A 72,089-nucleotide genomic window follows, 5' to 3' on the forward strand; every position below is an offset into this window, starting at 1 on the left:
TATCCATATGGATTTACAGTCTAAAGTTTAACTATCAAACAATTGACAGTTTATACCCCTTTATTTAATTAATCTCTTTAAGTCACCAAATTAATTCTAATCAATTCTATGACTTATATTAATCAAATAACAAATATATTATTCATTATATTATTCTCATAATATATTAATAATATTTACTCTCTCGTAATAAATCATCTTATCAAGTTGCTATGGTGAAGGCAACCCAAAAGGACCATGCACAACCGGGTTAAGTACTTGCCCAATATAGTTGCAGCCTTAGACACTATTCCAATAGTCTCCCACTTGGATAAGTCTAGTAACTATACAAGTACAATTCGGTTTGCAATCGTAGCTCTCAAAGACGCTGTCAACTCTGATCTAATCAATCTTGTCCTTTAGATAAGGGAATGTACAGTCCTCTGTTAGATATCATGCTGACAATCCTATGGAATGGTTAGTCAAGCATTTAGGTTTCTCGATCTCTGATTTATTTGACATAGAACTTAATCGAACACATCAATTCAGTTCTGACCGGGCCCGGCACATAAGTCAAATCAAATCATCGAGCGGCCGAGATATCGCTTTTACCTTCTTAGATAAAAGTTACAGATAAACTTCGACTTATATGCATTTACTTATTCATTAACCAACTATACACAACAATGCGTTTTATAACACCGAGTTACTGATGCGTTTTCGCATTATCAATGTACAATCAATTAACAAATAACAAACCATATATCTAGGTTTTAAGACCATATGATATTATCGTCTTGCGATCACCTTTTATATCGTATTCCATAAGGTGATTCCAGCAAGCGCGGGTTTGTTCCAATGCTCAAAACTAGTTCATAAGCACTCATGAACGTTGCAGCAATCCTTTGCTATGTCTAACACCATTTAGACAATCTACACACCAATTCATGACAATCTTCATTCATATCTACTTCCAACATATGAACGATTGTGGACAATTTGAAAAATTCGATTATTCCTAATAAACTCAATTATTTTGGAAGTCAAAACATGCAAAATGAAACAATAGCTAAACAATTAACATAAGATAGTAACGTTACTCATAAATAAAACTCCTTTATTTAATCATCAAATGTCAATTACATTTATCTATTACACGTTTCTAATACTATCTAATCTATGCTAATATCATCCTTCAGCCCAATACTCCTAGCATGCTGCAAGTGCTTAACCCTACTCAGTCCCTTCGTAAGCGGATCTGCTGGGTTATCTTCTGATGATATCCTCTTTACTACGAGTTGTCCCTCTTCTACACGATGTCTAATGAAGTGATACTTTCTGTCGATATGTCTTGATCTACCATGATCCCTCGGTTCCTTGGTCAAGGCAACCGCACCTTCGTTATCACAGAAAATCTCCATTGGCTCCTTTATGGCAGGAACAACTCCAAGATCACCGATGAAGTTCTTCAGCCATATTGCCTCCTTCGACGCTTCGCTCGCTGCAATGTACTCTGATTCGCACGTTGAATCAGCTACGGTTTCCTGCTTGGAACTCTTCCATGTCACTGCTCCTCCATTTAGGGTAAAGACCCAGCCCGACTGTGAACGCTAGTTGTCCCTGTCGGTCTGAAAACTGGCGTCACTATACCCTCGCACCTTCAAGTCATCACTCCCTCCGAGGACTAAGAACCATTCCTTCGTCCTCCGAAGGTACTTAAGGATGTTTTTCACCACAGTCCAATGTGCTTTGCCAGGATTCCCTTGATATCTGCTAACCATGCTCAAAGCGAAGGCTACAACAGGGTGAGTACAAGTCATAGCGTACATGATTGAGCCAACTGCGGAAGCGTATGGTACTCGGCTCATTTCTGCTATCTCAGCTTCGGTACTCGGACTTTGAGTCTTACTCAATTTGGCATTACTTTGTATCGGTAGTTCTCCCTTCTTTGAGTTTTCCATACTAAAACGTTTTAGTACCTTCTCTAAGTAAGTATTCTGACTAAGTCCAATTAGTCTCTTACTTCTTTCTCTTACTATCCTTATTCCCAAAATGTAAGAAGCCTCTCCGAGGTCCTTCATAGCGAAGCACTTCCCGAGCCAGGACTTAACCTCCTGCAGAGTCGGGATGTCGTTTCCTATGAGTAATATGTCATCGACATATAGAACGAGGAAGCTTACTATACTCCCACTAGCTTTGACATATACACAAGATTCGTCTTCGCTTCGTACAAATCCAAACTCTTTGACTTTCTCATCGAAGCAAAGATTCTATCTGCGAGACGCTTGCTTAAGTCCATAAATGGACTTCTCAAGCTTACACACTCTATTCAGATGCTTCGGATCCACAAACCCCTCTAGCTGAGCCATGTAAACATCCTCAGCCAACTTTCCGTTAAGGAAAGCAGTCTTGACATCCATTTGCCAAATCTCATAATCATGAAATGCGGCAATAGCTAGCATCACTCTAATAGATTTAATCTTTGCAACTGGTGAGAAGGTCTCATCATAGTCAACTCCGGGAGTTTGAGTAAAGCCCTCCGCAACCAATCGTGCTTTATATGTGTGCACGTTTCCATCCACGTCGGTCTTCTTCTTGAAGATCCACTTGCACCCAACGGTCTTACGTCCGGGCACATAATCAACCAAATTCCAAACTTGGTTATCATACATGGATTGGATCTCGCTATCCATGGCCTCTTTCCATTTCGTTGACTCCGGGCCTGCCATGGCTTCCTTATAGCTATTAGGTTCATCAAGATTTACTAGTGTACCATCACTAATATACGTGTCCCCTTCGGTAGTAATATGAAAACCATAAAACTGGGGTAGAACTCTAACTCTATCGGAACGTCTAAGAGGTAAGGATTCGTCAATTGGTTCAACCGGAGTTTCCTCCTCGGGTTGAGTGCCAGCGGTAGAGGTTCCTTCATCTATCGACTCTTGAATCTCTTCAAGTTCGATTTGCCTCCCACTGTCTCCTTGGCTTATGAGTTCTCGCTCTTGGAAAACTCCTCTCCTCGCAACGAAGACAACATTTTCCTTCGGTCTATAGAAGAGATATCCAAAGGATGTCTGCGGGTAGCCGATGAAAATACATCGCTCACTTCGAGGTTCAAGCTTGTCGTGAGTATCTCATCTTACGAAAGCCTCGCAACCCCAAACCTTGATATGTGCCATCGAGGGAGCTTTCCCTGTCCACATCTCGTGAGGTGTTTTGGCAACCTTCTTAGTAGGGACTCGGTTAAGGATATGGGCGGCAGTTTCTAAGGCATACCCCCAAAAAGAGATAGGTAGTGAAGCACGACTCATCATAGAGTGAACCATATCCAATAAGGTTCGATTACGCCTTTCTGCCACACCATTTAACTGCGGTGTCCTAGGAGGTGTCAATTGTGAAACTATTCCACACTCCTTGAGATAATCGTGGAATTCAAGACTTAGGTACTCTCCTCCTCGATCGGATCGAAGCACCTTGATTTTCCTGCCCAATTGATTCTCCACTTCATTCTTGAACTCTTTGAACTTTTCAAAGGTGTCTGACTTTTGCTTGATTAATTAGATATACCCATATCTACTATAGTCATCGGTAAAAGTCACATAGAAGCGGTTCCCATCCTTCGTGGTTGATCTAAACGGTCCACATACATCGGTATGTATTAGGTCCGATAGACCCTCGCCCCTTTCACATGTACTCGTGAAGGGTGACTTAGTCATCTTTCCAAGCAAACAATTCACATGTGTCATCTTCCCTAAGGTCGAATGACTCCAACACTCCATCCTTTTGGAGTTGGGCTATGCGTTTCTTGTTGACATGTCCAAGACGACAATGCCACAAGGATGCTTTATCCATACTAGTGGAAGAATCAATATTTAAAACATCATTTCCTAAGTTATCAACAATCATAACGGTTTCATATATTCCATTACATGGTATAGCTTCAAAGTAAAAGACACCATTTAGATAAGCCAAAATAGAACCATTCTCATTATTAAAAGAAAATCTAAATCCTTGTCTATATAAACCATGAAATGAAATGATGTTTCTAGCCATTTATGGCGAATAGCAACAATTGTTCAAATCTAAACACAAATTATTCCTAAGCACTAAAGAATACATTCCAATCTTGGTCACAGGCGACGATCTTCTGTTTCCCATGATTAGATTTATCCTTCCTTGCTCCACATCCCTACTTCTTCTTAGTCCCTGCATATTAGAACAAATATGATAACCACAACCGGTATCAAGAACCCAAGAAATAGCATGATTAGAATCGTTAGATTTGATTGTGTATATACCTGCGAAAGATGGCTTGATCTTTCCCTCTTTGATTGCTTGCAGGTAATCCGGGCAGCTTCTCTTCCAATGTCCTATCTTGTGGCAGTGGTGGCACTCTGCCTCCTTTGGGTTAGAGCAGGGCTTAGCGGGATCAACTTTGGTCCCACTAAAAGAGGCACCATCTCGGGCTTTCACCTTGCGATAGTTCTTCAATGAAGCTTTCCTCTTCTTTCCCTTTCCTTGACCAATAGCCAAGACAGGAGCAGCGGGCGGATTGGGAGTAGGTGCAACAGACTTGTCCTTGAAGTTGCTCTCAGCGACCCTCAAGAGACCTTGGAGTTTGCTTAGGGTGACTTCTTCTTTGTTCATGTGGTAGGTCATCCTAAATTGGTTGTACATCGGAGGCAAAGAGTGAAGCACCATATCGATCGCCAAGTCTTCACCGAAGTCAACATTTAACTTGCGAAGGCGGTCGACATACCTTTGCATCTTTTGCAGGTGCATGGTAAGAGATTCTCCATGACCCATCTTAGCGGAAATCATGTTGGTGAAAATCTCATAACGCTCTTGTCTCGCGTTTTGGTGGTATCTCTCCAATAAGTCTTGGTGCATCTCGTACGGGTACATGTCCTCGTAGGACTTTTGGAATTCGGAGTTCATGGTAGCGATCATGATGCAATGTACCTTCGTTGCATCTCGCTCATGAGTCTCAAAAGCAGTGATTTCGGCGGGAGTAGCAACTTCGGGGTTGATTTTCTCGAGCTTCTCATCGAGGACATACTCCTTATCCTCATAGCGAGCAATGGTGCGAATGTATCTTATCCATTCGCTAAAGTTCGTTCCATCGAAGGTGACCTTTTGGCAAAGGCTCATCAACGTGAAAGAACTAGCAGCAACGTTGTTTGCGTTTGACATCTACAATTAGAAAGGAAAAAGATAGATTAGAATAAGAATCCCTAATTATCACCCAATAAGAAAAATTAGGGCTAGGATCCAACAATAACATTTACATACTAGAAAAGGGATGTCGTAATCTAACATGCAAATAAATTGAAGGTAAGTGAATGACGATTCACTAATTCTCCATCACAAAACTTAAACTATTAGTCCTAAGTGTTTTTGAGAATTCCTAGGTTCGGATGAGATTCATTGAAACTATTCAATGGCATGTTTAAATCTCGATATGCCCCTCTTGTTTGTGACTGGGATACCGAGGATCACAAAGCGGGTGTGAATTACCATGCAAATTCACATGGTGCCTTCATTGTAACAATCACCTATTCGATGTGCCGGTAAACCACACACGCTCCATCGAACTATGATAAACAATGAATCACCCTTTGCCACCTTCGCTTAGAACCAATTAGTGTGCCGGTAAACCACACACGCTCCACTAACTTCTTAGCAAGGTGCAAAGTGTAATTTCATGGGATTGCATCAATTCACTTTTCCTAAAGTAACTAAGATTGGGAAATTTTAAAATATGTGTAGTTACTTTATATTTCTTATTATACTTTTAATGAGAGGATGAGGTTGCCCTATCCTACCCGTTCGGCTAACGACCCTCCACCAATCAAGCAAGCGGTGGGTGTGAGTGTACACCCATTAAGCGCCATTTTATAGGCCGCAACCTTATACCCACCTTATAGATTGGCTTCGTGAATGAGGCCTACTAACGGTAAGACTAGCATTTAGTTATACATATATATATTATTCTAGTAATATCATATTAGTATAGGGCTATATTTTAAAACCCTTTAAAATCTAGGGTTTGAAATTTAAGTTGTCTAAATTAAACTTTTAATCACAAATATGAATTTCAAAACTTGTGGGTAAGTTTTAAACATTTAAAACATGGAGGATCAAACAACAAATAATTCCAATTAACAATTAATATCCTAATTATCTATATTTGATTTTATTCAAGATAATTACCAAAATAATTAAAATAATTAATTAATTATCATATAAGGAAATTAAATATTTTATTAGTTGATAAATACCTTTAACTAGATCAAGATAATAGTCATATATATCAAAAAATCGGATTTAGATTGATCTATTATGATTAAGGAAAGTTTCCATAAGATAATTATGAAAAAATCCCGAATCTGGTCATTCCTGACGCCTGGACTCGCCGAGTCCACCTTGGAACTCGCCGAGTCCATGACTCAGAAACCTAAAAATCGAATTTTGCAAGTTTGTTTCAGTTAATCAAGCAACAATTTAAAGAAAACCAAGCTAGGCTCTGATACCACTGATGGGTTTTAGCCATAAGAACTTTCTTATGTGCGCATGCAAAACCCTAATGCTTGGATCTAGGCTTTCTAATTAAACATGCTTTGAATCCAAGACTTCTAATGACTAATTAGGTTAAATAACAACATTGAAACAGATCTAGAATCATACCTTTGAGTTCCTTGTAGATCTTGAGGTCTTGGAGCTTCTAGAGTCACAAATGTCACTCCTCTAATGGCTTACAAACACCAATAGCAAGGAAGATGATTTAGGAGAGAGGAGAGGGGAGGAAATTCGGCCAGGGTTCTCTTGCTTTAGGAGAAGTGCCGATTTCCTTATGTCATGGGGTCTATTTATACTTGTAGACTCCTTAAGGGTTACAACCTAAACCCTAATTGGATAATCTTCTCTTAAGGCTATCCAAATCCATTCCTTAGATATCTATATGGACGATTTTAGCTATCCTAAAACTCTTAGAATTCGTCCATACCATATCCATATGGATTTACAGTCTAAAGTTTAATTATCAAACAATTGACAGTTTATACCCCTTTATTTAATTAATCTCTTTAAGTCACCAAATTAATTCTAATTAATTCTATGACTTATATTAATCAAATAACAAATATATTATTCATTATATTATTCTCATAATATATTAATAATATTTACTCTCTCGTAATAAATCATCTTATCAAGTTGCTATGGTGAAGGCAACCCAAAAGGACCATGCACAACCGGGTTAAGTACTTGCCCAATATAGTTGCAGCCTTAGACACTATTCCAACAGTTTTGCTTCAAATCGTAAGGCCCTAGCCATCTCGAGAAGGTGTCGATGCTTTCTTTCAACAACTCCGTTCTGTTGAGGCGTATGGATGCAAGTAGTCTCAAGTAAAATGTCGTTTTCTTGGTAGAAAGATAACATTTCGTTCGATGTAAATTCTCCCCCATTGTCACACCTAATTCTTTTAATATCTTTGCCAAATTGCGTTTGAATCATTTTGTGAAATGACCTTAAATGACTACTTGCTTCATGCTTAAACTTTAAATGAAACAACCAAACAGATCTACTATAATCATCTACAATGGTCAAAAAAATACCGTGCCCCGGTGGAGGAAGGTGTACGATAAGCACCCCAAATATCACAACGCATTAAATCAAAACAATCCTTGGTTTTAGTAACACTACTTGAAAAAGAAGACTTGGTATGTTTAGCCCTTGAACAGGAATCACACACATCATTTAAAATAATATTTTTAAGAAAACTAATCTTGTTAAGTTTTGTAGCGGAAGCATGTCCTAATCTTATGTGCGATGTATCATGTGTAACAGCCATAGCCTTTCTCTCACTTCTGACCAAGCCCATCCGATAAAGACCCTTCTCGAGTTTACCCGCACCAATCAAGCCTTTCGTGGAAAGGTTCTGCATGACACAAAAATTAGGGAAGAATGAGACAACACATTGTAAATCGTTGGATAATTGTCCAACAGATAACAAATTGCAATTAAAATCTGGGACATAAAGCACGTCTTTGATCTTAGTACCCCCTGTGAGGGTACATTCACCTTTTCCTTTGACAGGAACCTTGATACCATTAGCGACAGTAACAGGTGCTTCAAACTTGGCTTCGGTTCTGTTATAAAGACAATTCGGATTGTAAGTTATGTGTTCTGTGGCTCCTGAGTCCACCACCCACTCGTCATGATCTTCCTGTTTATCTGCGAGGTTCGCAACACGTGGTTTCTCACTCCTTTGGTTGTCATTATCTTGTTTGAAAGTCTTTAGGAACAACTCGTATTGCTCCTTTGAAAGTCCCGGGATAGGACTTGAATCGTTCTCTGCATAGGCGGCTTTTTTTCCATCACGCTTCACTTGGTTGCCTGGCCATCATTCAGGATACCCAATCACCTTGAAGCATCCTTCTTTGTTATGTCCGTCTCTCCCACAAACAGTGCAGTTTTGCACCATGTCACTGCGTTTCCCATCTCTTGAACTGCTTTTGTCTCGTTTCACAACATCTCGTCTTCCATTGTTTTCTTTTCGGTTCTGGAAGGAGGCCTTGAAGGCGATGGCTTCACTCTCTGGTTTCCTGTCTGAGCAAATGGTTCTCTGTCTCTCATCCTCGGCTACCATATGATAAGCATTGCTCAAAGTAGGAATAGGTTTGGTAGCCAAGATCTGTGTTCTGATTACTGTGAAGTCGCTGTCTAGTCCCATGAGGAATTCGTAGAGCCTCTCCTTCTCCTTTGCTTCGCTTAGTCGTTTCCCGATGTCACAATTGCACTTATTGCAGATGCATTGGGGCGTGGGCATTACAGAACCAACTTCATCCCTAAGGCTGCGGAGTTTAGTGTAGTAGGCTGAAACAGAGGTTCCAGATTGTTGTGTTGTGGTTAGGGCAAGTTTTAACTCATAGGCTCTAGGAGCACTTTCTTTTCCAAATCTTTCCTGTAGATCGGACCAGATTTCATAAGCCGTTCCAGCGTACTTCACGCTGCTTCTTATCTCCTTTTCCATGGCTGTTATGAGCCACCCTTTTACCATGGCACCACAACGCATCCAAGGCATATAGTTAGGTGTTTCTTTGTCGGGTTTTTTGATCGTGCCATCAACAAATCCTACCTTGTTTTTGGCGAACAAGAAATTCATCATCTCTTGTGACCAATCTGTGTAGTTGTGATCGTTGAGAAGATCGTTTACGTGTAGTTGTTTTGGGTAGTCCGAGGCATGAACGTAATAAGGTGAGTTCACGTTGGGACCATCTTCATCCTTGTTTCCACTGGCGTTGCCTTTTTCTCCTGTCATGATGCGGATAGAACTGATCGAGATTTGGGTTGGTGAGTTTAGAATATGATCGATGAGTACTGCTCTGATACCATATTGAGTTTGATAACAGAGAGCAGCCAAGATAATTGGTATTTCATTAATTTTCTTAAATCAATCCAAAAGCGTTCAAGGAATAAATATATACAGGGAAGCAAGAAAACCTAGGAAAAATAGGAGAAAATAAGGTAAAGATAAGGACCCATATATGGTCAATATATGGTCAATAAACGATCTCCAATACTACGGTCTATCCCAACTCAAAATCCCTATTCAAAAGCTGATTTTTCTTAATTTACATACTAAAATAATCGCTGAGTTCATATATCAATATACCTATATTTTTGGGGACTATATAAAACGACCACTAACATCTTGAAACTAAGGTTGTGAGTTTGTGTGAACTTGTTGTGGATTAAGTACAAACATTCTCCTCAATTTAAGTCGGGCATAACTCCCCTTGTTTAAGGATAAAATGTATATAAATAAGGTAGTTGAGAAAAAAAATTGCAAAAATGGTCCCTGTGGTATGTATTTTTTTAGGGTTTTAGTCTAAACCTCTACTTTTTTGGTTTCGAGGTTCTTTTGAGCTAGTTTTATTGTGTTTTTAGTCCCTCTGACTAGTGAAATGACTTTAATACCCTTGGGGTATTTATTTTTCATTTTTCTTACATTTCTTCTTAAATCTATTACTGATTTATTTATTTTAGTAATTAAAAAAAAATAAGAAGGACCCACCTTCTCTCTCTCTCTTTCTCTCTCTCTCTCTCTCTCTCTTTCTCTCTCTCTTCTTCTTCTTCCGAAAAACAACACACACAGTTGAAATTGGTTTTGTAATTCAAGAACTCAAGACCAAAAGCATCAGATGCACACCTATATTCGTTTTTGAAATCGATTTTGTATTTCGTTTCTGGAACTTGATTTCAAAAATTAAAACACACACACACAAACAAATTAGTTTTGGGGGATGAACTCGTATGCACAAATCGATTGCAGAATCGATTTTTGTTTTTTTTTTGTTTCAGAAATGATTTGAAGAACAAATGATTCATATTCGATATTGTTCCACCTATCACTTGTGATTTCATCGCCCTTGACCCAATCACCACCGCCAGCTGCACTCTATGATTCCCCCAACCCACCGCTGTTGGCAATCCGTAGCCACCACTAAACGCCTTCGTTCTCCATTTCCACTGGCATGTAACAGATTTGCAGCATCAGGAGGAGCAATTGTAGCCGATTATTGTTACTGGTGTTTACACCTCTTAAACCACTATCGCTCCGAAAGGGGTGAACGGAACCCTCGTCGATGCCGATCGGAGATCCAAAACCGCAAAATTCGCAGTGGAGATTCTCGGGGAGGAGCTTCGAGTTGTGGAGGTGAGTGGTGGGGGAGATATTGAAAGAAGAGAACACACTACATACATCTTCATCCACATCAATTGAAGGAGGAAGAGAGCTTGCTATCTGATCCCGATCGTACCCCAACAAAACACCGGAATCGGTGAGAACCCCTGACGAAAATGACTGAAAAGTACCTTCATTCTTGAGGAAGAAGACAATGAGGAAGAGTTACTCCTTATTTCTTGGTTTTTTCTTAAACAACACACACTCCAGATTTTTAGATTTGTTCTTGAGGAAGAAGACGATCAGAGAGAGAGAGGGGGGAGGGGTGGGTGGGGCCCAATGTTTATTAATAATAAAACATTAAATTAAATAGAAAAAATATTAAAAAATATATACAAGAAGGGCATTTTAGTCTTTTCAGTTTTTCGAGGGACCAAAACCACAGTCAAACTAGGCCAAAAGGACTACAAATCCAAAAAAGTCATGGTTTGGACTAAAACCCCCCAAAAAAATGCATACCACAGAGACCATTTTTGCAATTTTGTCAAAAAGATAATAATAGGGTTGGGAAGGAAAGAGCGAAAGGATTAGAGCTTTTTTTTTCCAGGAAGCCTACTCTGTGTTTGGGTTAAATATTAATTCATTAATAGTGACAAGAGCTTTTTCTTTCCTTTCAAATAGTCATTTGATCTGGGTGTGTTTGGCATATAGCATTTTGGAACGTTTGGGAGCTTCCAGTTTTTAGCATTTAACAAAACGTTTCATTTTGAACAAAAAATCTATTTTGACACTACAAGTTTTTAGCATTTAGTTTAAACAAAACGCTCCAACTCTAAAAGTTATCTCATTTTATAACTAGTTTTTTTAAACAAACTATTCAAATTGTCTTTAAGCTCCAACAAAACCAATTTATTATGTAAAAAAATAACGAATTTAAGGTTTATCTGTTTTGATCTGTTATTACAAGTTTACCAGCTCCCGTAATAAGAGTCAATGATGTGTAGAATTTCATACATAAAGGTCCATGGTTCAAGCACCAACACATTTAGAATATTGTTAGTATTCTCTGATTAACCACCTTAGACATATTAATATGGGCCGCTCATATATTGTGGTTTATCATTTTTTTATTATAAGTTTACTATGTCATTTACATATTTATATTTTTTACGCATGTTTTAAATTTGCTATAAATTTGCTCCAAATATTTTTTTTATAAATCCACCCCAAACTTTATTTTATATTTTTTAAATTATAATTTGTTAAGAATTTCTGTACAATTTTTATAGACTTTTTAGAAAATTTCTTAAACTTCTTGTGCAAACGTTTTTGACAAAATATTTAACAACCTTTTGTTAAAAAAAATTACAACCTTTTTATAATTTCTTGCAATCGTTTATTTTAATAAACAATCTTTCTAAACGTTTTTAACTCTTTTTAAACTTATTTTACACCAATTTTAAACATTTTTTTTTAATCTTTTTTTCCCTAACCTTTTTAATCTACTTTACAACTTTTTTTAACTTATTTTACAACCTCATAATGTTAAAAAAATATATCTATAATAAAAAAAAAAAGTTTAAAAGGTTTGAAATGTTATTAAAAAAAACATTAGTAAAAAGGTTTAAAAACGAAAGTTATAAAAAAGATTTTTGAAACTTTTCAAACCTTAATTATCCTATACTAAACACAGAGAAAGTAAGTAATTTTTATGTGTTTTTCTCGGTGTGAATATGATCTCGTCAGAAGAAGCAAATGCATAGTAAATTGAAGATCATTTACAATCGTTGGTGCAAGAACTCAAAAGAGGTTAGTAGTTCGCACTACCTAGTAGTGCAACAACAATAATTTGTTGATGGTTGTTCACTAATGTCAATGAAATGCCCACATGTTGAGATATTTATAAGTTGTTTGTTCAATTGTTTGTTTCCTCTACAAATAAATCAAAAGCAGAATTTAGAATATTAGTATGGATTCAATAAAATTGGAAATATGTAAACTATATAAAACCAAATATCATTTAACAATTTATTTGGAAATAATTAACAATAAATCAGCATTTTCATATGCATGAGTTTTGTTAACAAACATTTTTTAAAGAAAACATCAACTTTTACGGAGGTATATGTTTTGTATTGTATTGGTTGTTTGTCCTTGCCTCAATGTCTCTTTATATACAAATTAAACTGTCGACTCATGAGTACATAGGAAGGCATTTTTACAAGGTTTTTCTAAAACATGTTGTACTTAAAGCAATTCTTACGAAATAAATTGCACTCACAAGAACAAAACGAGTTTATTTTTGGGAAAAAAAAAAAAAGTGATCGTTAACGCACATGCCTTATTTCACGGGATAAGTAGATTTTTTTTTTTTTTTTGATAAATATGATTGATACGGTTCTCCTGAAATAGCAAACACCTTCGATTTTATAGTTATTAGTAACGCTTATATTTTACAACAATTTTCACAAAGCACGTGACAAAATGACTCAAACAAGTCCCAACAACGTGGGTTTTTGTTTTTTACGTTGCATTCACAAGGAAAAGGTCAGGTACACCTCAGCCCATTCATGCCTACAAGGTGATTTTACAACCAAACTAAATAACAATTTACATAAATTCTGCGTTGGCCACACCACGTGCCCAACGGCCCACATCATTCATTAAGAAAAAAAAAAGATGTCAACGTATATGATGATAATAGTCCAATAGTCAAAATACAAACTGTACATTTGATACAATTCCAAATTCAGCCCTTCCAACCACCATACTCCAATTCATCATTATCAAAAAACCCACTCCCATTAAACTCACTCCCTATATCCCCAACAATATCATCACACAAACTCCCCAGATCTTTCCGATCCCCTACACCTACCCCCACCCCAACTACCCCTACACCCACACCCACACCCACACCAGCAGACGAATCACTCCGTGAAGCCCCCTTAAAACTGTTACTTCTAGTCGGGACAGCTGGCGGCCGTGAAGTACCTGATGACGACATCCCGTATCTCCCCATACTCCCGCTGGCGGCACTTTGCCCCGAATGCGACGGCTTTGCACCACCGCCGCCGCTACTCATGTCTTGAAGAAGCTGCTGGATCATGTGTTGCTGCATTTGACTTCCACTGTGAGAGGGTGACTGTTGATTGAAAATAGGCCTTTGTTGTTGTTGTTGTTGTTGGATCATATGTGGGTTAGGGTTTAACAACCCACCCGACCCGGACCCGGTTTGAAACGGGTAATTCTGTTGGTTTGAGTTGTTGAAAGAAGAAGAAGCTTCTTGTTGTTGATGAGATTGGGAGTTTGAATTCATTGAGTTTTGTCTCATTAGCATGTTTTGAAAGTTTGATAGTGCAACTGCAGCTTGGGTTTGGGTTGTTGTACCATTATTCAGTGGGGCCCGTGGACCCATCTGTTGTTGAGTATTGTTGGTCAACGACACTAGTTTACTCAGGGTGTTTCGGTCTGGAATGCTAGATATTTGCTCCATTTGTGATTTCACTGAAGAGCTTGTTTGTCGCGGATAGCTTTTTAATCCCTCTGTTAAATATAAAAAATTAGATTTTGGTGCCTAATTTCAGTTGTATAACGATTTTGTTGCCTACTGGGAATAAAATTGAAAGCAGGCAACAAAATAGTAAGAGGGACCAAAAATGAAGTTTTTGAACAAACTCAAGGACCAAAAATGTAATCTAATCAAGAATCCATATAATTCTAGAAATCGGTTATCGAAATAATTACCGATAGGGCCCGCTTTAGTTTCACGACAGAAATCCATCAAGTCTTTCATGCTATTGACAACTTCAGATATCTAACACAAATCCATGTTGCAATTATTTAGTATATACCAACAAAACAATATTAAGAAAAAAAAATTAATATTAATAAGGGTATTTCACCTGTAAGCACCTAACGTATCTTTTGGAAAAACCCAGGTCGTTTAATGATTGCAACTCTAAGCTTCTTGCCAGCTGTCGCCCAGCTGTCACGACCCTGTGGCAGTCATATCACAGAGTCAGCATCTCAAAAAAAGTCAAAACATAACAAAATATTCTTTACACACTCACATGTTGCTATTTGTCTGTAAATCTTGCTGGGAGACACCATCAGAACCACTTTCAGCTATTGTAGATTGGCATTTTTGTGCAACTTGTAACAACTGATTCACCTATGAAAAAATATATAAATAAAGAACATGATAAAATGGATCCATAAATTCAATTGTCAAGTTTTTCATGAAGAAGAAAGATTTTGTACCTGAGGTGCAACCAATCTACGTGGAAGAAGCTCCTCATGTCTTCGTGCACAAAACTCCCAGGTTAATATCTGAAATGACACATGTATATATAAGTAAAATAAATTAAATATATATAATACACACCACAATATATGATGAACAATACATATATATAATATATCACCTTTAAATCAGGGGTGAAAATAACTTTGAGTTGACCTTCACGAACCACACGAAGTTGCTCATATATACTTTCTTGAACAGCTTGTCCGTATTCCAACACCATTATTCCAGAAGGAAATCTATATTCCCGAGGTAAATCAAGAAACAAAAGCTCATCGATTACACCACTTCCAAATTTTATTTCATTCAGTCTGGGTAGAACTTCAAAAGTTGCCTCTGTTTCAACAAATAAAATCAACTTAGAAATCTTAAAAGCAACACATAACATATGAATTGTATACATACCAAATCCTCTTCCAGATTTTGACCCACAAATATCACACTGCCATGCATCCTAAAATTAAAATTCAATAAAAACTTAGTGACTTTTAGCATCACAAAAACAGAACATAACTTGACACAAAATACATACCATTGCTGCTTGTGGAAATACACCCAATGAGTGATGCCCTACATTATCATATAAAGACAAACACCATCTTTTTTTAGCACGTGGAGAGTAATACTCTGCTACAAACTTCCTCCAGTAGGAAATAACATTATCCTGTAAATATATATATATATATAAATATTTAATAATCAAGAAACAAGAAGAGAAATGTGACGTTTGAATTCTTGATAATCATACTCACAGCTGGGCGTTGCCTTTGATGATACAAATACTGCATCAATCTTCTTGAACATACACCACCATCATAAGGTCGTTTCACTGAAGATGAAGGTTGCAAGCTCTGTTGTTGAAGTTGTTGTCTTAACTGCAGCTGTTGCTGTTGCTGTTGCTGCTGTTGAAGCAGATGTGCTCGTTGGACAGGTGGCAAAGACTGCAGCAACTGTTGCTGTTGTTGTTGTTGGCGTAGTCTTTGTTGTTGAATCAAAGTTTGTAGCTGTGGATTTGGGCTTTGTAACTCTTGTCTTTGTAATATCTGTTGTAAAACCTGTTGTTGCATCATGTCTTCTTGTTTGATGTCTAATCGAGGTTTCTTTTGTAAGTGGGAGATATTGTCATTATCTTGAATGAATGATCCTGGAACTCGTGGGCCATTTGGGAGTGAGAGTGACACTTGTCGTGGGGGAGGCAATGACGTGGCAGTTGAAGCTCCCTGACGTGGCACTTGTTGGGATTGGGAGTGTGGATCTTGATTATCTATAACAGAAGAGCCTGAAATGCTAATATTGTTTGAGGAGAATGATAAGGGGGATGCAGGTAATCTCATGTAAGATTCTGTGTTGGCACTTGCACTTCTTTGCATACGTGGGCCACCACCACCACCTCCTGAAAGCCCTGAATTAGCATCAGTAACCAATGAACTTGCACCAATACTAGGCCCTGAAGTAGCTACATTATTCATGTCCCCAGAGAGAGGTACCATGTTTGAACGTATGTTTCCTCCAAAAGACCCCAAATGGGGATTACCTAAAGCTTGAGACTGCATGTCTCCTTGGAAGAAGATTCCGGAACTGGAATTGGAATGTATCATTCCGACTCCGGCCCGAGAAGGCCCCATTCGTGATAGAGCCGTTTGCTGGCTGGAATCCAAGTAGTTATCCAGCGCCAGTGCTTTTGGTTGTGTAATCAACAATTAATAGGTAATTGAAATTGGATCTGTTCAATACCCCCGAAAGAGGCAGATGTTTTCCACCTTGAATAAATTACACCCCACCCTAGAATTTTACAATCACCAGCCTCAATGATGTCCCTAATTAGAGATTCCAAATATAAAACAGACTCTAACCTCGAAGAGTTCACAAATTATAAGAATTAAGAGAGGCAAACATCAGTAGTTCTTCATACAAAACCTGGAATCAAGAACAGGGAAGACGAACTAGATCAATACCAGCAACAGAGAATAAAGAAGGATTTCTTAAGATCAGAGGAACATATATGATATACCACAAAAAAACCCTAACTTGATTCGGAAAAAAACCTAATGTATAGCATAGCAGCTAAAACGCACGAAAGCATAAACATCGAATTTCCGCGAAATTATCACCAATGGAAGCGTAGAAGCAAAGAAAACCTCCAACTTAACAACTAATACTAAGTAATTAAAAAAATCACAAAGAACTTCATCACATTCATTGGAAACTGTAAAATTAGATCAAATCTCTAAAAAATAACGCTTCCGTATGTTACTGAAAGAGGGGATAGTAAAAACTAAAAACCCCATCGAACCCTACCACTTTAAATCAAAACTAAACAAGAAATTTGAGCTTGAATTCAAATTTTTAAAAAGAGGAAAAGCAAACAGATAAAGATCTGGTTTTTTTCACGGTTTAGGCATTGATCAATAATTTGAAGCAAACGGCATTGAAGATTAGCACAAATTTAGTAAAATTAAAAGGTAATAAAAAAATTGCTTACCAATCAAATCAGCTAACTTTCAAATTAATTCTGAGAAACCATAGATATGGAGCTAAAAAATGGCAGTGTTCGATCGGAGTTTATGTATCTAGCGGGAATCGGAGAGGGGAGAGTGACCGGAAGTGCCGGTGGATAGCCCTACGCGACTGTCTGTAGCCGGTTTGTGTTCGGGACGCGTGTGAACTAATAGATCGGGCGGTGATCAGGTGCATCGAGGACACGTGTCAAAATCTGATCCAATTGATGGATGGTTCTTGACAGGGTAGGTCTTGAGAGGAATTATCTAGTACAGGCGTATTTTCGGTTAGATCAGGAACAGCTGACTCGGTGGAGAATGAGTTCAACTCGTTTTCTCTGGCCCAAGACAAAGAAAAAGTTGAAGATAGACCGAGTCAGTCAGAAGTCGGCCTTTTGACTTCACTTTAAAACTGAATTACACGGATAGTCCCTACACAATTTGGATCTGCAACTTTTGTCTCTTGAGAAATTTATTTATGATTTTCATCCTTGAGATAATAGTTCATCTCATTTAAATCCATCACATACTTCGATGAAAGTTTCAAATTACAACACATCAGTTGATTAAAATGTATCCAGTCTCAACATTTTTTTTATCTTTAACCCATGACTTTTGTATAAATTCAATATATTTTATATTTTTGTTTAAAATATTGAATCAGGTTATTTTCTTGTCTTTTTTTTATATTGTTGTAAAATTTTATTCTATTACGCTAAGGTAATATTTGTACTTTGGGTTCAACTATCAAGAAAACCCATTCTTATTATCATATAGTGCGAAAAACAAATCTCAAATAAAAGATAGATTTATTATAAGAAGGATGTGTTAAACACATATATCATCTTTTGTTATTTTTTTTTTAATAGTTTCCTACATATCTCACAAACAATTAAAATAAATGTCAATGTTGTTGAAATAATAACTTGCTACTTTGGCACTACGTCTTTTGTGCTAACTCGTTTAAAATTTTTCAATGAGTGAAATCAAATTATTGCAAATTGTATAATCAAAGCCAACAAAATCTTCAATTCGGTCAAAATAGCATACAAAACAATATCTAATGTATAATCATATCTCAAGTGATGCATCCCACCAAACATACCATGATGATCGTGAAACAAAATTGTGATTATACGTTACACGAGCAATTTAACATGATACGGTCGATATGACATATGTCTACAGACAATAACCGAAGAACTTTTCTATTACTCGTTTGTTTTCAAAGTGATACATTGGAATCTTTAGTTATGAATACTTATAACTGTAACCCTAGCAACTATAGAGTCGTACTGATATACATGCAATTCTGAAAAGACTAAACATGACCTATTACAGGGCTTTGCATCCCTACAAAATTGTTATTTAGGCTTCTCTACTTTGTTTTGTGTAATGTTATATGTTCGGACCACCAAATTTTAAGTCACACTGTAACATTATTCCCATCTTATTTTTTGGAAAGTTTCATGTAATATTCATATTTTATTGTTAACTAAAATGAACAGAAAGATGTTAATAAAATATACCAAAAATAGTTTTTTATCAAGTGCTATCTTTTTTAAATAAATATAAAATATAATTACCATAATTATCGGACATATTGACATGTGACAAAACCAAGAAAAAATAGCTAATGGGGTTGCACAAGAAACATATTTGTAATACACCTCCCCATTTAAGTATGGAAAATGTAGAAAAAATCTGGAGGGACTAGAAAGGCATATCTGTAATACTGTAAGGGCTGTGAATATAGATTTTCTTACTTTCGTTTATTGAATAATTTAATTGGTGGTGGGTCCCAATAATATAATAACCTCTTGTTATATTACTATTATTTTATATTTTATATGATATTTTTTTGTCAAATCAACGTTTTATTTAATTTTTATTTTTTAAATGACCGAACTAATAAAATTTTCTACATCAAATTATAGAAATAATTTGAGCTCGAGTTTAACAAAACAATCTCTATATTAATAAAAGAATAGCTCTTTTGTCAAGTGTCATTATATTATATATTTTAATTAATATGTCGTCACTTGTCAATTTATTAATTTTTCATTTTAAATTTATTAAACCTCCTCATTAATGTGATTCTATTTTAAATTTTAAATTATTGTTTTCATTAATTCACAAATAAAAAATATCTAATATATATTAAAAATTAATTTTATATATTTATTTGAATCAATGATTATAATTTCACATAACTAATAAAAAATATCTTTTAAATTAATAATTTATTTAAAATAACTTATTAACAATTTTGAGTTTTTACTATAAAAGTTTTATTAATTTTATAACCGTAGTTTCCACGGGTTATAAACTAATAAGTTATAAGTAAATAGGTAAAATTTTAAAGTTTTGATGCATATCTTTATTGTGTTAAAGATATTTTCATGAAATAGAGCTTAGAATTCTATATTGATCTATAAATGCATGCTGAATTCATGTGGATATTTTCTAACCTATTCAATTAGCACATGGTATCTAGAATACATCTTGTAGTTAACTTTATTGCGACATTAATCTAAAAAAGGAAAAGAAAAAGATATTTTTTATTCTGTTGGTTTATATCCATTGCACTTTTGTCGAACAAAATTTAAACATCTACATGATGTTACAACATCCTAAAAATTTTGTCTTTTGGGATTAATTTAAAAATAAAAATAAAAAAAAAATAAAATAAAAAAAAATAAAAAAAAAATAAAAAAGCTCTTACCTTCACTTGGACAAATTCGAAAATCCGAACTTCAAATATATTTTTTCTATCGAGAGAGTTCATTCAAAACCTATTTCTAAAAAGAGTCTCTAAGACGTAAACCAAATTCTGCAAGTAAAGAAATAAATGATTAAATCGATTAGAAACAAAAAGAAAAGAATTTTCAAGAAATATGGGTCCAAAATGAGTATCTTAAGAAAATAACTCAAAACTTGGGTTACAAACAATGCTTGCGAGCTCTTTTAATCTATCACACCATAGACAATACATAGCTTCTATTTATGGGTCCTAATCTTTGCTCACCAAGGAAACTTGATCCTTACCATAATTCCTAGCATGGTACTGGAACTAGGACTCTTAAATGTCCTTTATACACCAACTTATGCATAAGGTGATGGGTTTTGAGCATAACAAACAAAAACTTGCAACACTAATTTTGAATTATGATTTTTCTAATTGAACATACAACTTTGAACATCAAAAGCAAACCCTAGGACTACTAGTATATTTTTGAAAAACACAACTAGGGTTAGGAAAACATCCTTGTGTTGTTGAAGCTTTGAGAACAAGCACCACAAATGACGTGCTTCTAGTGGTTCACACCCAACACTAGCAAGAGGATGAGAGAGGAAAAGGGAGCTAATAATTTCGGTTATCTCTCTAGGGTTTTCAGTGGCAAAATTCATTAGGGGTAAGGGTCTATTTATAGTTCAACAAAGATGTCGTGGATAACCCTAATCTGAATATAATAATAATATTTTAAATTGGTAATTATCCAACTCCTTATTTATCTACATGGGATAATCTAGAAACCCTAAATTATCCATATAGAAACTGTCCACTCCTTCCTAAGGAAGGTTCTGGAGCCTCTTGTTCAACTATTGAATAGTTACAATTTAGACCCTGCACTTTTAATTAATTTTTTTAATCCCAAAATTAATTTCAGTTAATTTCTGATTAAATATTAATTAAATATTACCATTTCTAATTAATATATTATTCTTATAATATATTAACAAACCATTTAGTTCAATTTATTCATCACATAATAAATTCAACCTCTATCTCCAAAAGTCATCATGTTTACTTGCTAGTTTTGAGGGCAACCCAAAAGGACTGTGTTATTATCATTTCAAGTATATACCAATTATAGTTATGGGCTTAGACACCTAATCCAACAGTCTTCCACTTGGATAAGTCTAATAACTATAGTTGCCAGTATAACTTCAAAAACTTATTAGCAAATTGTAGTTCTCAAAAGTCGTTGTCAAACTTTGAACCAGTCAGTTACTTGTCCTAAGATAAGTGATCAAATATTCCTCCCTTCTACAAGATATCGTACAGACATGAGATATAGTTTATAATCAATCTCATTGTCCAAGTTTTGTTTCCTAATTTCTGATTTATGACGACTGAAATCAGATTACGAATTGAACAAATCAATTCAATCTAGGCTTGGCCAAGCACTTTAGATGTCATCATCAAATCATCGAGGGGCCCACGGATATCGCTTTTCCCATAAGGGCAAAAGGAACGGATAAACATTGACTTATATGCTTGCATTATTTACTCATCAAATCATGCACAACAATACATTTTATAACATCAAGCTACTGATGCGTTTACATATTATCAATGCACAACTGACTTGTAAACAACAGCTCATATATCTTCGTTTCAAGAATAAAAGATATTATCGTCTCAAAATTACTCGTGATAAAATCCATGAAGTAATTCTCTGAGCGTGGATTTATCCAATACTCAAAATCCCTATTTTCTAAGTACTCATGAACATTGCAGCAAAAACTGTTGTTATGTCTAATCTCCATAGACAATCTACAATCCAGTTTAGGACAGCCTTAATTCGCTACTTACTTCCAAAAGTATGAGTGACTGTGGAGTTTCGAATAATCAAAGTAAGTAAAACCTGCAAAGTGAAACACAATAATAACCTAATTAACTATGGTCTCAAACTATTGAATATAAATGAAACTCTTATTATTTAATCACCATATTAATTATACTTTATTTAATGTATAATGTTTCGAGTAATCAACTAAACACTTGAACTAAACATCAGTTATGTCATGCTATAAACATGCATACTATGTCTCTTTATGGTCCTTTCTTTTGCGAATAGATCGAGTGAACACTATTCCAATGATGCTCATTTCACAATTCCAAAGTTTTGTCACTACTTAGAATGTGTTAGAATTCCAATCTTACATGCATTGTCCTTCTGTGATGTCAAGGCCTCAAAGTCACAAAGACTTAGCCAACAATATTACAGAATGTTCCAATGGAACTTTGTTACTAAAACAATTCAAAAGTAATGACTTTTCAAATTCAAGGCATATTCCTTGAACACCTTCCTTGCATTAAAGTTTCTAACTCACATGTAGATTTTAATAATCAACTATTACTATGGAAACATTTCCATATTCCCATATGACCATCAATTTTGATCAAGAGTCATCTCAATCTAAAACATGTCACTATGGTCCTTCTAACCAATACCATACTTCCAACTGTATACAAGTAACCAATCATTTGATAAACCTCAGAATGTTCCTGACAGTTGTTTAACAACTTTAGTTACACAAACTTCTAGTCATTTCCCTCTCAATGCCCAAGGCATTTGAAAAAATCAGAACAAGTAAATATTATAACATACGAAATCGATCCTATATCCGACTCATATGGGACTTGACTCATAATGTCTTACATAAAGACCTGATATCATATCAGTCTTTTGCTTATAATATCTCCATATATCGAATTTCCTATGTTGAATCATTTCAACATGATATTCATATATATCCATGACTAAGTTCTATTAAAACATTCAATCTAAACTTTTAGATTTGAAACTAAGTATGAATGCCCTCTCCCTTGAAGTCTTACTATAGTGAAACTATTTCCAACTCCGCAACTTGCAATTTGAAAATTTTGTTCCCTACAAATAGTATTGCCAACTTGTAACACTTAGCATAACAATTATGCTCTCATTTGCATAAAAATTATGCTCCCACTAGCTTTGAAATGTACCCAGAAATCAGTTGGACTTCTAGAAATCAATACTCTTGACTTTCTTACTAAAGCGTAGATTTCTCATACGTGATGCTTCGATAAGTCTTTAACTAGACTTCTCAGGCTTTTACACCTTTTATTAGATAGAATATATATATATATATATATATATATATATATATATATATATATATATATATGTGTGTGTGTGTGTGTGTTCAAACCCTTTCAAAACTTATAGCTATATGTCCTAAAAGCTCAAACAATTCATTGCCATCCCTCATAATTCGAACTATGAAAAGGGATGTCGTAATTATATTGCAAATTTGAAAACGCAATTATCATAATTACTAAACATAATGATATTTATCAGATCTTTAAAATCTACTAGCGAAAGTGTTTCCTCATAATCATTCTCATGAATTAGATTGGAACCTCTAGCCACCTAGATTTTATGGTGTATGTGTTCCCATCCATATGAATCTATCATTTCCAACCTACAATCATAAGACAAGTTTTATGACAAAAACCAAATCCAAATTTATCTTTCATGGACTGAACTTCTCTTATTCTAAATTTCTTGTCCTCTGGTAGCACAAGGGCCTACCATTGTTTTCATGTTGTTAAGCAGTTCACCCATATTGATCAATGCACTTTCACTGACTAACGTGTTCTTCCTTTTGCAGTCAAATGAGAACCATAGAACTCATAAGTATTGCCAACTCAATTGGAAGGTGCACAAGAATATGTCAGCTTAACACAATAGGTTATCAACCTCAGGTCGTGTGCTAGTCAGTGGCGGAGCCAGTATGTGACATCCCCAAATTTCATGGCCAGAAAAGACCGATTTGTTTATGCCTTGTTTTAAAATCAGAGTAATCATTTTTAAAGAAAACAGTTATGGAATTTGTCCCAAAAACAAAATATGATAACCATTTATCAAAACATTTCTCAAAGAGAATGTATTTTCATTAAATAATAAAACCTCGGGATGTCATGTTCCGATACAGACCAATAGCATAAACAATATAAAATAGACCTTACAACAGTTATTTATAACTACTGATCTATAATCCAAAATCTCTCGTCAAGTCCACCAACTTATACCCTTGTGCCATTACATGTAATGCAAAGAAAACTGAGTGGGTCAGGCTTGAGATCCTGGTGAGCATATAGGGTTTTCAACCCACAATAATATAATTATTATATTTAATCATCAAACAATCAACCCAATTACTCATCCCCATTATCTTCGTTTAATCTTCCCTAAAGATATTATCCTAAGGGTCATCTCCTATATCATGTTTACCTCTCATCTCCTTACATCTTATTTCCTTATATGTTTGTTCCTAAGAACTTTTCCTAAGGATCATCGCTAATTCGGGGATCACTCCATCAATAGGTGTCTAGTAAGGGTTAGGGTATCATCGCATGATTACGCAGCCACAACATCGTCTGGACTCGTAAATCATAATAAGGGTTAGACTATCATCGCATGAATACGCAGCCACAACATCGCCTGGACTCGTAATTCATAATAAGGGTTAGACTATCATCGCATGAATACGCAACCACAACATCGCCTGGACTCGTAATTCACCACCTATCTGTCATCACCATTATATCCTCACCTATCTCTTATCACATTATTTCAACACACACCAACTATTTCATCTACCCATGTTCTACCCAACATATTTGTAGATATAAATTACATATACAGTTTCAATCATTTAACACCCGTATAAAAACATCAATTCCAAGCTCATCTCTAATAGACAAATAATATATAACACATAGCACATATTTCATAGCTAATACTTTATATTTATGTGTTAGAAAAAAGTAACTACACACTCACTTGATCAGAAGATGATCGGACAACACTACGACTTTTAGAAGTAGTATTCTTTGGTAGATCTAGAAGATCTTCACAAAAATTGGCTTCTCGCGGGCAGAGCTTCTACTAGGGAATTTTACTTCTCGGGATCTTCGGGGATTCATGACTTGCTTCGGGGCTCGGGATTAATATCGGTGCTTCGGGATATTTCTTGCACATAAAATGGGGTAAAAACGAGTGATAGAGAAGAGTTTGAACAAAAGAAATCGGCAACCATCGACATCTATTTATAGGGTGTTGAAACCTCGATTACGCTGGGCGTAAATCTAGGTACGTTGGGCGTACTAAGCCTTACGTTGGACGTACACGAAGTCATTGCATGCGTATGAACTCGAGTGACGTCATTGCATGCGTAGCTGAGGCGGTTCTGGGTACGCTGAGCGTACTCGATTAAGCAGACTTCAAACTTGCGTAACTTTCGCATACGAGCTCCATTTTTGACGTTCTTGTTGGATTAGTGTCTAAGTCCATAACTATTTTGGTATGTACTTGACCCGATTATGAGCATGGTCCTTTTGGGTTGCCTTCACCATAGCAATATGTAGGATGAATTAAGGAAAGAGAGGTTTAAATATGATTTATTAATATATTATGAGAATAATATATTAAAGGAGAAATCATATTGTTTAATTAATATTAGTCAATAATTAATTATGAATTAATTTTGTGGCTAAAAGAGATTAATTAAATTTAGGGGACTGGATTGCAATTATTGGATAATTGAGTTATTGGGCTAAGGAATGCTAAAGGAACAAGGGGTGAACGAAATTATGATGGAAGCCCATCATATTTTCGTCCATGGCCTTATCCAGAAGGTTCCATGGGCTGCTTAGAGTTTAAGCTGTCCATTAGGGTTTTGACTGAAACCCTAGCAGCCCACACAAGTATATAAAGGACACCTTAGGCTCCCAAAACGTGGACAACTGATTCTCTAGGGTTTCTAGTCGTTTTTGGGCAGCCTCTTTCCTTCTCCTCTTCATCCAAGTTGTATATGGTGTTTGTGACTCCATTAGAGGTGCAGCACTTAAGGCACTAAGCTTTTGAAGCCAATCCAAGCAAGGAATTGATTGTTATTGCTATATAACAATCAAAGGTAATTCTCTAAACCCTAATTCAGTTTATAACATGTTAGATCTAAGTTTATTAGTCTTGGATTCAAAGCATGTACAATAGAGAAACCTAGATCCAAGCATTAGGGTTTGTATGAGCACATAGGATTGTTTCTTATGCATAAAACCCATCAGTGGTATCAGAGCCTTGATTGGTTTCAATTGTATGTGATGCTTAACTGTTTTGTTTGCTTAAAAACGAGTTTTTTGCCTCTGCCCGACACAACTCGGCGAGTCAGTATCTGGACTCGACGAGTTAGCCCTACTCGGCGAGTCCAGGTATGACTCGGCGAGTCAGTGCGTCAGGCAGAGGGTATTTTGGGATTTAGCTGCTGTTTTGACTTGGATTTTATGCTTAAATTATTTTATGAAGCTAAAATCCAAATTTTATCTTAATTATATGTTTATCCTTGCCAAAACAATAAATAATTTCAAATCTTTTAAATATTGGTTGTTTATGTGATAAATATGGATTATTTAAAGTTATTTGGTAATTATCTAATGACTAAAATAAGATTAGGTCAAATGTAGATAATTATGAAATTAATTGTTTAATTTGAATTATTTGTTATTTGATCCCTAATGTTTTGAAATGTTTCAAAACTTGCCCTCAGTTTTGGAATTTAAAAGTTGATTATAAGTTTAATTTTGAAATGTTAAATTCTAAAACCCTAGTAATTTGAAAAGTTCGAATCACACCCTTATGGTTTTGCTAAATTAATTAAAGTGTATAATTAAAAGTGATTTAATAAACCCATAAAGTTTTTGGTTTACATTTAATTAAATTAAAAGTATAATTTACTAAGTTAAACCACCTAGTATTTTAAAAGTGTAAAATACACCCTATACTATATATAACATTAAAAGTCTAGTATTATATATGAGTATACAGTTAGTCTTACCGTTAGTAGGCCTCATTCACGAAGTTGGTCTATAAGGGGTGTTTAAGGAAATTGCCTATAAAATGGCGATTGAATGGGTATCCACTCTTACCCACCGCACTCTTGACTAGTGGATGGTCGTTAGCCGAACAGGTAGGATAGGACAGAAACCTTCCATTATAAGTATAATGAAGTACAAAGTAACTAAATGCTTTTTCAAATTCCCAAATCATAGTTACTTTAGAAAAAATGTGAAATTGTATGCTAATCCATAGAATTACACTTCGTACCCCTGTCAAACGTTAGTGGAGCGTGTGTGGTTAACCGACACACTAATTTGGGGATGACATTGGTAGTGAAGGGTGACTCGATGTTTTTCATAGATCAATGGAGCGTGTGTGGGTAACCGGCACATTGATTAGGTGATTGTAGCATTGGGTGCACCACGTGATTCGTATGGTTATTCACACCTTGTTTGTGATCCTCGGCATCCCAGTCACAAATAATAGGGCATAATCGAGATTAAACATGCCATTGAAAAGTTCAATGAATCTCAAAAGATCTATGAGTTTCAATTCATTTAAAACTTAATCTTCCTTTTCGTTTTTCATGGTGGAAATTAGTAAATCATCATTTACCTACCTTCAAATATTTTGCAACTAGATTACGACATCCCTTTTCTAGGTTGTAGAATATTGTGTTGGATCCTAGCTTGATGTTTCATTTGGGTGTTACATCAAGAATTCTAATCAACATAACTTGAATTTTCTCCCGTTTTGTAGATGTCTGAATCTTACAATGGTCTTCCCAAATCCTTTGGAACAAGCTTTCCAAATGAAGATGACGTTCCGAGAAACGATCAAGGAAATGAGAGTCATGCTTCACTTCCTCCACCTCCTCCAATCGTTCTCCCTGACCCACAAGTTCAAAGGCTTGAAAAGTTCAAGCTCACTCAAGCCCTTTTGGCAAGTAAACACGAAGATGGGAAACCTGTGTGTGCACACGTCTTAGAGATGAAGTCACACATTGATAGGTTAAGAATGTTGGGTGTCGAGATTTCAAGCGAGTTGGCTGCTGACTGGGTTCTTCAGTCACTTCCTGAATCATATAGTGAGTTCGTTAGACTATATGATGGATCACGACGTGACCCTCATTAATCTCACCTATTTGCTTATAGTTGCTGAATCAACAATGATTTGGCGTGCTGTTCAAGCAAACTTGTCTGGTGAATCAAACTCCCAAACTTCAATGGACACTGGCAACATTGGAAGTGCAGAAAGAACTAAGTCGGTGATTGTCCGATGTGCTGTGCCAAAGGAGTCCATTTGCTTTTATTGCCAAGAGAAAGGGCATTGGAGACGAAGCTGCCCTAACTACCTGAGAGATCTAAGAGATGGGAGAGTCAAGACGTATGTCTCTGCTTCAGGTAAAATCCATTATCTAACTCTTTTGAGTTCCTATTCTAGATTCTTAATACATGATGTGATAAGATTACATTTTGATGTTTTGTAGAATCGAAGAAAAGAGAGGAAGCTTGAGGGAAGAAGTGAGTTGAATCTAATCATGAAGAAATGGATTTCGATCGCATTACTTGAAGAATGGATTCTTGAGCTACTACTTGGAGTTAGAATAGATTGTTAAGAAATATGTAATAACATAGTTTTTCAATTGAATTACATTGTAAGGACAAAATTTTTCCGCAATAAAATGAATTTTGATTTTATCTTATTTATTTATCCTTGCAATGGCATGTATGAAAAATTGATGTTTGAATGTTTCTATTATTAGCAATAATGGATTTGATTCTTAATTATGTTATTTGTGGAAATGTCAAAAGCTTACCAAATAGGGAGAGTTTCTCATCGCCCAAGTTTCAATTAGACAGAAACTTGGAATCATGCAATGTGTATTGTATGATGAATGAAAAACTTTCACATTTAGGAAACTTAGACTAATTCTTCGACAAAGTGTCAATTGAAGGACTAGGAGATCAAGTACACTAGGTTGTGCGTTGATCAAGTCCACCACAAGAGTGACAAAGATATTCGTCATGATTTACTAAAGTTTAGTAAATATAATTATACTTATAAGATTAAGTGTAATTCTGAGTTGATTGAAAGAGTTTCAATGAATAGTAGAACGAATAAAGAAGAATCAAGTAGGCAGAAAGATAAAAGTTTCTCTATTCTAAGAAGAAGGGAGAGTACCTTTTATTGTGTTTTATGATAAGTCTTTATGATTAAGAACCATGTCTCAATTGATCCTCTAAGTGAGTCTTAATGCAATTGCATGTCTAAGAAGAGGAATCGAGAATTGTAGAAATGGTTAAATCAAGAAATCAATCATACTTCGTTCCAATATCAAGTCTTAGAGTCATACTCCAAGATTGTGACGTTGAGTGACAAGTCTTAAGTAGGTTTATAACACTCATCAAATGTGGAATTTGGAAAAGTTTTCTTATTCTTGCACATTAGAAATTGGTAAGTTGTGATGTCTTGGATAAGACAAAGACCAACTAGGACCAATTTGTGAAGTGTTTTGTCTTGATAAGAACTACACTAACTCTTGAATATTTGCTTTGTCAAGAAATGTTTCTTAACAAGAGAATCTTATATGTCAAGGAGTCAGTGGGAGTCTTAATGGTCTTGAAAGGTTTCAAGAACAAATCAAGAATATACCTTATCGATCATCACTAGCACACGACTTGAGGTTTGCAACCTATCGTGCTGACATTATTTTGTTTTTGTGCCATTCCAATTGAGTTAATTGCGTATGTGAGTTCTATGAGTTCTCATTTAAATGCATACTAGAGCCTTAGTCGATGGAAAGTACATTGATATGTAAGGACAAGTTACTAAACTACTTGGAAGACATGGTGGGCACTCGTGTTACCATAAGGCAAGAAATCAAGATTAAGAAAGTTCAGTCCATATGAGTTTGGATTTGACGCAAACCTTGGTTTTAGCAAATTCACATGGATAGGAACTCATACACCATAAAATCTAAGTGTCATAAGATTCCCTCCTTCATGAAAATGACTGTGAGGAAATGCTTTCACTAAAAGAGATTTTAAGAAGATAGTGATTGTGAAAATTGTATTCTCAAAATTCGATTATGGTTACGACATCCCTTTCCATAGTTCGAATTATGAGATTTGGCAATTAGTTTCAACATTTGGAACTTAGTAACATAAGTTCTGAATTGTTTAAACACACATATGAGCTATCTAAGACAAAGGTGTATAAGGCTAAGAAGCCTAGATAAAGTCTTATCGAAGCATCTGGTATTAGAAATATGAATTTCAGAAATTCAATAGGCATTGTTTTCTGAAAGTTCATTTGTTTTCTGAATACATGTCAAAGCTAGTGGGAGCATAAGTGTTATGCTTATATGATAATAATCATCATGGTAGTGGGAGCATAAGTGTTATGCTTGTATGATTATTATGGCGAGTATTGCAAGTTAGCAATATTATTTATAGAAAATCAAAGATTCAATTTGCAAAGTTGCATGGGTTGAAAAGTTGTTTTAATATAATTAAAGGAGAGAATATTATACTTCGTTTCAAAATCTAAAGCTTAGATTGAGAAATTTTAATATTTTCAGTCAAATGATACATTGTATGTTCTTAAAATTCGATTATGATTACGACATCCCTCTTCATAGTTCGAATTGTGAGAACATGACACATAAAATATTATGGCAAAAGATTGGTAAAATATCATATCTTTATGTAAGACATTATGCATCGTGTCCCATACGCTTCGGGTATAGGATCAATTGCAAATGCTATAATATTTTACCATTATAAAATTTTCTAAATGTCTAGCGCATTAAGAGGGAAAAAGGACTAGAATTGGTTTTAACTAAAGTAATTAAACAACTATCAAAGAATGATCCAAAGTTCGCTGAGGATTGGTCGCTTGTGAGTAGTTGGAAGTATGGTAATTGATGGACCATATTGACATTATTATGAATAGATAAGATTCTGTTAAGAATGAGTTGTCATATGGCAAATATGGAAATGTTTCCATATTGGGAGTTGGATATTGAGATTCTATGCCTAGATTAGAAACTTTTATGCAGGAAGGATGTTCAAATGAATGTACTTTGAATGTGAGACTTCACGTCTATGGAATTGTCTTGTAACAATGTCCGATAGAGTACTTCATAATTTCATTAGCCAAGTCTTGGTGAGTTTTGTGCTATGACTTTATGAAAGGATCGTTGCATAAGATGTTAGAATCTAGCATATTCTAATAGTAGCAAAGAACCTTGTGTTCTTACACTAATGATAAGGATTGGGAATTGTGAAATGAGCATCATTGAAAAGGTTTTTCAATTGATCTATTTCACAAAGTAAGGACCATAGGAAACATAGTGTGCATGCTTCATGCATGGGACAGATATTGTTGTAATTTAAGTAATAAGTTGATTTTCTGAAACAGTAAACGATAATAATGAGTAATCAATATGGTGGTTAAATAAAAGTGTTTTATTTACTCTCACAAGTTTGAGGCCATATAGGATTAAGTATTATTGTTATGTTTCAATTTGCATGTTTTGACTTCCATAATAACTAGGTTATTCAAACATCCACAGTCGGTCATACGTTGGGAGTAGGTATGAATAAAGACTGTCATGAATCTGTCTGTAGATTGTCTGAAGTGTTTAGACATATCACAAGTTTGCTGCAGAGTTCATGAGTGCTTTGATAAAATTAGAGTATTGGATTAAACCCACGCTCACTTGGATCACTTCATAGATTTATCACGAGTGATTAGTGAGACGATAATATTGTATATTCTTGAAATCGAGACATGTGAGTTGTTATTTGTTGGTCGGTTGCACATTGATAATAAGTAAACACACCAGTAACTTGGTGTTATAAAACTTATTGTTGTGTGTGATTCGATCAGTAAATGCAAGCAAGCATTTGAGTCGAAGTTTATCCATTCCTTTTATCCAAAGTGGGATAAAAGTGATATCTGTGGGCCTCTCGATGATTTAGTGATGACACCTAAGCGCTTGGCCAAGCCGGGACTAAGTTGATGTGTTTAATTGTAGTCTGTTATCAGTCGTCATAAATCGGAAGTCGGGAAACAGTATAGAGAGAATGATTGAAATTCATGTCTTTTGTCTTTACAATATCTTGAGAATGGAGGAATATATAATTCCTTATCTAGAGGACACGCTATCTGATAAGATCAGAGTTGACAGCGGCTTTTGAAAGCTACGATTGCTGATCAGGTTCTGAAGTCATACGGAAAATAGTTATTAGACTTATCCAAGTGGGAGAATGTTGGATTAGTGTCTAAGTCCATAACTATTTTGGTATGTACTTGACCCGATTATGAGCATGGTCCTTTTGGGTTGCCTTCACCATAGCAATATGTAGGATGAATTAAGGAAAGAGAGGTTTAAATATGATTTATTAATATATTATGAGAATAATATATTAAAGGAGAAATCATATTGTTTAATTAATATTAGTCAATAATTAATTATGAATTAATTTTGTGGCTAAAAGAGATTAATTAAATTTAGGGGACTGGATTGCAATTATTGGATAATTGAGTTATTGGGCTAAGGAATGCTAAAGGAACAAGGGGTGAACGAAATTATGATGGAAGCCCATCATATTTTCGTCCATGGCCTTATCCAGAAGGTTCCATGGGCTGCTTAGAGTTTAAGCTGTCCATTAGGGTTTTGACTGAAACCCTAGCAGCCCACACAAGTATATAAAGGACCCCTTAGGCTCCCAAAACGTGGACAACTGATTCTCTAGGGTTTCTAGTCGTTTTTGGGCAGCCTCTTTCCTTCTCCTCTTCATCCAAGTTGTATATGGTGTTTGTGACTCCATTAGAGGTGCAGCACTTAAGGCACTAAGCTTTTGAAGCCAATCCAAGCAAGGAATTGATTGTTATTGCTATATAACAATCAAAGGTAATTCTCTAAACCCTAATTCAGTTTATAACATGTTAGATCTAAGTTTATTAGTTTTGGATTCAAAGCATGTACAATAGAGAAACCTAGATCCAAGCATTAGGGTTTGTATGAGCACATATGATTGTTTCTTATGCATAAAACCCATCAGTTCTTTATATCCACGCGTAGGTGAGACTAAGCTCTACAACTTTTGTTTAGACTCTATCGGCTGATTTTGATTTTATTTTTATTATTTATTTTTAGTAGGCCAGGACAGGAAAACTCCGTTATAAATTCATAACTTCTTCATCCGGCGTCTGTTTTCGTCTGTCTTTTTATCGTTGCACTACTAATAATGGATCTTTGATTCTCGTTTAGATTGCTTCGACCAAAAATCACTTGATCTAAAATTTGAGTTTCGGGCTGCATACTGCTATGTTGAAACTTTGAAAAATCGTAACTTCCTCATACGAAGTCAGATTTGGACGTTTTTTATATGCACACTCTCGGTTTAACGTATTCCACGACTTTCGTTTAGATCAATAAGTCTAAATATCGCTCTATCTTAATTTCATATTTTACGTCATTCAGCGTCTGAAGAGAATTGTTATCGAGAATTAAGATGTATAACAAGAGATTTGAATGATGAAATATAATGAACACACGAAGTAAATATTAATCAGATCTCATTTTATTAAGACTGATTACTGAATAGGCTGAAAATAGTTTTTGTGTTTCGATCTGCTGACTCTACTTCAAGCCTACGTCCCTATTTATAGGGAACTTACAAAAAGTATACTAAGTCTAATACACTGAAACTTCGCATGCTACACTTCGCATTTAAAATTGACTTAGTAAAATACATACAAAATGCGAATCATTACAAGACACTATTGGACTTTTACAACTTAACACCTACATTCTCCCCCTTTGTAAACAGTCGATACAATTCAACTTATAAGCTTTGAATTGCAGAGTGAATTGTTCTTCGCACTTCTCCATACCAGGAGATCACCTTCTTCAAATCCTTCTTGTCACCTTCGTTGTTTTTCTTGCAATTATTCATACGTACAATGAAGTGCGTATATTGCGAAGAATTGTATCTTTCAATCTCCGAAGCTTTGAACAAGAACTTCTTGGGTTTTCCCTTTGTGTCTCTTCCTGAAAACACCATGCCAAATGGTTTAAGACAAATCTCACCCACTACATACTTCGACAATGCTGATTGTGTCAAAGTGTCTTCCCATGGAACCTTCACTTCTCTTCCAAGCACATTCGCCAATTCCTCATCAGTCAGTGCTAGACAATCGAAGTAGTTATCGATGAAAGTCTTCACATGTGCAAACCCGACTTTGAAAACATCAGTCTCTGAGCCTTTAAGCTTGTTCTCTTCCATGTGCTTCAGAATCAAAGATACTTGAATAAGATCATTGCAGTTCATCAGTGGGAAGTCAGCAATAGTGAAGTCATATTGTTTATTGTCTGCCCTGATGACAAAGTATCGAAAGTTCTGAAGCATGTCTTCGAACAGAACATCTTTCTTTATTGTGAGCACCTTCTTGATCTTCATCAGGGACCAGACTTCATTAGGATTCTTTGCAAGAACAGCATGAAATCTGATTTTCATATGAGTGTAGTCATCTGGATTATCAAACTTCTCACTGATCTTGTACTGTGCTGTGATGAACAACATTTCGTTTATAGGAAAGTCCAGCTGACAGTGATCTGAGTTCGCAGTGTCGTAACTTCGTTTTGGCTTCTTCTCGAACTCGTACATCTCCCTTCCTACTACTTTAGACTCTATAGTTTCGTAAGAGTAAAGCTTCGCAGGATCGCCTTTGTTCATTGAAGGAGGATCACTTGCACGTTGTCGCATTATGCTTTGGACCTATCTCATCCTTTCTAGTTCTGCTTCAGCATCAGCTTTTACCTCCTCTTTCGATTTTTCATAAAGGATGCCCTTTCCCTTCCCTGATACATCCTTCTGAGGTTGAGAACTCGAACCTCCTTCATTTCCTCCAATAACAATTCCTTTAGAAATTGTTTTTGTAGTAATTGTTGTTGAAGAAATCGGTTTGGTAGGGATTGGAATAGTTGCAACCAGTTGAGTTGAAATGACCTTCCCCCTGTTTTCGCATCGACTTCTTTACTTCGACTCTTCTCTCCCCCTTGTACCCCTGTGAAAACAGGTGGAGCACCCTTCGGAAGTAAAGAACTAAAGTTCGATATCGGAGCTAGAGCCTTCTGAATAGCTTGTTCTAAAGTGTTAATATTTAGAGACAAGAATTCTGGAGTAATGATTTGCGAAGTAGAAGACTACAAAATTGCGGATTTGAGCTCCGTGACTAACTTGATCAAGATATCAAACTTCTCCATGGTGGCAGCATTTTGATCAGCAGCAACAGGAATGTTATTGAGTTTGTGGAGTTGAGACAAAATTTCCACAACCTGCTTGTTAAGATCTTCCTGTCGTGTGTTTACTGCTTGCAGATCCTTCTCAATGTCAGACTTCAACTCTTGAATTTTGAAGTTGACATCTTCACGAACTTTCTTTACATCTTGAATGAAAAGAAGATGTCTTTCTTTGTTGGCAGCTTTAAGATCTTTAAGGGTAGTCGTGAAATTATTCCCTTGAGCTTGCACTCGGAGTTCGTTATTTTTGTCAGACTGATCAACTTTCTCCAAAATTCGTTTCTCAGCCCCTTTAATCATTATATCCACCTCCATTGCTGAAATCGAAGACATTCTCCCGGAATCAGCTTGTGATTGAATAATGGTCTTCAATTTTTGATTAAGGATTTTGAACTGTTTTCCTGTCATCAGCATATGATCAGGAATTTCTTCTTCATCAGAATCAAAGGAAATGTCATCAAGGATACCACCAAAAGCACCTCCTTCGACTTCTGGATCTGACATTTGTTGCGAAGGTATAGGAGTTTCAGGTGAATGGGATGGGAAAAGTGTGGTGAATGGGTTCTGAAGGACATGGTCAAATATGGATGAAGTGGTGGTGATGGGTAGTGTGGATGCAACACTCGGGATAGGTGCCCCCGTATCAGATACGTTGACAACCTTATCCGAAATAGGTACCTCCTCAGTAATTGATTTGGTAAGATCTATTTCGAGTAGTTGGGTTTGAGAAATAATTGGTGAACTTTGCGAAGGTTGAGAAATAGGTGGTGAAATTTATGAAGGTTGAGAAATAGGTAGAGGAACAGTTACCATAGTTGTGATAGGTAGAGAAATAGGTGGAGTTTCAGGGACAACTTCTTCATCTGATGATTCATTGTGAATCACCATCTTCCTCTTCTTTCCCAGTGTGCGTTTCATATTCTTCGCAACATCTTCCGCCCTTTGTCTTTTCTGCCCAGGAGAAACTGGTGCAGGAATGTTGCGAATAGTAACTCCCTTACTACTCACCTCCGCCTTGCGAATTTGTTTTAACAATCCAGATTTGGAGGGAAAAACATCTTTCTGCACTTCTTCTTTTTGAACAGTTGGTGAAGGTGAACCCTTCGCAGATTTCTTACTCCCCTTTTTCTTCTTGGATGGAGAAGCAACATCCGGTAAGACACCCGACTGATCAGCCGTGTCAATGGTTCGTAAATACCTCACCAACACTTTGTGAGTAGGAGACACTTTGCGAAGCATCGCATCCGGAATGCGAGCAACCCTGGTAAATATGGCCTCATCATCTTCTACCACTTTTGGAAATTGGTAAAGTGAAAACTCAGCCACTTCGACATCTGCTTCAACCGGAATTGCTTCTTTTTCGTAAACTTTCTCCAAGATCAGACTCCAGTACCTAGCACATGATATCCCCTTCTCCGAATTCGTGTTTTCAAGACTTTTGACGAATTCCTTCCACAATTGAGTTGCGTAATCGACATTGATGTCATAGTATATACCCATTACCATGGCATACACTTCGATTCTTCCTCTGTCTAGACCAACAGATCTTCCTGTAAGACACCTGAGGAAAATTCCAAATAGAAAATTCCAAATACAGGGTAATCCTGACTTTCGGAAATCACTTATCTTCTCCAACTCTGGTTGATGGCCCATCTCGTTAAACATGTGAATAATCTGAGAGTTTACCGGTTTCACAAAAGGTGGGTTGTTGGGAATCTCCAAGAACTCCACGAACAAGTTCTTGGACAGTTTCACCCTCTTGTTGTTAACAAGGTTGAAAGTAATCACATCCGCCGTGTGATTGTAGGAAGCCGTGGATGCAGCATGAGATAACCAGATCATCGGAACTGGGAAGGATCGGAACATGGCAGTTGACAACGGTGATCGTTTCAAAGCCACAATGAGCATCTTCAATTCTTCTGGGTAAGCGGATACCTTGGGATCAACCTGATAGTTTGTGCTTTGAATCTTCATGAGGGATTTAGAAAGGACTTCATCAGTGTTTGAGTTTGTGACTGCCATTGTAGGGTTTGAAAGAGATTTGAAGTCGAGAATCAAGATGAATGCTTTGAGGGTTTGTGAGTATTCTTGTTTGCGTAACCGTACACAGTGTTCTTCATGCCCCTTTTATAGGTTACTCAAACTTTGATTTGAAATTAAAGCGGGATGCATTTAATGTAATCTGATGTGGCACCTTGAATCCCGGATCATTACTGTAAAAGATCATGATGCAGTAAAAAGTAACTGTCACATCACCTTGAAAAGTAGATAGAATACCAACCAATTTTAGTAGACAGCCTGTCAAGTAACCGTTATAGAATACGAACCGATAAAACCCTTCGCATGGAAGCAAGGCTCTTGCACTTTTGGGATTTAAAGCGAAGTCATATGCCAGTCTTGCGAAATCATCAGTCTGAGTTGGTGTTACTCAGAACCTCAAGGATTTCGTGTGTGCATTGTGCCAATGAAATAAGACAAGAAACAAGAAATATATGGAATGTAGTGATGTCAAAAATTTAATTTGACATGAATGCAGTAAGACCCCAGGCAAAGGTTGCTTCGTTAATTATCGAGAGAGATAATCAACAGCTTGTGTATTTTCCCGTGAATTACAATCGAATACTTGTAAAGAAGTTTCGAAGGGCTTCTTTTTAAAGGTTATTTTGGGTTGGGTTGAAATTTCATTACATATCAGCCTTAACATAAGGTGAGAAATTGTAAATGGAATTACTTGTTTGACCAGTGTAGTCAGTGACAAGTTGGCTTGTGAAAATATTTATCATGACAAGAATTTGCGAATGAAACTTACACTGAAATCATATTCAAGAAAAATTTGGTTTGGATCTTGTTGGGTAACAAATATTCTTGGTTGTAAATATTTGATCAAGACCACGCATACGAATTGAATATGATTTGAAGTTTCGAAATTGTTGACACTGAAACAAAGGTTTCGTAAAAATCTGGAACAAAGTTCCCCGTCAATTCCTTAAAGATGTATGATTTTTGGGTTTCACTTCCATCACGGTCTCATGATGTTAGATCTTAAACACAGAGTTTTGAGTTGTCTAGGTTTTGATTGGTTTTATCAAAGACCTCAAGGACAAATCCTTTTTCAAAAAAAATTTGGATTTGAAGAACATTTTGGTTTAAAAAGATTGGTTAAGAATCAAAGTGTACCTCTGTTATGATGTGGACAAAACAAAAAACTCTTAACTCATATGAGAAGAGTAAGGTAGCTCTTGTTGATTTATGTGAATACAAGCCTTGTTGGGTAGAAATGTTCATGTGATTATTTCATCAAGGCTTTCATTTTTCACACATAGAATCATTTGAGGCTTGAGGTCTACATACAGCAGCATGCTTCTAGGGACAGCTTAACTAGTTTTTTTTTAAAAAATGAATACCTTCCCATAGAAACATAAATGTATGACCTCTTCGCATTGTATCCCTGTATCAAATTCTCAACACCCAGTTTAAAGAACAAAAAAATATTTTTTGTGATTTTGAAATTTTTCAAGAAACGTAAAAACAAAACAAATAAACTTTTTTTGTATTTTTAATTTTTCAAATTTAAAGAACAAAAAAATCTTTTTGGATTTTTAAATTTTCAAAAAAAATAAAATCTTTTTGGATTTTCAATTTTTCAAAAAATAAAATCTTTTTGGATTTTCAATTTTTCATAACAAAAACAATAAGCGTAAACCTTACCATAGTATTTGGGAACCAGATGCGAAAAACTGTGTTTGCGAAGTCATGCGAAGCGTTCTGAATGAACAGTAACCTCTGAATGATTTCGACTCTTGACTGCTGAACAAAGCTTTTACTCTTGTGTTGACAAAATTGAATTCGCATTAATCATCCCCAAACCTGCTAAAATTCGAACAAAGGATTTTTCATCAAGAGGTTTTGTAAAAATATCAGCAAGTTGTTCAGTTGTTTTGACAAAATGAATTTCAATATTTCCATCTTCCACATGTTCTTTAATAAAATGATATCGAAGAGCAATGTGTTTTGTCTTTGAGTGTTGTACTGGATTGTGACAGATGCGAATTGCACTTTGCGAATCACAATACAAAGGAATCTTTTTCATGTTGATTGCATAATCACGAAGTTGACTCTGAATCCAGATAATTTGCGAAGTACAAGCAGCTGCAGATATATATTCAGCCTCAGCGGTTGATATAGCCACACAAGTTTGTTTCTTTGATTGCTAACTCACTAACTTTCCATCCAAAAGTTGACATCCACCAGTTGTACTTTTTCTGTCCAAAGTACATCCTCCTAGATCTGAGTCTGAAAAAGCTTGAATGAAGAATCCTGTTTTCGTAGGATACCATAGTCCTAAAGAAACAGTACCCTTGAGATATCGAAAAATATTTTTCACTGCAGTCAGATGAGGCTCTCTTGGATTGGCTTGAAATCTAGCACAACAACAAACCGAAAACATAATATCAGGTCTACTTGCAGTTAAGTACAATAAAGACCCTATCATGCTACGATACAGTGTCAGATCAACAGCAGGAGCTTCTAACGAAGGAGTTAGTCTTGTTCCTACTGCCATAGGTACTCTGAGCTTTGTGCTATTAAGCATTCCAAACTTTTCAAGCAAGTTCTTCGTATATTTTTCTTGATTGATTAAGATTCCTTCTCTGTTCTGCCTTATATTTAAACCAAGAAAATTATTAATTTTTCCCATCATGCTCATTTCAAACTGACTTTTCATTAAATTTTCAAATTCAATTGACAATGCTGGATCAGTTGAACCAAAGATAATATCATCAACATAAATTTGAACAAGCATTAGATGACACCCAACTTTCTTGCGAAATAATGTGGGGTCAACTGATCCTTGTTTAAATTTAGATTGTTTCAAGAAATTTGTAAGTGTTGCGTACCAGGCCCTTGGTGCTTGTTTTAACCCATATACAGCTTTATCAAGGACATATACATGATCAGGAAACTCACTGTTTACAAACCCCGGTGGTTGTTCAACATACACTGTTTCTTCGAGTTTTCCATTTAAGAATGCACATTTAACATCCATTTGATAAACATCAAAATCTTTGTGAGCTGCATAAGCTAAAAATATGCGAACTGCTTCAAGTCTTGCAACAGGTGCAAATGTTTCTTCATAGTCAATACCTTCTTGTTGCGAATAACCTTTTACCACTAATCTTGCTTTATTTCGAATAATATTGTCATCTTTGTCGGTTTTGTTTTTAAAAATCCATTTTAAACCAACAATTGAAACATCAGAGGGTTTAGAAACTAATCTCCAAACCTTGTTTTGTTCAAATTCAGCCAATTCAGATTGCATAGCAACAACCCAATCTGAGTGTTCCATAGCATTCTTGACAGTTTTTGGTTCTATTTTTGAAATAAAAACATTAAACATGCAAAGTTCTTGGTTCGCATTCAGTACCTCATTTTTCGCACGAAGTTGAGCTCTAGTCAACACACCTTCTTGTATATTTCCAATTACCTGTTCTTTTGGATGATTTCTTGTCCATTTCTCGAGTGGTGGATAATTAGGATCAAATTCTAATGGTGCATCTTCAAACATATCTTCATTTTCCGATCCTGCAACAGAAAAATTATCATTATCTTCATGAAATTCGTCATTATTATCAAGATGAATTGTCTCTGTTTCATCATGCTCCCCCTCAACATGATCTATATCTTGATATTCTTGTTTGTAAATGCTCCCCCTCAACTTGATGTTCTTGTTGAGTTTGCGAAGGCTCCCCCTCAATTGGATGTTCTTGTTCCTTGTGAATATTTGATGTGCTTTCACAAGTTATTGTTGATTCATCAGTATGTTTTGAAGATTCTGATGTTTGATTATCAGGAGCATTACATTCTGCATTAATGGCCCTATCAGGAATCCCAAAAATCAAGTCATAATCAAAATCATTGATTTCAGAATTATCAATTGGATTATAAGAATCTACAAGTATTGATTTATTCTCAAATTTACTATCAATTTGTTTAAGATAGTAATCATCGAATGTTAAATTGAACGTTTCTTCAATTTTTCTTGTTCGTTTGTTGAGCACTCTGTATGCAACTGAATTTTGTGAATATCCTAAAAAGATGCCTTCATCAGCTTTAGCTTGAAACTTGGACAAATTATCTTTTAGATTCATGATAAAGCACCTGCAACCAAAAACATGGAAAAATTTTACATTAGGTTTCCGATTATTGATTATTTCATATGGAGTAACATTAAATCTTCGATGAATGAATGATCGATTTTGAGTAAAACATGCTGTGGACACAGCTTCTGCCCAAAGATATTGAGGTAGATTCACATATGTCAACATTGTTCTGGCAGCTTGGCATAGAGATCGATTTCTTCTTTCAACTACACCATTTTGTTGTGGTGTATATGGTGATGAGAAATTATGCGAAATGCCTTTGCTTGTGAGAAAACTATCAAGAGTTTGATTTTTAAACTCAGAACCATTATCACTTTTAATTTTTCGCACATTCTTCTTCAGACTAACTTCAATCTTTTTGATAAAATCAATCATCGTCTGAGCAACTTCATATTTCAACCTGAGAAAAAACACCCATGTGAATCTAGAAAAATCATCTACAACAACTAAAATATACCACTTTTTGTTTATTGTTGCAACAGTTGATGGTCCACATAGATCAATGTGAAGAAGTTCTAACGGCTCAACTATTTTTGAATCTATCACAATCGGATGACCCTTTCGATGTTGTTTTCCTTGTTCGCAAGCTGCACACAAAGTATCATTATCAAATTTTAGTACTGGCAATCCTCGAACTAAATCTTCAGTTACTAGTTTATTTATATTTCGAAAGTTCAAGTGTGACAATCTTCTATGCCAAAGCCAACTAAGATCGTTTGATGCTTTTGATAGTAAACACACAGCTGGTTTTCCCACAATCGGTTTGATGTCCAGTGTAAACATATCACCATATCTTTTGGATTTGAGAAGTATTTCATTCGTCTTGACATTTGAATGACACTACCTTCTTCATTGAATATAACTTGATTTCCAGTACCCACAACAAGTTGTGATACACTTATCAAATTATGTTGAAGTCCTTCAACATATGCCACTCTGTTAACTGTGAAGTTTCCATTTGTGACTTTCCCATATCCTTTCACTTGACACTTGTGATTATTTCCAAACTTTACAACTCCAGCATTTTCCAAGCTTCTGTAATCTCGCAAATTTTCTTTCCTTCCAGTCATGTGACGAGAGCAACCACTATCAATGTACCATTTCATGTCATATTGCTCGTCACATATCACCTGCATTTATTGAAAAAATTTAGGAACCCAAGACTTTTTGGGTCCATCATTAGTAGAATGAAACAAATTTTTGGAATTTAAGAACCATGTTTTCACTTTGTTTGTAACTGAATCAATAATATCAACATCATCAGTTCTAGATTTTGAAATATAATCATTCAATAACTTTGGATTTCCATTAATTGTAATCTTATCCTTCACAACATTTGCATTTTTGATAATTGGTTTCCATTTTTGAACTAGAATTTGCGAATTATTAAATGATGTACTCTTAGTTGAAGAATTATTTGTATACTTCTCAAATGCACTTTTGATTTGTTCTTCTGAAAATTTTCCATTTTGATATTTCTTTGCTTTTCCTTCAAACCAATGATTGAACGTTCTTACATCAGATTTTCCTTTTGTATATGAAACTTTGTTTGGTTTTGATATTGAAGGATTTGGAAAATTTGGTTGTTGTGGTGAAAATTTCTTTTTGATTTGAGTTGAGTTCTTCAAAGTTGATGAAGTATTCATGAATTTGTCAACATTGTGAAACTTTTGATTATTTGCAAATTTTTGCGAATTCTCAAATTTTCGTTTGTTGTCAAATTTTCGAACATATGGAATCTTGTCAACAGAGTTGATTGGTTTATGAAAACTTGTTGATGTTTTTGTATTTTGCTCTTTTTCATCTTTTGATTTTTCGTTTGACACAACTTGCCAGAATATTGCTTTTCTTGCTTTTCTTTTTGAAACATTATTTTCTGTTGAAAAATTTCCAACCATCAATTTGAATTCATGAGAATTTAATTTTACTTCAACCTTTGATTTTTCATCTTTTCCAAAAACTTTGTTTGAGTTTTCACCTTTAACCACCCATTTTTGTGTTGATTTTTGTTTTTGAAACACATAAGGATTTTTGGTTAAATTGTTTTCTTCTGTGCTTTGATTTGCGAAAAAACCTTCAGTTGTGGACTTTTGATTATCTTTTTCAATCATTTTATTAAAATCAGGATGAAATTTTTCAGCATTTCCAGTAGTGACAAAAATTTGATTTGGGAAAATTTTGTTATCAGTACATACAAAATTTGGATATACCATAGTGTTGGTTTCCAAATAATGTGCGCCTTTATCATTTAAAATTTTATCAAATTCTTTTGTATCTTCAAACACTTGATCAACAACAATCCTTTGAGGTGTTTCAGTTGAAGCTTTCTTTTCTTGTTTGTTTACATCTGTGTCATCAGATTTCCAGCTTTCAACTTCCACATTATCAAACATACAATGTTGCGAAGTTGAAGGTTTATCAATTTCATCCTCTACTATTGAATCAACTATTATTTCTTTACCTTTGATCTTAGATGTGATATTAATGAATGACAATTGAGAACAATCAATCTCTTCTTCCTCTTCTATCTCACTGATTTCACTCACATTATCAAGATTTTCATCAATATCAACATAATTCAATTGAGAAACAAGCTTTGAATTTTCAGTTTTCTTTATGATTTTCACTTGTTCACTCTTTGTCAAACTTTCATTGACAATGTTAACCAATTCATCAGCATTCAGAAATTCATCAATTTTGACAATACCATATGCATATCTATCATCAGGTATTTTGTCAATTTGAGCAATTGTGCTTTCGCAATCATAAGAAACAACATCAACTTTTTCACGTTCATACTCAAGAAAAGGTAAAAGTTTTCTATGTTGTTCTTTGCTAATTTCAGAAGAGTGATGTAAAGCTGTTAATTTTGCATATAAGCGTTTTGCAGAATTACAATAGATGTTTCTCTATGCTAGTAATAACCTAACATCATTAGTAAGATTATTCGTATCACTGTCTATATTTTTGATTTGCAATTCTAATTTTTCAACTCTGCTCCTCTTTATTTCTAACTCTCTTCGTGTCTCACTAAGTTGCACATTTAATTTCTTAGCTTCATTACTAGCAGACACAATAACAGAATCAAAATAAGCCACAATATCATCAAATGAATAATTTCAGCATCATAAGCAGATAAAGGAATATTAAAAGATTCAAGAATTGTACGTACCTTGGTTGTCATGGGTGATTTGTCAGTGGATTTTGACACAAAGCATTTCCCTGAAATGTTCCCTTCGCATTCCTCAAAACTTGCGAACATTGCTCCATGTGTGGGATGCCTCATTTCTTCATCATCAGATCCTGAAGACCAGATCTGATAAGTTCCACTCTCTTCTTCAGTTGTTTCTCCTTTCGCAACCAATGACACTCCTTTGGTCTTTGCACGCAATTCTTCAATCTTCTCAGAATAATATGCCTCATCTTTGACTTTTTCTTTCTTCTCTTCTCTCTTTCGCAACATGCAGTCAGCTGCGAAATGGTTTGCACCATTGCAATAATGACAATAGATTCCTGAATCACCTTTCAATTTTTTCTCTTCATTCACATTTTTCGGTTTTTCCTCAACTTTCTCCATCTTCTTCCTCTCATCTCCTCCAGTCCTTGTGGTAACATTCTTCACATCATTCATCTTCCCTTTTGGATTAAAAGGCTTTTTGAAAAACTTTTTAACCCTGTTGTTTGAATAGAATGCCACAGCTTCATCATCGGAATTCATCAAAAATCCTTCATCATCTGATCCATCTTTTTCATCATTTTCAGATACCTTTAAAACTAGAGCCAGAGGACCACCAATAACGAGTTTTGATTCTTCATACATTTCAGAAACCTCTGATTCATGTGTTTTCAGTTGTTTGTAGAGATCATTCAATTTTGTTGAATCAAAACTTTGTTGATTCTTAATCATCATGCTTACACTTCGCCACTCCTTGCGAAGTCCCATTATGAAAGTTAAATTGAATTCCATGATAGATCTAGTGATACCGTACCTATTGCAACGAAACACAAGCTCATTCAGACGATCATAATAACTTTCGAGAGTTTCTGCATCCTTCTGTCTGAATTCCTTCAGTTCAATCAGACATTGCTTCACAAAATTGATTTTTGTCTTTTCGCTACCTTGATACTTCTCTTTTAAAGTATTCCAGATGTCTTTTGCTGTTTTACAACTACGAATGTAATTGTAAACCACAGGAGGAAGAGCACCTCTTAGTTCCCTCATGCATCTCTTTTCGTTATCCTTCAGACGTTTTCGTTGTTCTTCAACATCAGGAGATCCAGTAGATGAACCAATTTCTTGAACATTTGCAGGAGCTTGAACTGTTCCATCGATACAATTCCAAAGTTCTTCATCAATTCCATTTAAGTAATCTTCCATTCTATCAGCCCACTGATCATAATATTCTGGAATCAACATCGGAATTTTGGTTGAAGAACCAAGCAAATGAGAGAAAGAAGTCATTGTGTTCATGTTGAAGTTCGCCATTGATGAACAAACTAAAATTTCAGAAAACTTGAGAATTTGATGAATTTTAGAAATTAATCAAGTGAATTGATTAAAAATCGCTAATCGAATACTCGACTTAACAATTCAAATGCAGAATCAATTCAAATCTGAAGATCAAAAGTGATTTTCAAAACCAAAGTTGCGCGGAAAATTTTGAGTCAAATTTGTAACTCAAAAAGCAATTGATTCTTATACGAAAATCAGATCTAAGCAGTTTGAATCCTGCTCTGATACCAATTGAAGAGAATTGTTATCGAGAATTAAGATGTATAACAAGAGATTTGAATGATGAAATATAATGAACACACGAAGTAAATATTAATCAGATCTCATTTTATTAAGACTGATTACTGAATAGGCTGAAAATAGTTTTTGTGTTTCGATCTGCTGACTCTACTTCAAGCCTACGTCCCTATTTATAGGGAACTTACAAAAAGTATACTAAGTCTAATACACTGAAACTTCGCATGCTACACTTCGCATTTAAAATTGACTTAGTAAAATACATACAAAATGCGAATCATTACAAGACACTATTCGACTTTTACAACTTAACACCTACAGCGTCGTGCTGGTTCTGTCGCAAAACTTCGACGGGTCATAACTTCTTCGTTATAACTCGGATTTCGGCGTTCTTTATATGTACGGAATCCTTGTAACATATACTACAACTTAGTTAAGATTAATCCTTCTAAATAATATTCCATCAAAAGTCATTTTTGATGCTTATTGTCTCTAAATTGCGTGCATTGATCTTATCCCTAAATCTTCCAGTATCGTCCTCTCCTACCCTTGTCGGTCGCCATTCTGCCATCGTCGACCACCGTCCGCCTCTGCTTTGCGGCTTATTCTCTCAAGAGTAGTCTTAACAGCATCATTGTGGCATGTGAGTTTCTCTCTCAATCTATGATATCCCTAGCATTAATAATGCAGGTATGCCACTAAAGTATTAGATTGTCCTTTTATAAACTTTTTTTTATTCTTGTTCTTAATTTTCTACACTTAGATATAGGCATATAGGCATAGCCTTAGCCTTCACGTGGTGCTGCTAAATGATGTGCTTTACTAACATCGAATTGTCATTTCATAGTAACTTATTTTTACTTATATATTTAACGTAAGTTTATAAACATTTGATCCCGCCATCGGTAAATTGTTTGGTGGTTACTCATCTATTAATTTATAAATATTTGTTTACTCGTCTATTAATTTATAAATATTTGTTTACTTTATTCGTGTGTTAATCGTTTAACTTTTTATTACTTTATGCAATATTATTAATGAATATTTAGTGAATAATTTAAAAAATTGCACACAAACTAGACAGGTTCTCTCCTAACAAATAATCAAAAAGCCTGTTGTGCCCCCCTCATTCCAAAATCCTAGCTCCGCCCCTGGTGCTAGTGATAAATAAAAGGTTTATTATCGATTGACTCTTGAACTTTTCAAGATTAATAAAACTCTCATTAACTTCTTGACATATAAGTTTCTCTCTTAAGGAACATTTCTTGACGAGCTAAAACAAATATTCAAAAGTTAGTGTAACATCCATAAAATTCATGAAAAATTTAAACTTTTAAAACCATCCCACAAATCATCATTGTTTACAATTTAGTTTTCAAAACATGTTGAATATCAAAGTTATCCCAAAATCATAATTCAAAACACGAGGAGGTGTACAATCAAGCCTTCGCCTTCCCGCGATCATCTGAGGTACCTAAAACATAACCCAAAACTGTAAGCCTAAAGCTTAGTGAGTTTCCCCCAAAATACCAGCACATCACATAACCATAATAATAACAACAAACATCATGCAAACATGGCATTCGGCCTGAATGGGACGCCCCACCGACCTAAAGTCTATCTGGACTGGTCATAGAACCTACAACATGACTGGTACGCCACACCGAGCCTTCATCCTATCTGGATCGTTCTCCGGGCCTTTATCCTGACTGGTACGCCCCACTAGCCTTCAGTCTATCTGGGCCGCCCTGGGTTTGTTGGCCTTCAACATAAAGCAGGACCTCCTCAACCCAACCACACATACACCATGTCGACACATATATAACAGATAATCACATAACTAATCAGCCAATATCAAGCAAATAGATCTTACAGATCACTAAGCATAGCATCATCTTATATAGCAGGATACAAATCTACTAGATCACTACATTACTAAATCACATGATAATCAAGATAACAATCCAAAGGATCGGCCTTGGTGCCTCCAACCCATAAGTACAATGAGGAAGACTCACCTTAATCTGCTGATACATAAGTGAATGAATCTCTGGCTGCTGGTTCGGAAAATCACCACACTATCAATAACAAATAACATCCATTTAATATTTGAATTCTGACCCATAACCAAGAGTCTAAGCTATATAGCCCAAAGCTATGGTAAAAGACCATTATACCCTTTGACTCGCTTGGCCCAAATCCAAGGCACAACTCAGCTACTTCCAAGGCCCATTCCTAAATGATGCTCCAAAGCCCATTATGGCCCAATCTTCCAAATTAGGCCCCTAAAATCAATTATGGGCCTATATACAAGGAGATCAAAAGATACAAACCAGAAGCACACCATAGAAGTTAATGGCCCAACAAGGCCCAACTAAGAAAACCCAATAATGGCCCATCCTTAAAATCCCAAAATTACTCGCTCCCGAAGCATATTATACAAGTCCATAATGCACAAACTCAGTATTACGTTGAGCGTACTCTTAGGTATGCCCAACGTACTCCTCCAACCACCTTTTCACTACAATAAGCCCTTAATCGATTAAAAGTTTGATTTCTATTGACTTTAGGGTTTGGTCAACATAAGTAATCGAGACCATGGAAGGGTAAAATGGTCTTTTACCCATTCTAAGAGTTAGAAAGAAAAAGAGAAAAACCTTTGGTGTATTTGAGTATGACTAGATTATTAATTAGAGTCAATTATCCAATGTGTTAGGCGGAGGCTAGTTCGAGATTTCCGAGTACGAAACTTTTTACTTGCTAGCTTACGAGGTGAGTCTTCTCACTATAGCCCGAACGGTGATTTCCCAAAATACCCTTACCTTTGTGTTATGATATATTTTATTAGAATTGCATGCTAGAGAGCAGGCTAGGTATTTCATATTCTAGGGGCTAGAGTTTCCTGATTTATGATGCCTTAGCCTAGGAGATGCTTTGATCAGTGTTATCTGTTATTTGCTTGAGTATGTGCTGAGTTCTGAGTGGGGAGATAATCTAGGAAGAGATACTTAGATGAGCTTGAGAGGGGTCTTTTGAGAGAGTAGTATGTGATTCGTGAGATATAGAGTATTTGTGAATTAGAATCCGAGGAGGAGGACTTGGGGTGACTACAGGTGGGATGTGGAAGGTAGTATTGGGCCCGTACTGCTGAAAGCACCCGGTATGTATGCGATCCACGTAAGAATCCTTAGGATGATAAGGAGCAAGTAGGGATGAGTAGTCGAGTGTGAGTATTCTTGAGCGAGTCTCTGATGATTTTTGTGTTGTGTTTCAGAGACATCATGGTAGGTACACACTACACCCCTGAGAGCAGTGGAGTTAGTGATGATGAGATCTGCAGGATGATTCACGATAAGGTGGCCGCAGCCATACGAGAGGCTATTTCGGAGATGTTTGGGTCTATTAAGACCACTTTGATTGAGACGTTTGACGAGCAATATGTTGCAGTTTCTGAGGCGGCTGCTGCTGCAGCCACTGTAGTTGTCACTACTGCTAGGCCACATGGAGGTGACTCGTTGTTGTACCGAGAGTTTAGCAACACGAAACCACCAGAGTTTGATGGTACTCAGGATCTGATTGCTACGATGAGATGGATCTCTGATATCGAGGGGTGTCTCTACACTTGTTCATGTCCAGAGCATTTGAGGGTACGGTTCGCGTTGAACCAGCTTCGCTTAAGAGCGAAGGACTGGTGGAAGTTTGTGAGAACCAGTTTTACTCCTACAGAGCACGCTGCAGTGTCTTGGGAGAGATTTACTGTGATGTTCCGAGAAGAGTATGTTCCCCTGGTGGAGAGGGAACGGTTGGCCTAGGAGTTTCTGTCTCTCAAGCAGAAGACAAAGTCGGTGATTAAGATTACACGGATGTTTCACGAGAGGGCACTGTTCTGTCCCGAGCATGTGTTGACTAAGCAGGCGCACATGAGCCGGTATTTAAGCATTCTGAGGAGGGATATTCGTGAGTTCATGGCGAACTCGTCTTATCAGACATTTGTTGAGCTTCAACCAAATGCTAGGAGGAGGGAGATCGAGCTGGAGACTCAGGTCAGAGAGGATGCGGAGTCTTAGGGGAGAGACCGGAGGCCGGAGCAGTCGCAACTGGCAGCAAAGCGGGCTAAGCCCGCTGATTCGAGATTGGGAGGCCAAAAGGGCCGCACTTGTGGTAAGTGCGGCAAGAGTCATGATGGATCTTGTTGGGCGGTGATTTTCTACAAATGTGGCAAGGAGGGGCATATAACGAAGGATTGCCCCAAGGGATTTGTAGTTTGTTTTCACTATAATCAGACTGGCCATCGGAAGGCCGAGTGTCCTCAGCTTGTTCAGGGATTAGCCCAGGGTTCCACTCGTGTTGCTTTGCGTGCTACTGATGTTTGCCCGGTGAAGGCCGAGGTTCCGAGGGCTCATGGGAGAGCTTTTCAGCTGACTGCGGAGGAGGTCCGCGCAACACCTGATGTCATGGTTGGTACGTATTTCCTTATTTATTTATATATTTTGAGATTTATTGTGCTTATCATGTGCTATATTTAGGTACATTTCTTGTGAAATCTGTACCTGCTTTGGTGTTATTTGACTCGGATGCGATTCGATCCTTTATGTCCTTAGCTTTTAGTCGTCACATCTGTGTCCGACGTGAGATGTTGAGTCGACCTCTGAGGGTTTCTATATTGGATGGGCATGCGGTCTTCGCTACTGATGTGTTTCGAGGATATGTGCTGGAGATCTTCAGTGTTCAGTTTCCGATTGACATTGTACCGAATGCGATGGGGGATGTATGTGTCATCGTGGGGATGGATTGGTTGGCTTCTTTGGAGCAGTGATTGACTACAAGCCTCAGTTGGTAACTATATGAGACACCGGTGGGGGATTTCTTACAGTGTATGGCGAGGGTACCAGATCTAGGTCAGCTTTCTGCTCTGCTGCCAGGGCGAGGCAGAGTTTGCAGTAGGGTTATATGGTTTTTCTAGCGTATGTAATGGATACGCGGGTTACTACCGAGAGACCGAGTTCTATTGTCGAGGTTCTGATAGTAAGTGAGTTTCCGGATGTTTTTCCCGAGGAGTTACTGGGTGTGCCTCCGGAGAGGCAAGTGGAGTTTCGGATTGATTGGTTCCAGGAGAAGCGCCTATCACCAAGGCACCTTATCGCCTTGCGCCACCAGAGATGCAAGAGTTATCCTCACAGCTCCAGGAGCTGCTGGGGAAGGGATTTATCAGGTCGAGTAACTCGATGTGGGGAGCGCCAATCCTTTTTGTCAAGAAAAAGGATGGTTCACACAGGATATGCATTGATTACCGGGAGTTGAACAAGCTATTGATCAAGAACCGTTATCCACTTCCGAGGATCGACGATTTGTTCGATTAGTTGCAGGGAGCATCTTGGTTTTCCTATATTGATTTGAGATCTGGATATCACCGGATGAGAGTATGCGAGGATGATATTCAGAAGACGACCTTTAGAACTCGTTATGTGCATTACGAGTTCGTGGTGATGCCTTTTAGGCTCACCAACGCATCATCATCATTCATGGATCTCATGAACCGGGTGTGCAGGCCTATATTGGACCGGTCGGTGATCGTGCATCGACGACATCTTAGTGTATTCGAGATCCAGAGAGTAGCATGAGGAGCATCTACGAGAGGTTCTTGGGGTATTGAGGTCGGAGAAGTTGTATGTCAAATTCTGCAAGTGTGATTTCTGGTTGCGAGAGGTCCAGTCCTGGGACATCTCGTTAATCAGAATGAGATTTTGGTCGGTCCGGCCAAGATTGAGGCAGTTATGCGATGGGAGGTGCCGAGATTCCCATCTGAGATCAGGAGTTTTCTGGGATTGGCCAGCTACTATCGAATATTTTTAAAGATTTCTCCAAGATTTTCGTCCTCCTCACCAGGTTGACCCGAAAGGGTGTTACTTTTATTTGGGGTCCTGAGCAGCAGGCCTCATTTGAGACGCTTCGCCAGAGATTGTGAGAATCCACGATGTTAGCCCTTCCTGAGGAAGTGGAGGACTTTGTGGTATACTGCGATGCATATATATCAATGATGGGTACGGTTCTGATGTAGAGGGGGCATGTGATAGCGTACGCATCGAGGCAGTTGAAGCCTCATGAGATGAGATATCCCAACCACGATCTAGATTTGGGGGCGGTGGTGTTCGCCCTCAAGATCTGGCGCCGCTATTTGTATGGGGTTTGGTGTACCATATACACGGACCACAAGAGCCTGAAGTATCTCATTGATCAACCCAACCTAAACATGAGACAGAAGAGATGGTTGGATGTGGTGAAAGACTATGACTGTGAGATCCTGTATCATCCGGGCAAGGCTAATGTGGTAGCCAACGCTCTGAGCCTTAGAGCCGAGAGTGCTCTGATCCAAGATGTGTGTATGAGGATGACGGTGATGACTCCAATCTTAGATACCATTCGAGAGGCCCATGTGGAGGCCGTGTGACCGGAGAACCGCAAGAGGGAGCGGGTGATTGGGCAGGTGTATGAGTTTGTGGCAGACAATCGTGGGCTTATGACTTTCCGAGGGCGGATTTGGGTGCCCTATACGGGTTGAGCTCGACATATACTGATGGAGGAGGCGCATAGATCGAGATTCTCGATCCATCACGGGGCCACTAAGATGTATTTGCACCTAAAGAGAGATTATTGGTGGCCCTGTATGAAGAGGGATGTCGCTTGGGTAGTTGAGAGGTGTTTGGCCTGCCGCCGGGTCAAGGCAGAGCACCAACGTCCACACGGTCCATTACATCCTCTAGAGATTCTGCAATGGAAGTGAGAACAAATTTCTATGGACTTTATCACCAAGTTAACGAGGGCTGCACGTGGAGTTGACGCGATCTGGGTGATTGTGGACTGGCTGACGAAGAGCACTCACTTCCTTACAATCAGTGAGAGTTCTTCTACAAAGAGACTGATCGAGATTGATGTGATAGAGGTGGTAGCTCGGCATGTAGTTCCAACCTCGATAGTGTCATATCGATATGTGCGTTTTACTTCCAGGTTCTGGAAGAAATTTCATGAGGAGTTGAGTACCCGGTTGCATTTTAGTACCGCATACCATCCGCAGACAGACGGGCATAGCGAGCAAACGATTCAGACGCTTGAGAACATGTTGCGTGCATGTGTTATGGACTTCGGAGGAAGTTGGGACACTTATTTGCCATTGGCTTAGTTTTCTTACAACAACAACCATTATTCGAGTATTGGTATGCTTCCCTTTGAGCTTCTTTATGGGAGGAGGTGTTGGAATCCCATTTGTTGGGGGGAGGTAGGGCAACGAGTGATGGGTGGCACTAAGATAGTGCTAAATACGACTAAGTAAATTCAGCAGGTCTGACAGAGGTTACTGACGGCCCAGATTCGCCAGAAGATTTATGCAGACAGGCGACAATCCGAGATGGAGTTCCGGGTCGGAGATTTTGTACTCCTGAAAGTATCCCCGGTACATTGGTCCTTTCATAGTGACCGCCAGAGTGGGTAAGGTAGCATACCGGTTAGAACTACCTGCAGAGTTGAGTCAGATCCATAACACCTTCCACATGTCTCGGTCGAGGAAGTGTGTAGCCGATGAGATGGCAGTGGTGCCATTAGAGGACATTCAGGTGGATGCGAGCCGAAATTATATTAAGAGGCCGATTGCGATCTTGGATCGGAAGGTGAAGGTTCTGAGAAACAAAGAGGTACGGAGGCACCCCTGGTTAAGGGCCACTAGCAACATCGGAGAGGGTCCGAGTTGACTTGGGAGCCGTAATCCGAGATGTGAGAGCAGTACCTAGAGCTATTTCCAGAGCAAGACTTCGAGGGTGAAGTATGATTCTAGTAGGGGAGAATTGTAACATCCGGACTTCCAGGTATATTGTTTAATTATTTATTTGAGGACTATTGAGCAACTCGACGAGTTGGTGCTACAACTCATCGAGTAGAGTCGCGTTATGCCACGTGGGATTAATGAGCTACTCGACGAGTCAGAGAGTCGACTGGCCGAGTAGACGCTGTGAAATGAAACCCTAAATCCGCGGGTTTGGGGCCTATATAAGGGCACTTATAGCCTCATTTGCGGCTCATCAGCTGCTGAACCTTTCTGTGTGAAACCCTAATCGAGTGTAGTGAGCTAAGAGAGTCTCCAAGCTAACCTTGAAGGATTTTAGTGCATCTTTGAGGAGGAAGAGGAGTTTGTTCAACAAGGAACAAGAAGGAGTTGTTGGGGTTTGATCGGTCTATATTTATAGCATAATAAATTGTACTAAATATGTTGAATTGATGCATAATTGTCCAAGAATGGCACTACTTTGATGAAATGTTGAACATTATGTGCAGGAAACTACTTAGTACTAAAGTGGGCGGAACGCACAAGAAAAACGAGCAACATGAAGCTAACAAGCATGGGAGACGAATTGCTAAAGGAATGAAGAAAAATGGTGTTGAGAAATTTGACCACGTTTCAATGTTTTGATCATATCTCAAGATCTAGAGCTGCAATTGACATGAATGAAGAAGTTATGGAAACTAGACAAAATTTCCTACAACTTTCATGTTTTGCGTTTTTACTGATTCTACCGTTTTCATCACCAAAAAGGGGCAACAAAGATGAGAGACGTCCTAGAACGCGTCTAAGACGCCCCCTAGGACGCCTACCCGTTCTAGGACATTTTCAAGTACAAATCAAGGACGACAGAAGACATGTAAAACGTCCTGAAGGACGCCAGGGCGTCCTATATGACGTCTAAGACGCCTACTAGGATGCCGACGCGGAAACATCTCCGAAAATCAGTTTTTTAGCACCTGTTTAAAGGAGATTTAACCCTAATCGACTTTGGACCTCTCCCCTATGATTTTACACAGTTTTGGAGGGTTCCAAACACATTCAAACCTTCTCCAAACACGTTTATGATCATCAATTTCCGAATCCAAGGCTACAAATCACCAAGTTCATCATCATTCAACAATTAAAGTCGATCAACCGGTGGATCTTCTGTTGGATTAATGTCTAAGTCCATAACTATAATTGGTAAGACTTGACCCGACCCGACATGGTCCATTTGGGTTGCATGGCATCATGCATTTGGATAGACTATAATGAGAGAAATAACACTTAAGGTTGGTTAATATATTATAAGTTCTAATATATTAATAAGATTATTTAATTAGTATTGATCAAGAATTAATCTAGGATTAATTAAGTGATCAAAAGAAGACTAATTAAATATATGGGTTGATTGTGTAAATCATCCATAATTATATAGTGGGCTAATGCTCCATGGATTATCTAGTTGGGCTAAAACCCATATGATGCTTCATGGATGCTCCATGGTGTTTTTTGTACCCATGGATCATGGAAATGAAAGGCCATGTCAATTAGGGTTTACATGGTGTAACCCTAACTATATATGCATCTTATTCTTGACCAAAATCGGCCACTAGTATTATGCTAGAGAAGGGCTAGCCGATTTTCATGAAGTGTGAAGTTCTCTCAAGTCATTCCATTTGTATTTGGTGTTGTGTGAACCATTTGAGGTGTCACACTTGGGGCACTAGGCACTCAAGCTTCATGAAGACATTCTACATCAAAGAGTTATGTATTCTATCTTTTTATATTCAATGTTTTATAGCTTAGATTAGGATAATACCTTGGAAAGTTCATATTTGCATGTATAATAGAGAAAACATAGATCCAAGGTATTTAGGGTTGCATGTACACTTAGGAGTGTTAGAATGCTCAAAACCCAACAGTGGTATCAGAGCCTAGGCTTGTTTTCAGTTATACTTGATGCAAATTGCTGAAAAATGCTGAAAAACTCGATTTTCTGGCTTTCTGGGCACTGGACTCGCCGAGTCCACTGATGAACTCGCCGAGTCCACTGATGAACTCGCCGAGTCCATGAGTAAAATCATCCTACTCGTCGAGTAGGTTCATGCACTCGACGAGTAGGAGCCCCAGACAGCATATTTTCGAGTTTTTTTGGCTAGAATTGGACAAGGAACATTACCCTAAGATGTTTTTGGACTTATAAACTACTTTAAACACACAAGTTATGGAATTAATTAGTTTTGAATAGTTTCAAAACTTGCCCTCAAGTTTTGGAATTTGAAAAGTTTTCACTTATGAATACTTTAATTCCAAGTTAGCCCTTAGAATTTTAAAAGTTAAAATTCAACCCTTATACTTTATAATATTATAAGTTAATAATATTTATATATATGTATAAGAGCAAGTCAGTCTTACCGTTAGTAGGCCTCATTCACGAAGTCGGTCTATAAGGGGGGTATAAGGTTACTGCCTATAAAATGGCAGTTTAATGGGTGTCCACTCTCACCCACCGCTTCCTTGACCAGTGGAGGGTCGTTAGCCGAACGGGTTTGACAGGACTGTAATTCTCCCTTCAATAAAAGTATTAATGATAAATATTAAGTGACTAAACTCTTAATAATACCCAGTCTTAGTTACTTAGGAAAATGTGAATAAGGTGCTAATCCATGAAATTACACTTAGCACTTTGTTTAAGTCGATTAGTGGAGTGTGTGTGGTTAACCGGCACACTAACTCATATTTAACAAGGTAGGCAAAGGGTAACTTAATGTTTATCATAGTATCGATGGAGCGTGTGTGGTTAACCGACACATCGATTGAGGGGTAAACACTTAAGGGTACCAAGTAATTTGCATGGTTACTTCACCCCTTGTTTTGTGATCCTCGGCATCCCCGTCACAAAACCTGAAGGGCACACTCGATATTGAAACATGCCATTGAACAATTCAATGAATCTCAAAGATCTAGGAGTTTCAAATCCAATTAAAACCTAATAATACATTTCGTTTATCTTGGTGAAAATTGGTGAATCGTCATTCACCTACCTTCAAATATTTTATAGCTTGGATTACGACATCCCTCTTCGAAGTTTTAAAATAGTTTGTTGGGTCCTAGCCTTAATGTTTCATATTGAGTGTCATATTAAGGACTTTAAATCAACTATCTTGAATATCTCCCAAAAGATGTCTGGTTTAGACATCTATGATCTTCCCAAATCTCTTGAAACAAGCTTTCCTAAATGAAGATGATGTCCCATGGAAATCATACTTCTTTCACCTCCTCCAATTATTCTCCCTAACCCACAAGTTCTTGAAAAGTTTATGGTCACTCAAGCCCTATTGGCAAGTAAAGGTCTATGTGTGGTCACATCTTGGAGATGTAGTCACATATTGACAAGCCGGGAGAGTTGGGTGTCAAAGTCTTGAGAAAGTTGGTGGTTCAATCACTTCCTAAGTCACATAGCGAGCTCCTTTGGGACTTCTATGAAACAGACTAAGACAAGCCCCTTAATGATCTTATCCATTTGCTAAGATCAACTTCTAAAACTTTATGGACATTGACAATGATGACATTGGATATCCAGTAAAGCTCTCTCTTCCCAATGGAAAGGGATCGGCCATAGTCAACTCGGTTGACCAAATGGTAAAGAGAAAACCTAAGTCTGTGATAGTCCCGTGCACCATTACCAAAGGGTCCATATGTTCATATTGCCAAAGGAAGGGGCATTGGTTGCGAATCTGCCAATTTACCTAAGGGTGTTAAAGTCAATAAGTTTGACTCTACTTTAGGTAAAGTCCACTATCTAATTCTGCTAAGTTTCTATTATGAGATTCTTGATACATGATGTGACTGGGTCACATGGTGATGTTTTAAGAATCAAAGAAAAGTGAAAAAAACTTAAAGAAAGAATATGCTGAATCTGATCGCATAGATGGACTTCTATCGCATAGTTTAAAGATTGGATTCTTGAGCTACTTCTTAGGAGTTATGAGATATTTCTTAGGAATAGATAACAACAAGTTTTCATATGGATTGTAAGGATAAGTTTTTCTGCAAAGTTTTAAAATAAAAGGAAATTTTTGATTTTATTTATTTTATGTATCCTTACAATGGCATTTGTGAAAAATATGTGTTGCTTATAAGATTCCATTAATAGCAAGAGTGGAAATATGAAATTGATTCTTTCATTTGTGGTAATGTCTAAATTTACCAAATAAGGAAAGATTCTCATCACCCAAGTTTCAATTGGACCGGAACTTGGAATCATGCAAGTTGTATAGCATGATGAATTAGAACTTTCAAGTATTGGAAAACTAAGACTAATTACTTGTTCACATGGATGTGTGAGTCAAGTAATGGACTAAGGGATCGAGTACACATTCTTGTGCACTGATTAAGTCCACCACAAAAGATCGATAAGACTATTCGTCATAGTTTACTAAAGCTCAGTAAATATGATTATACTTACAACCTTAAGTGTAATTCTGAGACATTGGAAAAGGTTCCAATGTAAGGCAGAGTGAATAAGAAGAATCAACTTAGGCAGAAAGATAAAAGTTTCTCAAATCTGAAAAGATGGGAGAGTACTTTAGTATCAGTTTTGTGATCATCTTAATGATTAAGAAACCATAGCACAATTAGTTCTCTAAGGAAATCTTAGTGCATTCTTATGACTAAGAAGAGGAACTTGAATTGTTGAAATGGTTAAATCAAGAAGATGAGTCATACTTCGTTCCAATACAAGTCTTACTTCAAGACTATAATTTGAGTGACATGTCTTAAAGAAGGTTTAAAACACTTATAAAATGTAAGAGTAAAAGTTTTCTACTCTTGTACATTTGAAATTGGTAAGTTGTGATGTTTTGGACAAAACAAAGACCAACCAAGGCCAATTGTGTGAAGTGTTTGTCTTGATTAGAATCCACACTATCTCTTGAATATTTGACAAGAAAGTCTTATATGTCAAGAGGATAGTGGGAGTCTTTAAGGTCTTGAAAGTCTCAAGAACTAATCAAGAATAAAACCTGAAGTTCTTCACTAGCACACGACTTGAGGTTTATAACCTATCGTGTTGACATATTCTGTGCCCATTCCAGTTAAAGTTGGCTTTGCATATGATTACTTAGAGTTCTCAATTGGTTGCACAACAACTTGGAAGCAATGGCAGGCCCTTGAGCTGCCAGGTGGCAAGAAATTAAGATTGAGTTCAGTCCATATGAGTTTGGATTTGTCATTATCCTTGTCTTGTGACTATGGTTTTGACAATTCACATGGATAAGAACACATACACCATTAAATCTAAGGGTCATAAGGTTTCTCTCCGATTCATGAAAATGGTGGTGAGGAAACATTTCCACCAAGTGGATTTGAAGTAGATAGCAATTGTGATATTTGCATTCTCAAAGTCGTTAGTGGAGCTGTGTGGTTAACCGACACACTAACATGGACTTGTGAGAAGTGGCAAAAAGGTCTAAACGATTGAGAGTATGATTAAGACATCCCTTTTCATAGTTCTAAAATTGTTTAGACACACCTGTGAGCTATCTAAAAGAGGTGTATGATTTTGATAAAGTTTTATCAAAACAATCTAGTATCAGAAATCTGAACTTTGGTAAGAAAGTCAGCTAATTTCTGAGTACATGTTAAAGCCAGTGGGAGCATAAGTGTTATGCTAATAATCATCATGTTAGTGGGAGCATGATAATTATGATAAAGATTGCAAGTTAGCAATGTTAATTATAGAAAACAAAAGTTTCAACTGGGAAAGAGTTGTTTTGCTATAATTAAGAGAGAGGAAATTATACTTCATCTCAAATCTAAAAGCTTAGATTGAGGTTTTAATCGTATTTAGTCAAGAATATATATATGAATGTTATGTTGGAATGGCTCAACATAAGAAAATTCTATATATGGGTCCATTATTTGCGTTCTAAAATTCGATTATGATTACGGCATCCCTTTTCATAATCTGAATTATGAGAACTTGGCAAATAGAAATGGAAATATTATAACAAAATATTGGTTTAGTCTTTATGTGAGACATCATGAATCGTGTCCCATATGCTTCAGATATAGGATCAATTACATGTGCTATTTTCATCCTTTCTAAAATTTTCCAAATGCCTGGGGCATTAAGAAGGGAAAAGGTCTAGAATTGGATATGACTAAAAGGATTAAACAATTGTCGAGGACAATCTAAGGTTTACCAAAGATTGGTTGCTCAAGGACAGTTGGAAATATAGTGATAATTCTGGAAGGATCATATTGACATAATTTGTAAGGAGGCAACTCTTGTTCAGAAGTGATAGTCAAAATGGAATCTGGAAATGTTTCAAAGTTAGAAATTATTCAATCTGTGTAAGATTAGGAAACTTAATACAAGAAGGATGTTTCCATGGAGCTGATCTCCTTTGGAATGCTCTATAATGGTTGTTGTCAAGTCTTTATGACTTTGTGCATAATCATTACAAGAAGATCAATGCATATAAGTTTAGAATCTAACAGATTTCAGTAAATGGCTTGAATTTGGAATTCTTGCATTTGCAGTAAGGATTTGGGACTGTGAAAGAGGATCATTGGAGTTATGTTCAATTGATCTAATTCACAAAGTGAAGATCATAGACAAACATAGTATGCATACTTGGTGTGTGGCATGACTAGTGTTTAGAAAACATAGTGTACATGCTTGGAGCATGGGACTACTATTGTTTTAAATTCAAGAATAAAGTTGATAGCTGAAACAGTATACAATGAATAATGTGTAATCATATGGTGATAAATAAAAGGTGTTTTATCTATATTCATAGGTTTTTATACCATATTAGATTCTATTATTATTGTGTTTCATTTTGCATGTTTTGACTTCCAGAATAACCAGGTTGTTCTTCCTGAATGACTAAGTTATTCAAACCATCCAAAGTCGGTCATATGTTGGAAGTAGATATGAATTAAGACTGTCATGGGTTGGCTTGTAGAGGTCTAAGATGTTGGACAAAGGGCTACAGCACTCATGAGTGCTCATAAGTTCTGAGTATTGGATTCAACCCGCGCTCATTGGAATCACTTCATGGATTTTATCACGAGTGATCATGAGAGGATAATATCTTATATTCTTCAAACCTAGAGATATGAGTTGTTACTATGAGTTGGTTATACATTGATTGCACGAAAACGCATACCGTAACTCGGTGTTATAAAACGTGCCTTTGTGTGTGATTCAACAAGTAGTAGAACAAGCCATATGAGTCGAAGTTTATCCATTCCTTTTACCTTCGGGATAAAAGTGATATCTGTGGGCCCCTCGATGATTTGATGATGAAAAATGGAAGTGGTCGGCCGGGCCAGGACTGATTTGATTTGTTCAATTAGTCAGTCGTCATAAATCGGAAATCGGGAAACAACAAATGGACAGAGAGAATGATTATAATCCATGTCTCAGTCCATATGATATCTAGAATGGAGGAATATATGATCCCTTATCTAATGGACAAGTCATTGACAAAGCTCAGAGTTCATCTACAAGGTTAGAGTTCGACAGAAGCTTTTGAGAGCTACAATTGCCAGTCGGTTCTTGAAGTCATACGCAATAATAGTTTTAGACTTATCCAAGTGGGAGACTGTTGGATTAATGTCTAAGTCCATAACTATAATTGGTAAGACTTGACCCGACCCGGCATGGTCCATTTGGGTTGCATGTCATCATGCATTTGGATAGACTATAATGAGAGAAATAACACTTAAGGTTGGTTAATATATTATAAGTTCTAATATATTAATAAGATTATTTAATTAGTATTGATCAAGAATTAATCTAGGATTAATTAAGTGATCAAAAGAAGACTAATTAAATATATGGGTTGATTGTGTAAATCATCCATACTTATATAGTGGGCTAATGCTCCATGGATTATCTAGTTGGGCTAAAACCCATATGATGCTTCATGGATGCTCCATGGTGTTTTTTGTACCCATGGATCATGGAAATGAAAGGCCATGTCAATTAGGGTTTACATGGTGTAACCCTAACTATATATGCATCTTATTCTTGACCAAAATCGGCCACTAGTATTATGCTAGAGAAGGGCTAGCCGATTTTCATGAAGTGTGAAGTTCTCTCAAGTCATTCCATTTGTATTTGGTGTTGTGTGAACCATTTGAGGTGTCACACTTGGGGCACTAGGCACTCAAGCTTCATGAAGACATTCTACATCAAAGAGGTATGTATTCTATCTTGTTATATTCAATGTTTTATAGCTTAGATTAGGATAATACCTTGGAAAGTTCATATTTGCATGTATAATAGAGAAAACATAGATCCAAGGTATTTAGGGTTTCATGTACACTTAGGAGTGTTAGAATGCTCAAAACCCAACATCTTCAACAAGCTCCAGATCTGATTACTTCATCCCCAAGGTTTCATCGTTCCATAGTTGATTGATCATTAGACTTCATTGATTTTATGATTTCAAGTTGGTTTGTGAATTTTAGCATTAATTCCATTATTTATATTGAAGTTGTGTGTTTTGTTAATCATATGGAAGGCTAAACCACCTAGGTTACTTCCGGGAACGTTGTAGGATGTTAGGATGAACACGTTTTGATTATTACTTTTATTCTAGTCAATTTCAGTTATTGTTTCATTCTTAAAGTTATGATTTTTACTTACAGTAATTGGAGTTGGGTTTTTCTTATTGTGTGATATTGCAACTAAGATAGTGTACTGTTAATTCACTAGTCATTCTGAATTCAAGTGGTTTAGGAATTAAGATGATCAGTTGAACCCACATACATTATTCCGAATTTGTAGTATTATATACTTAACATTGTAATAGGTAATCGCAAGACACATTGTCGCCAAACCACTAGTTGTTCCTAATCCAATTAGACATTGGTAGTAAGACAACTAGTTGGAATAACATATTGTGTGCTCAAAATTATTTGTTGCAAGTTAATCAACCTTAGTTATGTCTAGGTAATTAAATTGGAATTTAAGGGAAGAAAAACGTGTAAGTCCAACCATCTGAACAACTGAACCAGAAAGTATCTTGTTTTGTTTTCTCATTGATAGTAGTTCTTGTATTACCAACTTTTTAGCTTTTTCATCAACTTTTAGTTTAAATAATTTCGTGACAATTGCTAGTAGTTTTTCATTAACTATTTTAACAGAAAGTTTGACCACAACCTCCTCGTGGATTCGACACTTACATACCCTAGCTATCTAGTGTGTGTGAGGTTTATTTTTGACCGAGACAACGACCTCGATCAAAATTTGGCGCCGTTGCCGGGGAGATTATGCGCTTAAACAATTGTGTTGAAGTAGTCATAAATTTTAGTTTTTTTTTTAGTTTTCTTTTTAGTTTGGAATCTTCACTCTTTTTTGTTTTTGTGTAGGTACACCGGTGTCTGCAAACAAAGCACAACATATATATATTATTCCTGATACTCGATCATGAATGGATGGATATAATTACATCAATCAAGACATGTGGTGGGAGAATGAAAATCTAGGCCAACATTACTATTATAATGATGATCAATATGATGATGATTGTTGGTGGACTAGCAATTCGGCTCAAAACCAACACGATGAATCACTTTGTTTCCCGGAAGACCAAGAATCAAATGAATCTTCATTCAGCAAGAAGTTGGATCAAATGATAGAGATATTGAATGAAACCTTCACCAAAGAAGAAGACAACTCCAAGTCAATTTCAGTTATTGAAAAACAATTAGAACATATAGCTAAGCAACTAATTCAACAACCTTTAGACAACCTTTTAAACACTATGCTGGTGAATGAGGTAACTTTTCCATGTAGTGATAAATTATTTGATAACAAAGTGCATAAACTTACACCACCCGAACTAGAGCTTGTGGTGGAGGATTATGTATCTTTAAATGATTAGGAGATTGAGAGTATTTCTGAAATCAAAGAAGTTGAAATTGAATTGGATAAGTATAATGAAGATTTTCATGAGTTGGAAGAGTCCAAAGTTGGGGAGGGGTTTGTGGAGGCTAATACCATCCCCTACCTAATAATTTTGAAAAAACCTGAAACACAATTTTTTTGTTCTAACGGATTCTAAAATAAATTTAAAATACAAACAAACAAATTTAATCATTGACCGTCCCTTATTGGCAACCATCTATGCTCAGATTGGTTGTCTGGAAGGTGCAATTAATATGCTATTTGGAAGCCATAAATTGAGACTCCTATTATTTGGACCTACTAATGATGCTCCGATTAGTGGTGACCTGTTTGTAATCAATACTATTGATGATTATGTTTATGAGCATACTGCAAATATGCTCTATGACACCACCCGCAATTTGGAGAAAATTTTATCATGTAACAAGTCAAAAGCATCAGATGATTGCATGAGTCAACACAAGAAAAGAAGATTAGGGAATACGAAGCATGATGATACACACTCTCAAAAATAAAAAATGAAAGTGTTGCATGATATCAAGCATCGATTAAAGAAGTTTACTAGATGGAAAGATGCATGACTCTTAAAAACAAGGTTTAAGGATCATCATGGAAGGATTAAATGCAAAATTGTTGATTTACACAAGGCCAAAAAAGGCTTGCCACATGATCCGGTTCCTCAAAGTAAGGTGAGCGACCTCATGGTTGGCTTTCAAGGAATTCAACTAACATATGATCCTCCATAGACATCGGTTGAGGTAACTTGTCCCGCTAATGACATTAAACTTGGCAATTTTGGAACTTTGTGGGTGTGTTCACTGCAAACCCTCACGAGACTTCACTCGTCCACTAGGAGTAACCTAGGGGTTTAAAAGGCTTGTTGCATGTGCCAAGTGCAATCGTGGACCCCGACGAAATTGAGGGCTAGTTAGTGTATTTTATTTTTATTTGATTTGATTTGTGTGCTTGTAGTTTTTTTTATTATTATTTTAGGAATTTTTCTTTGGATGCATCGAGGACGATGCAATACTCAAAGTTGGGGAGGGGTGTACACAATAAGAAACCTGAAGATTGAAGGAAAAGTGACAATTTTTTTTAAAAAAAATCATAATTTTTTTTCAGTTTTCATTCGGGCATAACAGAACATTATGAAAATGCCTCAAGTTAGTGAAGCTTTTCAAGAACCAAAACCTATTCTACCACCGGTACCATCAGGTGTTTCGTCCTCCTCATTTGTATTATTTTTATTAGTTTTGATGATTTTCATTACGTAATCATTATGGTATAAATGAATGTTATCTTATTTTTTTTATTATCTTATTTTCCCGAGTTGGTCACCATGAAATATGCGATGAGTTAGTAGCTTCTTTATATCTTGAATGTAACTCATCAAGATGGAAAATGATAGGAGTTTCGTACATCAAGTCATAATATATATTAATATTGATTTTGTGGGTTTCTCAGCCGGTTTAGAAATACTTATATTTATTTAAAAAATGTTATGTGGAATACCCAAGTGTTTGAAAAATGAAGGTTTTTGGCTCGAGCCTACGATCTTTGAATTGAGGACCCAACCGAACAATATGTGTCATCACGCTCTGAGTACTTGGTCTTACTTACTCTTGCGCCTTTGGGGTTGGGAGGGGACTATTATTGTTTTCACACAACCAAAAAGCATCAGAAGACATTGAAGAACTTCAAAGTATCTATATTCAAACCCAAGTCAAATACAAAGATGATCAAATCCGATGAAGCCATTAAAGAACTTGAAGAATGCACAATCAAGATAAATATGAAGAAAAGTTCAAGTCGAAGACATTGTGTGAAACAATATGTGACCCCTCGATAGCGGGTGTATATGGGTTGGTCCATTAAGTGTTATCGACCGCACTAACTATGTTAGTGAACCTTGAAAAGGGGACTTTGGCTATAAGTTCAACTGATTACTCATGAGGTTGATTATTGGAAAGGGTAAAAAAAGTGGAGGGTTTCAAACAACAAAGTAAAATAAGCATAACATGTGTTTTGAGTTTAAAAGTCCGGATACGAAACTAATAATTCCCAAAATCAGTATATTGTGCTTATTAAATATTGTGATAAACTGTATGAAATTTGTGATTCCATTGAGTTTTTCTTAGGATGAAAGAGTAAGACTGCACTGATTATTTCAGGCCAACCTCGGGACGAGTTTGGAATAAAGTTGGGGAGGTTTGATTGGTCTATATTTATAGCATAAAAAATTGTACTAAATATGTTGAATTGATGCATAATTGTCCAAGAATGGCACTACTTTGATGAAATGTTGAACATTATGTGCAGGAAACTACTTAGTGCTAAAGTGGGCGGAACGCGCAAGAAAAATGAGCAACATGAAGCTAACAAGCATGGGAGACGAATTGCTAAAGGAATGAAGAAAAATGGTGTTGAGAAATATGACCACGATTCAATGTTTTGATCATATCTCAAGATCTAGAGCTCCAATTGACATGAATGAAGAAGTTCTGGAAACTAGACAAAATTTCCTACAACTTTTATGTTTTGCGTTTTTACTGATTCTACCGTTTTTATCACCAAAAAGGGGAAACAAATATGAGAGACATCCTAGAACGCGTCTAAGACGCCCCCTAGGACGCCTACCCGTTCTAGGCCATTTTCAAGTACAAATCTAGGATGACAGAAGACATGTAAAACGTCCTGAAGGACGCCCGGACGTCCTATATGACGTCTAAGACGCCTACTAGGACGCCGACGCGGAAACATCTCCGAAAATCAGTTTTTTAACACTTGTTTAAAGGATATTTAACCCTAATCAAGTTTGGACCTCTCCCCTACGATTTTACACAGTTTTGGAGGGTTCCAAACACGTTTATGATCATCGATTTCCGAATCCAAGGCTACAAATCACCAAGTTCATCATCATTCAGCAATTGAAGTCGATCAACCGGTGGATCTTCATCAAGCTCCAGATTTGATTACTTCATCCCCAAGGTTTCATCGTTCCATAGTCGATTGATCATTAGACTTCATTGATTTTATGATTTCAAGTTGGTTTGTGAATTTTAGCATTTATTCCATTATTTATATTGAAGTTGTGTGTTTTGTTAATCATATGGAAGGCTAAACCACCTAGGTTACTTCCGGGAACATTGTAGGATGTTAGGATGAACACGTTTTGATTATTACTTTTATTCTAGTCAATTTCAGTTATTGTTTCATTCTTAAAGTTATGATTTTTACTTACAGTAATTGGAGTTGAGTTTTTCTTATTGTGTGATATTGCAACTAAGATAGTGTACTGTTAATTCACTAGCATTCTGAATTCAAGTGGTTTAGGAATTAAGATGATCAGTTGAACCCACATACATTATTCCGAATTTGTAGTATTATATACTTAACATTGTAATAGGTAATCGCAAGACACATTGTCGCCAAACCACTAGTTGTTCCTAATCCAATTAGACATTGGTAGTAAGACAACTAGTTGGAATAACATATTGTGTGCTCAAAATTATTTGTTGCAAGTTAATCAACCTTAGTTATGTCTAGGTAATTAAATTGGAATTTAAGGGAAGAAAAACGTGTAAGTCCAACCATCTGAACAACTGAACCGGAAAGTATCTTGTTTTGTTTTCTCATTGATAGTAGTTTGTTTTAGTAGTTCTTGTATTACCAAGTTTTTAGCTTTTTCATAAACTTTTAGTTTAAATAATGTCGTGAAAACTGCTAGTAGCTTTTCATTAACTATTTTAACATAAAGTTTGACCACAACCTCCTCGTGGATTCGACCCTTACTTACCCTAGCTATCTATGTGAGGTTTATTTTTGACCGAGACAACGACCTCGATCAGGGTTCATGCCATTTCGTCCAGAGCTTCAAGAGGAAGGTAAAATGCTCGAATCTTTCCCCTGTATTTGGTTAGATCTCATGAGTTGAGAAATTAGGGTTTTCATCACATTTTATTTTGGGACTTAGAGCATACTAAGTTATCATAGGTTTAGAGCTCATATCTGGACCTTGTGAGGTCCCTAGAGCCCAAACGTCCCAACTTTATTCATCCATATGAGGAGTATGGTGTTTAACACCTTGTGAGAACATGTATTGGTAGATAGGAGCAAAACCACCCTGCATGAGCATAAAGATCGAAGCTTTACATGACAATCGAGCCTTAGGATGGTAGATCTAGTGTTTGGAGAGATAGATCTGCCTTAAAACGTTTGAATGAGAAATCAGATCGAAGAGACTCACCGAGTCCATGAGCCGACTCAACGAGTCGATTAGGGTTGACCTGATAAGCTGCACCATGCGATAGCTCGACGAGTTAGGGGTTAACTTGACGAGCTAGACCTTCGTGAGACTTATGAGGAACGAGTGCACTAGACGAGTCACATGAGTGCACTCGGCGAGTCAGGTCAAACCTGGACTGTTGAATCGAGTTTGATTTCTATTGACTTTAGGGTTTGGTCAATATAAGTAATGGAGATCATGGAAGGGTAAAATGGTCTTTTACCCATTCCAAGAGTCAGAGAGAAGAAAGAACAACCTTTGGTGTATTTGAGTATGAGTAGAGTATTAATTAGAGTCAATTATCCAATGTGTTAGGCAGAGGCTAGTTTGAGATTTCCGAGTACGAGACTTTTTACTTGCTAGCTTACGAGGTGAGCTTTCTCACTATACTTACCATGAGTGGTATCTTTGTGTGATTGAGATGTCTTATGTGCTTATTTGTGTATTGCGATATTTTGCATTATGACTTTGTGATTTATGCTGAGTATTATTACTATGAGCTTACTTAGTTAGGTCCAGAGGGTCCACTTGAGTTGTGGGACCGAAGGGTCTCCACTGGAACACGTTGACCGGATGATCGTATTGACTTAGCCTAGATTGGCTAACGCGATGTGTGTGGTATTTTGGGGAACTCACTAAGCTTTGTGCTTATCGTTTTATGTGTTATGTGTTTCAGGTACTTCTCAGGATCACAGGAAGGAGCCGACTTGATTGTACACACATCAGAGATTGAGTTATGATTGAGAGGATCCTGGAGTTTTTATATACAGTTTTTGGATATTAGTATTGATGATTTAACAATGAGATATTTTGTGATTTTTATTATTGGGATAAATGTGTTTTTAAATTGAAAAAAAATTGGTTGAAAATTTACGTTGTTACAGGTTGTGAGACTTTCGTTCATTGAGAAGCGCTTGACAAACTTAAACCCATATCTAAAAGGTGTCATGTCATTGGTTATCCCAAAGATTGTATTGGATACTTATTCTACAAGCCTACTGAGAACAAGATCTTTTTTGCTCATAGGGCAGTCTTCCATGAATGGGAGCTGATATTTCAAGAAACTAGTGGGATCCCGATTGATCTTGATGAGGTTAGGAATTAACCAATAAAGATATAACACCTATTTTCCAAAATGGATTAGTTGATGACTTTAAGGGGTTAAATATAACTATATAAGGTTTTTGAGAAAAACCTTATGCTATGACATGATACATGGATGACCACGAAGTGGCATGACATGTAATGGAACGCATGTCTTGATGGACACCACGACGTGGCATGAGGCATGCCACAATGTGGTGGCTGTTGCAGCCCAAGCCTATGATTTTTTTTAGAGTTTATTCCATATTTAAAGCCTCAAAATCTAAGATTAGGGCATCCTCTTTAGCCTCCAACCTTCCATAAAAAAACCTTAGCGTCCAATCTTCCCAAAAAACCTTAGCCTCCTTTGAGTGACTTGTAACATCCCGAGTTCAGGAGTGCAAGTTCAAGGTTCAAAGTGAAATTGTGAATGGTCAACTCGGCGAGTCCATGGGTGGACTCGGCGAGTAGGGTCGCGATTCTGGTCGCGTGTTAAGTGGCCAACTCGGCGACTCGATGGCTGGACTCGGCGAGTTGGTGCTGTATGGAGAAAACCCTAATCTCAGGAGTGGTGCCCTATATAAAGAACACAACACCTCTTCCCCAGCCTCTCTACCTTCCCTTTGAGTTCCAAAAACCCTAGATTCGTGTGAGCTTTCCTTAGTGAGAGATTAGAGCCTTGGAGGAGGGAATATTGGAAGGAAATTGAAGAGCAAGAAGATTGGAGCAAGGGGCTTTGCAAAGATTTGGTTCATTCTTCAGCTGGAGCTTTCTCTTGAGGTAATAATCTATTGCTTAAGCTCCTTGATCCTTTGTTGCTTGAATTTTTTGGGACATTTCTAGAGTTATTTCGGGTTTGGGGGTTGGATCTGAGGTTGCTACCTCAGATCTGGACTTGAGATGTTCCAGAAGATCATAAAGTCCCTGTTCTTGAGTTGTGGGTGAAGCTTTCTTGTCCCAAACCGTAGCCTAAGAGTGGGTATGGCTTAGATCTCTTTGGATTCACGTAAAGTTTGCCACTTTACGTGATAGGTGGCTTGTAGGAGAATAGATCTATGGATTGGAGCCCCTGCATGGCTTGGAAATCCACTGTATGGATCAAGAACTAGAGGTACTCGGCGAGTCACATGCGTGAACTCGGCGAGTTGGATGAAGATGGGCAGGAACTCGATGAGTTGGAAGAACAACTCGGCGAGTAAGTTGAATGTTGCCTTGGACTCGGCGAGTCTGTTCATGGACTCGACGAGTTTGGTCGTGGAGTCCTAACCTTTTTGGGTTGAGCTGTGAATCGGTGAGTCGAGGGACGACTCTGTGAGTTGAGTGGGAAAGGACTCAGAGTTTGTTGGACTCGACGAGCCTTGGGGCGACTCGGCGAGTTGAGTCGCTGATTGGGAGTTCAAAGTATAGGGACTCGACGAGTCAGCGGGTTGACTCGGCGAGTAGAGTCAGTCAGGAAGGTTGACTTTTTCTGAGGACATTGACTTTGACCAAGGGTTGACCGGTTGACTTCCATGGGTATTTTGGTAATTATTGGTATTTATTGAGTTCAATCTTTTGGTATTGATCAGTGGTGGAGTTCGTGTCGGAAGTTGGAGCAGCGTGATCTTATCTGTTTATTCAACAGTTGCGAGGTGAGTTATCCTCACTATATCGACAGGGTCTTCGGCACTAAGGCCGGCCCTTTATCGGATTGTAATCCGGGTATCATTGTTATGTTATTGCTTTGCTATGTTTGCATCCTGGTAGTTAGGATGGTATATATTAGAGACCTGGTTAAGGTCGGTGTCCTGGTATATAGGATGATGTTATGCTAGTGACCGGTTAGGTAGATATCCTGGTTAGGATGATGTTATGTTATGTGATCTGCTAGATCGGTTTGATTGGATGTGAAATGTTATATGATTGTATGTTTATGTGCACATGGATGTTGGGCTGGGGTTGGGTTGAGGCGGGTCCTGCTTTGTGCTATAGGCCAACATACCCAGGGCGGACCGGTTATCCCGAAGGCCCAGCGAGCGGTCCGGATAGGCTGTAGGCCCCAAAAGGGCAGACCAGACGTGCCGAGGCTCGGAGAGTGGACCAGGCCAAATGAAGGCCCGGTGCGGGCGGACCGGTCATACTGTAGACTCAAAGAGTGGACTAGGTGGATTGAAGGCCCGGTGCAGGCGGACCAATCACACTGTAGACTCGATGTATATGGCTAGACTCAGAGGGTGGACCAGGTGGACTGTAGGCCGGTGCGGCGGACCAGTCACACAGTAGACCCGAAGTGCATGGCTGTTCTGTATCGGTTATATGATATGGTTATGTTTGTATGGCGTTGGTATTTGGGGGTATCTCACTAAGCTTTCGGGCTTACAGTTGTGGTTTAAATGTTTCAGGTACTTCAGGAGACCGTGGCAAGGCAAAGGCATGATCGTACCGCTTCTCGAGTTTTTATGTGATTACGATGTGGTTTCTGGGAAATACTCTGATAATAAATGTATTGAAAACCTTTTTGTAATAACTTTATGAAATTGAGTTGTTTTTGAAAAGTTTAAATTGGTTGGAATTTCAAGAGTGTTACATGATTCTTGTTGTATATTTGGTGTTCTTGATGTTTGAAGCCTTGGTTTG

The 72,089-nt window shown here is 36.9% G+C and overlaps 1 protein-coding gene across 3 annotated transcripts; it reads right to left on the reverse strand.

Annotated features, from left to right (window-relative positions):
- Positions 1-13,345: 13,345 nt before the first annotated feature.
- LOC111904005 (probable transcriptional regulator SLK2) lies at positions 13,346-17,750 on the reverse strand. Of its 3 annotated transcripts, none has more exons than XM_023899786.3 (11): positions 17,456-17,750; positions 16,508-16,890; positions 15,726-16,366; positions 15,506-15,637; positions 15,379-15,427; positions 15,095-15,309; positions 14,931-14,999; positions 14,741-14,841; positions 14,573-14,666; positions 14,415-14,484; positions 13,346-14,213 (listed from the first exon to the last, which is right to left on the reverse strand). In XM_023899786.3, the coding sequence occupies exons 2-11, from the start codon at positions 16,596-16,598 to the stop codon at positions 13,417-13,419; spliced, it is 2,259 nt and encodes a 752-aa protein (XP_023755554.1). In that variant the 5' UTR covers positions 16,599-16,890; positions 17,456-17,750; the 3' UTR covers positions 13,346-13,416. The 3 variants fall into 3 exon arrangements, with proteins under 3 accessions (XP_023755554.1, XP_023755553.1, XP_023755552.1); XM_023899785.3 differs by having other exon boundaries at positions 15,726-16,755; positions 16,827-16,890; positions 17,456-17,747; XM_023899784.3 differs by having other exon boundaries at positions 15,726-16,890; positions 17,456-17,747.
- Between the last annotated feature and the right edge of the window lie 54,339 nt (positions 17,751-72,089).

This window comes from Lactuca sativa, chromosome 8, assembly GCF_002870075.4.
Source record: "Lactuca sativa cultivar Salinas chromosome 8, Lsat_Salinas_v11, whole genome shotgun sequence".
In the NCBI taxonomy this organism is placed as follows: Eukaryota; Viridiplantae; Streptophyta; class Magnoliopsida; order Asterales; family Asteraceae; genus Lactuca; species Lactuca sativa.

Coding starts and splice junctions, on each gene's coding strand:
- LOC111904005 (XM_023899785.3), bottom strand. CDS start 16,598: ATGGGGCCTTCTCGGGCCGGAGTCGGAATGATACATTCCAATTCCAGT. Junction 15,428..15,505: donor TATTTCCACAAGCAGCAATG/GTATGTATTTTG, acceptor TTTTAATTTTAG/GATGCATGGCAGTGTGATAT. Junction 14,667..14,740: donor TTACAGACAAATAGCAACAT/GTGAGTGTGTAA, acceptor TGACTGCCACAG/GGTCGTGACAGCTGGGCGAC.